General features: G+C 30.3%; 2 protein-coding genes and 1 pseudogene across 2 annotated transcripts; all 3 read right to left on the bottom strand.

Moving 5' to 3' along the window:
* Positions 1-19,431: 19,431 nt before the first annotated feature.
* LOC131172927 (serine carboxypeptidase-like 40) lies at positions 19,432-24,856 on the bottom strand. The gene is made up of 8 exons (XM_058134557.1): positions 24,439-24,856; positions 23,068-23,175; positions 22,402-22,676; positions 22,062-22,325; positions 21,754-21,965; positions 21,485-21,590; positions 21,270-21,381; positions 19,432-19,520 (listed from the first exon to the last, which is right to left on the bottom strand). Exons 1-8 carry the CDS (start codon positions 24,854-24,856, stop codon positions 19,432-19,434), a joined length of 1,584 nt encoding a protein of 527 aa, XP_057990540.1.
* A 12,913-nt stretch (positions 24,857-37,769) lies between these two features.
* On the bottom strand, positions 37,770-41,445 carry LOC131172928 (serine carboxypeptidase-like 40; annotated as a pseudogene).
* A 10,094-nt stretch (positions 41,446-51,539) lies between these two features.
* Positions 51,540-55,422, bottom strand: LOC131173191 (serine carboxypeptidase-like 40). The gene is made up of 7 exons (XM_058135147.1): positions 55,005-55,422; positions 53,624-53,731; positions 52,959-53,233; positions 52,619-52,882; positions 52,312-52,523; positions 52,043-52,148; positions 51,540-51,939 (listed from the first exon to the last, which is right to left on the bottom strand). Exons 1-7 carry the CDS (start codon positions 55,420-55,422, stop codon positions 51,769-51,771), a joined length of 1,554 nt encoding a protein of 517 aa, XP_057991130.1. The 3' UTR covers positions 51,540-51,768.
* Between the last annotated feature and the right edge of the window lie 16,667 nt (positions 55,423-72,089).

Here is a 72,089-nt window from a genome sequence, read left to right on the forward strand (position 1 = left end):
CTACCATCATCATCCTTTTGCAAGCTAGTGATTGGGATCATATTGGTCCTAAGTTTCTCAGTTTCCAAAGGTATCCCAAAGTCTCTAAATAGACCATTTAGAAGATGAGCATAGGGTAGCTTATAGGGTGGCTTCCATTTCATGATTTGTTTCAGCATAAAATAGGCAAGATTAAACTCAATTTGGTTCACTATATGCCAAATTATGCAGAGGTCAAGGGTACTCAAATAGTTGGGACTGCCGGTTCTAGGATTCAACACATAAATGATAAAACTATGAAGAATTTTAATGTGTTGATGAGCATGAGTAATGCTAGTCTTATCCTTCACTTCTCCTTTAAACACTTCACCCTCAAAATCCCTTTTGTTAAATCCACCAACAGCAAAAACATCTTTGTGGGAGCAGATTTTGTTTCCACTATTTGGAATTCCTAGGGCTTTAGCTAATCTAGCTACTGTCACTTCATAAATTGTCCCTTTCATTCTCACCTTAAAGGACTCATCTTTTCGTAATCATCAACCCTCAAATTTTTATAGAATTCTTGCACTAAGTCCACATACACTCCTTCAGTATCAGAACACAGTTTATCCCATTTTTGATACTCAAACAAAGATTGCAAAGGAACGAAAATTTCAACAAAAGCAGGCCAGTGAATATACCTTGGCTCATGAATAGCCCTCTCCATATGCACAACTGGAGCTTTTAAAATCTTTTTCTTTTTGGTTCCCCTTTCTTGAACTGGCTCGCTTGTTCTTTTCTTGGTCTTTTCTTTTGGTTTACCAATTATCAGAGGAGCATCCTTTTGTGGAGGTGGTGATGCAGGGGTACTTGCGTCAGTTGAGTTTGATGATGAGTATGTGGTGATTTTGGCTTTCCCTTTTCCTTTGTCTCGTGCCATAACCAATCTTAGAAATAAATTGGGCCGAAATGACAGAAAGAACTGAGATTATAAAATCAGTGATGTGAGCAGCCAATATATATACATTTATATATATAATCAATTTTAAGCATATCAACATCCATTTTTCACAACAGAGCGCAATGACAGAAAAAATTAGAATGCATAAAGGAAAAAATATTCGGGTTCTTACGAATCCATGGCAGTCGATTTATTATTATATACCACATTTCACGAAGTGTTAATGCCCAAAAAAAAATTAACAACTGAGCGCTAAAACAGAACAAACAGGCGAGAGCAAATCAAGCAGAATAAAAAAAATTATCAGCATATTACGAAAGCAGATAAAACAAGCATAGACAAAATGTAAAACATGATTCCATTAAGTTTTAGATTTTATACCTGAAATATACTGAAACAGAGTGTGCGAATCGACAAAGAAAAATAACCAACAGCAAATGATTTCTTTCGGCAGATTAGAGAAATAACGGAAACGAAAAATTTTGGGAATTTTCTATCTGCAAACAATCGATTTAATCAATTCACTAACAATAAGTTTCGGAAGAATTTAAAAACGATGAAGGAAAACGATTGCTTGAAGGGGTGCGACCAAAATGGTTTTGTGAATGGAAAGAGAAAGGCAGCCGTTCGGGTTCTGGGAAACGAGGCGACGGAAAGAAGGGTTTTGAATTTTAAAACTTGAAAGGACACAACTGTAGGTTTTGCAGGGAATAGGTAGCGTGTAGCAGAGGAGAGACAGCGAGAAGACTGATGGTTCAGAAGAAAAAATTAAATCCCGCGCAAATCAAAGTGTTAAAAAGTCCATTTTGCCCTTAAATACATAATGATGCAATACTTTAAGTAGAGGGGTATTTAAGTCATATGGGCTTTAAGCATGCAGAATAGGCGCTTCGAGAAAAAATAATTTTAGAGTTTTAGAGCAATCAGACCTGACTTCCAGTTTGCCAACGAAAAGTAGGAGCAGTGGTAAAGCGTTTAGCAAACAAGAAAATTAGCAAACGGATTAGTATGCCATCGAGAGCAAATTCGCAGACATCGCTCATATCTGATATAATCCAGAATTTTTCAAATTACACCAAAAATATCAGAATGCATTTTCAACACTGCAAATCAACATATATCACTTCATTTTCATATGGAAACATGAGAATACATCAAAATTTAATCAAAAGCATCAATCATACCAAGTTCTCTTCTTATTTTGCAAAAAGTTTCCTCACTAAGTGGCTTTGTGAAAATGTCAGCAAGCTGTTTTTCAGAAGGGACAAATTCGATTTGAATATCACCATTTTGAACATGATCCCTAATAAAATGATGTCTAATTTCAATATGCTTGCTTCTAGAGTGTTGAACAGGATTTTTTGATAGGTTTATAGCACTAGTATTGTCACATCTTATGGGAATGTGATCAAATTTAATTTCAAAGTCTTCAAGCTGTTGTTTCATCCACAAAATTTGTGCAACACAACTTCCAGCTGCAATATATTCAGCTTCTGCAGTAGAAAGTGCAACAGAAGTTTGCTTTTTACTGTGCCATGAAACTAATGCATGACCTAAAAATTGACAAGTTCCAGAAGTGCTTTTTCTGTCCAATCTACTACAAGCAAAATCTGAATCACTATAACCAATAAGATCAAATGATTCACATTTTGGATACCACAAGCCAATATTGTGAGTGCCAATGAGGTATTTAAAAATTCTCTTAACTGCTACAAGATGAGATTCTTTTGGACATGACTGAAATCTTGCACATAAACATACACTGAAATGAATATCTGGTCTAGATGTCATTAAGTAGAGTAAAGAACCAATCATACCTCTATAAAATTTGTTATCTACCTCTTTACCTTTTTCATCTTTCTCCAATTTAATTGTTGAGCTCATGGGAGTTCCAATACTCTTCATATCCTCCATTTTGAACTTCTTTAACATATCCTTTATGTACTTGGACTGATTTATAAAAATTCCATCTTTCATTTGCTTAATTTGCAATCCAAGGAAGAAAGTAAGTTCACCCATCATACTCATTTCAAATTCACTTTTCATCATGTTGGAAAATTTCTTACAAAGAGAATGGTTAGTAGCACCAAAAATAATATCATCTACATAAATTTGCACAATAAGCATGTCTTTTACAATTTTCTTAATGAAAAGAGTAGTATCCACTTTTCCTCTTTTAAAATCATTTTGAAGCAAGAATTTACTAAGTCTCTCATACCATGCTCTAGGAGCTTGCTTTAAACCATAGAGAGCTTTAGTAAGCTTGTAAACATTATTTGGAAAGTGAGGGTCTTCAAAACCAGGAGGTTGAGCTACATAAACTTCTTCATCAATGTATCCATTTAAAAATGCACTTTTAACATCCATTTGATAAAGCATGAAATTCTTAAAACAAGCAAATGCACACAACATTCTAATAGCTTCAATTCTAGCAACCGGAGCAAAGGTTTCATCAAAATCAATACCTTCCTCTTGGTTGTATCCTTGAGCTACTAGTCTAGCTTTATTTCTAACTACATGTCCTTTTTCATCCATCTTATTCCTAAATACCCATTTAGTTCCAATAACAGTGTGCTTTTTAGATTTAGGAACAAGTTTCCAAACTTTGTTTCTTTCAAACTGATTTAATTCCTCTTGCATAGCAAAAAGCCAATTTTCATCATTTTGAGCATCATCATATGTTTTGGGTTCAAATTGAGAAACAAAAGCAACATTACCAAAATATCTTCTAAGTTGAGCTCTTGTCATCATTCTTTGTGATGGACTATCAAGAATGTCATCTTTGGAATGATTTCTATGGTACCTCCATTCTTGTGGAATATCTTGATGTTGAGGTTCCTCAATTTGTAGTTCTTCCACATTTGGTTGGGAGTCATCTTGAATTTCAACATTTGTGGAGCAAGGTAGTTCTTCTTCTTTGTCATTTTGATCATCCTCCACTTGTTCTTTTGATTCAAGCTCATCATTATTAGACTTCTTTGAATTTAGAATCTGCTCAATTTCATCATCACAAGAATCTTTCCTTTGCAAGGAAGTGTTAGCATCATCAAAAAGTATATGCATTGATTCTTCCATGGTCAATGTTTTTCTATTGAAGATCCTATATGCTTTGCTATTTGTTGAATATCCTAGAAATATTCCTTCACAAGATTTAGCATCAAATTTCTTGAGATTGCTGTCTTTGTTATTCAAAATGTAACATTTGCAACCAAAGACATGAAAATATGCAATATTGGGTTTTCTTCCTTTCCAAAGTTCATAAGGAGTTTTCTTTAAAATAGCTCTAATGGAAACTCTGTTTAAAATGTAGCATGCTGTATTTACAGCTTCTGCCCAAAAATATTTTGGTAAACTGTTTTCATTCAGCATTGTTCTTGCCATTTCTTGCAAAGATCTATTTTTCCTTTCAACAACTCCATTTTGTTGTGGAGTTCTAGGAGCTGAAAATGTATGATAAATACCATTTTGAGAGCAGAAATTTTCAAACAAATTATTTTCAAATTCTTTTCCATGATCACTCCTTAAAGATGTAATGCAATACCCTTTTTCATTTTGAGTTCTTTTGCAAAAAGCTTCAAATATATCAAAGGTTTCATCTTTATGAGCAAGAAAGAAAGTCCATGTGAATCTTGAAAAATCATCAACAATTACAAATGCATATGCCTTGCCTCCTAGACTTCTAGGTGTGATTGGACCAAAAAGATCAAGATGCAACAATTCCAATGGTCTAGACGTAGTTACAACATTTTTTGATTTAAAAGATGATTTTGTATGCTTACCAAGTGCACAAGCTTTGCATTGAAATTCTTTTTCAAATCTTAGCTTTGGAAGTCCTCTAACAAGGTTCTTTCTAGAAAGTTTAGCAAGTGTACTCATGCTAGCATGTCCTAATTTTCTATGCCATAACCATGCACTATCATCTGAAGTCATAAAACATGTTTCACAATTTTCTTCAAGACTTGTTAAATCAAGTAGGTAAATATTATCTATTCTAGCACCAGCAAACATAACATTATTTCCATGAATCTCACAATGTGAAGAAGTAAAAATGACTTTAAAACCATTATCACATAATTGACTAACACTTAAAAGATTATACTTTAATCCTTGAACTAATGCAACATTCTCAATACAAGGATTTTTACCAATAGTTCCACATCCAACAATTTTAGCTTTACTTTTATCACCAAATTTCACATAACCTTCTTCTTTCAAGGTAAGAGAGGAAAACTTGCCTTTATTTCCTGTCATGTGCCTAGAGCAGCCACTATCAATGTACCAATGTTCTGCTTCCAAAGATACTCCTTAGTGCACTGAAATCGCTTAATCGCTCTTAGGTACCCAAGCAACTTTGGGTCCTTGAATGTTAGTAACATTAGGTAGGGTTCCTTTAGGCACCCATACTTTCTTTGCCTTAAAGGTTCCTTTCCTAATAGGACAAGCATTAATCATATGACCATTGTGATTGCAATAAAAGCATGTAATACTTGGTTGAGAAAAGGATGTAGCTTTAACAAAAAATTGTTTGTATTTTCCATACTTCATAAATCCATCATATCCAATTCCAGATTTTTCATTTGTAAATCTTTGATTCCCAAGAAGTATATCAAGTGTTTCTTTTCCTTTTGTAAATTTAGATAAATCTCTTGTCAAAGATTCAACTTTTTCCTCAAGAATTCTATTTTTCTCAAGAAGTTGTTCACATACTTCTTTTGATCTTTGAAGCTCATCATTAACTTCCTTAAATAATTTCATTTGAGATTTATAAAATTCATTTTCCTTTGAAACCATACTCAATGAAATATTTTCTGATCTTAAAGCACAATTTTCATGAACTAAAATTTTGCATTTCTTTTTAAAAGTTCTATACTTATCATATGTCTTCACAAATGCAAGTTCTAATTCATCAACATTAGAAAGTTCAAGATTTACCTCATTTTCACTATCTTCGATGTGTGAGCTTTCACCTTTTTCTTCAATTGCCATCATACAAGTGTTTGCAGCCTCTTTGTCACTTGTTTCATCATTTGATGAAGAATCACCATCACTCCAAGTTGCCGCCATTGCCTTTTGCTTTTGTCCTTTCTAAACTTATTTTTCTTCTTCAATGTAGGACATTTTGGCTTAATGTGGCCTGGTTTGTTACACTCATAACAAACTATTTCACTTGAATGATTTGGAGTCTTTGGAGCATATTTCTTTGTGAACTTCTTGTATTTGATTCCACCTCTTCTAAATGCTCTTTTGAATCTTTTGACTATCATAGCCATATCTTCATCATCATCACTTGAAGCACTTGAATCATCACTTGAATTAGCTTTAAGAGCAACATTTTTCTTTTTCTCATCTACTTTTTCGGATATGAAAGCTATCCCTTTCTTTTTCTTTTGATCACCTTCATTCTCATCTTTCTTATAAATCATCTCATGTGCAATGAGAGAACCAATCAGCTCATCATAGGTGTATTTTCTGAAGTCCTTGGTGTCTTGAATAACAGTAGTCTTTGCTTCCCACGTCTTTGGAAGAGACCTCAGAATTTTCTTTACAAGTTCTTGTTCTTCAAATCTCTTTCCAAGAGCTTTAAGTAGATTTACAAGGTCCAGAACTGGTACTCATCTCAAAGAATAGTTTCACCTGTGTTTCATCTCAAATAAATCATAATCACTTATTAGGAGTATTGCCTTTGACTCTATTACCACATCGTTCCTTCATATGTGACTTCTAGTTTGTCCCATATCTCTTTTGCTTTGACATCCCGAAACACGATTATACTCATTAATATCAAGAGCACAATGAAGAATATTAATAGCCTTGGCATTTGTAGAAATTTTCTTCCAATCATTATCATCAAATTCAACTTCAGCTTTAGGAATTTGTACAGTTCCTTCACTGGTTTTATAAGGAATATAAGGACCATCTTTAACTATTCTCCAAGCATCAATGTCAACAGATTGTATGAAGTTTCTCATTCTAGTTTTCCAAAAGGAGTAATTTGTGCCATTAAAAAGTGGTGGTCTAGTGATGGAATAACCTTCAGCTAAGGGGGCAGGTATACCAGCAGAATTTCTAGATGAACTAGCCATGTGTGTGGATCACTCTAAGGGGTTTAATCCTCAAGCAAGAGAGACAAGCTCTGATACCAAATTGATGTCCCAAAATATGTCCAAGAGGGGGGTGAATTGGACTTTAAAAACAATTTTCGGTTCTTGCTCAAAACCTTTGAAAATTGCAGCTAAGTTCAACTTAATTAACTAATGCTAAATATGAACAATATAGCTCTATTGACAAGTTGACTCAAGGTTAAGCTGTATGCAATCAGTATACTGATATAACAGACTATATAAGCATTCAGTAAATATATCAGTAAACTGAATACGTTTTTATCACAAAGAACTAGAGCAAGATACCGTATATCCTATCCGACAAAGACAACAGATAACCAATGTAATATATCGGATATCGCAGATTTTGCAAGAAACTATTTTTCTCGGATAGCAAGAAGATCAACAAAGATATGATATCAATTTTCATATCAAAAGTATATCATTCATAAAGCTAAATTGCAAAAATGTAACGAGCAAGGGTTGAGAAAATGAACACTCGAATTTTTATAGTGGTTCGGCTTTAACTAGCCTACATCCACTCTCTCAAAGATCCCACTTTGAGTCTTCACTCCACTATTCTTCTCTTTTCAAGGCAAGAGACAAAGCCCTTTACAAATCTTCTCAACAAAGCTTTTACAAGTAGCTTCACACTTCTACCAAGTGTTATCCCAAACACTTATCACAACCAAGCTTCAATAGGTGCTTGAATGACCTCTCACAAATGATAATAATGTGTTTAAAAACTCACTCTCACTCAATTACAACAACAACTATAAAGAAGAGTTGAGTAAATAAGCCAATGATGAGCAATAAATCACTTTGAGCACTTTGAATGAAAGCTTTAAAGATTTTGAACAGTAGAGGGACTTTCATTAAGTGCAAAATGGCCAAAGGAAGGTGTATTTATAGCTTTGGAACGTTTTTTACCGTTGCAGAACTCATTTGAACGTTACAGATACGAATTTTAAGAAAATAGCCGTTATTTTGTCGTTTTCTGCGATGTTGTGCAGAGTTGAAACATTAGCGATTTGAGAAAATAGCAAACCAGTTAGCATACTAAAATCAGTAGCAAACCAGTTAGCATACCAAGAAAACTTTTCTGCATAACTTTCAAAACTATAAAACTTTACACCAAATCATAGTCAAACACTTTTTAGGCCAGTAATGATATTTAAAAAGAAAATCTTTTGAGGGATTAAAAATAAGCATCATTGACTTTTACTCCTCAATTCTTTTCACAAGTAATTCTAGAAATTAAAACTAATTTCTATACTAGATGTACCTTCAATTCTGATTTTCAATGCAGCCTTGGAAGGTAACCTTTTCTTCTTTTATTTCTTTTGCTTCGTCTTGTGTTATCCTTAGAATGTCATCCTTTCTTCATAAGCATGAATCCATCATGAAATCCTTTTGTCCTTTTTCTTTGAAATACATAACACTTAAAATAATGTTAGTTTGATTCTAGTTGAGTTTTGGTATCATCAAAATCTATGCTCCTTTGAGCTTGTGGGGTCAACAATTATAAAAAGAATAAAAAGTTAAGAAAAATTACTATTCCTACATTTTTTACAATTTCATTAGAATTTTATTTTTTAGTATTTAATTTATGTTAGTTAATATCTTTTATAAATAATATAAAATTATCAAAGTATTTTAATAAGTTTACAATATTTAGCTGGTAAGAAAATTCTAAGACTTATAAAAGATATTGAATATATAAAAAACACAATTTTATTAGAATTCTATTTTAATATTTAATTTATATTAATTAATATTGGTTATAAATAACATAAAATTAAGAGAATATTTTAATTTATTCACAATTGTAATAATATAATATATTTTAAAACTTTTTTTATAAAAATATAAAGTAAACTTGAAAATTGTAATTATTTAAATATTAAATATTTTAATAAATTTAATTTTGATTCAGCAGTAGAAATTGAATTTAGATATTTGGAAAATAAAATTATAAAAAAGTAAGAATAGTGAAAAATAACTAATTCTACGATTTTTTATAATTTCATTAAAATTTTATTTTTTAAGAAGTAATTTATATGAATTAATATCTTTTATAAATAAAATAAATTTATAAAGGTATTTTAATAGATTTACAATATCTAATTGGCAAGAAAATTTTAAGACGTATAAAATGTCTTGAATATATATAAAACATAATTTTATTAGGATTTTATTTTTAATACTTAATTTATATTAATTAATATTTATTATGAATAAAATATTATAAAATTATAAGGGTCTATTAGTCCGTTCAAAAGTTTAGCCTCTCATTTATACATTTATATATATTAACCTTTGAAATACGTGCGTTGCATGTATATTGAAATAGTTTATAACATGTGTGTATTTTATTTACATAGAAAATAATTAACTATTAATTTAATTACCTCATTAAAATTTTAAAATTTTTACAATAGTTAATATTATAGTTCAATTAGTGCTATAATATATAGATATTTGAAATGTTTTCATATTATTTATTTTGTTGTTAGAAAGTTTGTTCATATCTCCAATAAAATTGTAAAATAATTCTTTTTTTGAGATATGATCATTTATTTTCTCTGACAGTGTTTTGTGAGTATTACTTTAAATTTTAAGCCCATTAATATATTTAATATTAAATGATTAATAATGATACATTATCAACATTGATTACCTCTCATTTAATAATAAGTATTATGATTGATAATTTATTAGAAAAGAAAAAATGAGAAAACCATCATACTCATTGAGAATTAAGAAAACTTAAAATATATAATTGCTTGTGTGATTATTGACCCACAATCCTAATTGATTTGAAAGACTTTTTTCTAATCTGAGTGGGAAAAATATTTTTTCAATATGATGGAGATATATTTCTTATATATAGTAGAACTCTTATTTTATTATTATTTCTAATTAGATTAGGATTGGAGTGACAAACATTATAAATAAGAGTATTGTGAGAATGTTATTCAGCTTTGCCAATGGAAAGTGGCTTTGCCTGAAGAAAGTAGCTTTCAGATCATGAATGGAGCTATCGCCCATTATAGAGAGGGACTTTGCCCACTGCTAAGGAGTGGCTTTTACCCATTGAAGACAAGGCTTTTAGCTCATTGAGTGGGGTTGTCACCCATTGCAGGGAAGGCTTTGCAGCTAATTACTGAGGATTTAGCTTTACCTATTGATGAAGGGCTCTTACCCATTGCAATCCCATAGAGGAAGAAAGGCTTCGGCCTAAGGTAGAGAAGGACATAGTCCTAGAAGAAGGAGCTATTGTCTTTTATAGTTGAAGACACCATTTGTAGTGGTTGTGTTGTAATAGTTAAAATAATAAATATATTGGTTATGTCTAGAGGAGATTGAGATGATTAACTAATATATTTACTATGAACAGTTTTTGTGAGGGTTTTCTTGAGTGTGATTGGGTTAATAGGAAGTGATGCTATTGGAAGTTCCTAGGATCTGGTCTTAATATTACGTAAGCCTACATTAAAGAAAAAGAATGAGGTGGGTGGCCTTCTAGCAAGCCATTTCGACGCTCAAGTCAAAGAACTGGGTATGAAAATATTGAAAGAAATATAATGAGATTTTGAGAATAAGAATATGCGTACCTTGTTTTTGGTTATTTAGTTGGTATTTATAGGCCTTCTAAGGAAATAGCTATTACTTTGTTTATGGAGATAATCTCAGCTGATATATTGAGATTGTCCTTATGAAATCCGCTCTTGCTTCATTATTGACGTGATATTGCTCGATACATGAGATCCAGTCTTAATTCTTGCTTAGTATATGAGATCCAGTCTTGCTTAATTACTAGCATGATTATTGCTCAGCACATCTTTTGTTCACCTTGTTGGGTGATTGAAGGTATTTTGTTCTGTCTTATTTCAGTCTCATGGTCCTTTGGCCAGTATTTGACCCTTTCGACTGCCATGCTATATATTTGTGTGGATTTGACTATTTGATTCTGATTTTTAGGCATGTAGTATCATTAGTCCCCCCCCCCCCCTAACCCTGATCTTTATGAACCTTTAGGTTTGTGTTGTTGTTCGTCTAGCTAGGATATGACATGTCTGTTGTCTGGTTCTTTTTAGCTATCGTGTTTACCCTTGTGGATAGCTATCAGGCATGCTTTGAGTGATTTTTTAATCTGAGTTGTCATCATTGAATTTTTCTCGATATGTGAAAAGGCTGTTCAGCGACAAATGTGATGGTTCGTATTTCAAAATCAATTATTGTCTACTTTTATTTCTATAAAATCCTTGTTTCTCATTCTTTCTTTTTTCATTTCCTTGTATTTTTGCTATCTCCTTTGCGATTTCCAATGGCTTTTTTTGTTGTTCTATCTTTGCATTTTGGTACTCCGGTGAAGGTATTTCTTTTTCCTTTTTCTAATTTATCCCTTTATACTCTTATTTTTCATTAAGAATGAGTATTGAGTGGCAACGGTGATTCGAGTGCCACCTTTCAGTCACCAGCCATCATCTATAGCCATGATTCTAGTACTCGTGAACTATTTTTAGAATTTGACCAAAGTCCAACAAAAGTTATGGAGGCTCTAGAAACTATGGATCCGACTATCATTAGTGCCTCTTATGCTCCTAGTGTTTGTCCGATTTCGAATGTAAAGGCAAGCTCCTCCGGTCTGAATATGTCGAGGGGGGTTTTTGAAATGTAGTCCTCATTGTCTGGGTGGGACCTATAACACCCTAAATTTTTAAATAATTATTTTATGTGATTATATGATTTTTGAATGGTTTGGTGAGCCCAGGTGGGGCCATATGATATTGATGAGATGTGGATATGGGAAATATGTTTTAGAAGTGTTATTTGGATCATTTTGCAGATTGGGTAGGTCCTAGGTATAGGGAGAATTCTACCAAATTTTTGGCAAAACTTAGAATTTGTCCTTTGACTCTTTGAAGTTTTGTTTGAATAAATATTGATAAAAATTTTTTTGATATAATGTTTAAGTGAGCCGGGCTAGCCTTCTTCCTCCACCCAGCCACCGCAGTAATTAACGGTTAATTTGTGAGTAGATATTGATTTTATTTGCAATTTCAATATTATTACATATTCAAGGCATGCTCATGCATCACATATAAATATGTGTATGTAGTTAAATATTAGACACGCTCTGTGTTGCATTTTTTATTATTTGAGATATGCTTGTAGATGTCGCCTTAAGGTAATTTGGAGCTATGCTCGTGTTTCGGTGTGCATGTGGTGTGGTGTGATGGATATGGTAGGACGGGCAAATCGGCTTGAGCTAGTCTCGTTTGGGGCCCGATTCTTTTTGAGAAAGTCGAGGTGAGTACGGCTTTGAGTTGATCTCATTGACCCCCGCATTTGGATTATTAAGCAAAAGTCCGGCTCGAGTTGATCTCATTTGGCAGCCTTGGATTGAGAGAGTCAGATAGAGATCAGCTCCCATATGTATTTTAATTGATGTGATATATGGGTGTGTGAGTGCTCCAAATTATTCTTTGTGCGAGTATTATTTAAATTTAATAAAATTTGCTGATCGATATTGCATTCCATCCTTAGAGATGCATTAGAATTAGATAGTTATAAAAATTATTTTTAAAATCAATATCTTATTCTATGAGTCGAACGTTCATTCCTGTTCACCCATTTTTCTCAAGTTTAGGAGAGCTTTTTCTTATAATTAATCTGTCTCCTCCTTCGCAAGTTCATTGGTGCCCTGATTATATTTATTATTGTTGATCTGAATTCTAGAACTCTACATGTGCTAGGGGCATTTTATTTAGCTGGGTCTGTAAAAGATTAATTATTGAATTTGTTAACATATTGAATATGCATGTGTGGACTTATGATTTTATTTGCTTGTATGGATGAGGGAACTGGGCTCCCAGTGATCATTTTATGTTGACTGAGGATATTATGGGTGAGTTGAGCTCCCCAAATAATTATATATTGTGATTACAGGTCGGGTGAGTTGAAAACTCCCCGTTGGATGGTACTGGATATGGTTGGACTCTGTCCGGTTATTTTCTTAAAATGGATTTTGAAATTGGGCTTATAGATTGGGCTTGAACAGTGAGGCTTACTACGGGCTTTGGGGGCCTTATGCCGACCCAAGTCCTAGTACCGGTCCAGTCCATAATTTGGGTCGTGACAATGTTGGTATCAAAGCTTAGGCTCTAGATTCATGGGAAGTACATGTCTAAGGCTTAAGAAGAGTCTGGTTAGGGATTCACATGCGAAGTATAGGATCCTGTTTCATCTTCTTCTGTAATTCTTTGTTTCTAGATTCTGCATTATTTCTCCAGTAATATAATAGTGTTTCAGTTACTGTCTTGGTTTTTGTGAAGTACGTAGAGATGTGAAATAGAGTTCGCAAACATATTGAGGTCTACCATTGGGTTACATGCTCTAAGAGATGCTGTGTTTCTCCTAGTATAGGGCTAAGTGGTGTACCTATCTAGTACAAGGCACAAGAACATAAAGGTGAATTGTGGCCATGTTGCCGTAGATAGGGGTGAGGGTACTGTTGCTGGCAATCGTCAGTGGATGGCCCTATCAGAGTAACTTTATGATACCAATGGGTTCAAGAGAGATAAGAGATTGGAAAACCTGGTCTGTTGGGATATACTGTAATAACTATGCAATATTCTCGATATTTGTGATGAAAACTATATCAAAGCATTTACCTAAGCCTTTTATTATTACTAAAATTGCTCCAAACATTTATATATTAATCTATATTTTTATTTATTCATAAATAATTATTATGAAGAAATTGCCCTTTATTAAGGGATATAATTTTATTAAGACATTTTTAATCTGAATTAAGCAAAATAAGAATCATATAAAAAGTACCCAAATTTATTTAATGCCTTTTATTAAGTAATAGTAGCTTCTTTTAACATGTTTGCACGTTATTTATACTCGCTATATATATTCGTGAATTAATTATTTTTATACATGAATTTTATTAATTTTTGTATATACTATAATATTATTATAATATATTGATTTTTTAATAAAAAATTTTTAAGCATTATGTTTCAAATTTTTTAATTTAAGAATATAAATAATAAAAAAAATTGTAAAAATTTTTATTTTTCTAATATAATAAAGCTCATTTATATTATATTATAATGTTTGAAATTTTTTATTTAAATATTTAATACTCTAATAACTCTAAATAAATATTATGAAAAGGTGATCATAAACATTATTCTACAATATTTGAAATAATTTTAACAATATATATTTTGTAGTTTTAAATAATGTTAACAATATATCAATAATGAAATAACAATATGTCAATTAAAATCATTTATTATTCTAAAATAGTAGTGTTTATAATAAAAAAATAATATAGAAAATACTTAAGAACTATTAGTAAAATAAATTAACATAATAATATTCTTTCCTATTTTTTAAAGGTAGTGTTCATAAAAAAATAAAGAAATCAATGAACATGTAAAAAAATTTTTATGATAAATTATTTCGATACTATACATTTTAGTTCCTATTGAAATAATTCTAATATATTATCACGTAACATAATTATTATTAAAATAATATTAAAATTTTAATTTATGTTTACTATTTTAATATTAGAAAATTGAAAATTTCGAGGATTTAGCAATAGATATTTCATCTCTAAATATTATTAGTAACGATATTGCATGGCTTTATTCATAATAGTATTAGCGACGAATTTTGTGTTGCTAAAAGATGATGTTGTATGGATAAAATTTTACTAGAATTTGTGTCACTAAAGGTATTAGCAACGAAGTGATAGGATTATTGGCAAATTCTTTGTCGCTAATATATGTTGCTGGTGACACATCATCTCTATCGCGATAAGTACATTTTTTATTTTTATAAATAATAAAAATAAGGAAAAGTATTTTTAGAAATCCCAACTTTCTTACTTTTATATATTATATAAAATATTTAATTTTATAATTATGAATAATTATTTTAAATTATCAAAAAAAACTTAAGTAAAATTTAAATATAAATGTAACACCCCTAATTTTTAAATTTATTATTTTTAGGCAAATATTGATATTTTAATTTTATTTAAATTTTAGGAAATTATTTAAAATTTTTCGGATTTTCAAAATCGGGTTTGATTTCTCAAAAATATAAAACTTTGATGATTTTTAAAAATTAATTTAAAGACCACGTGGCAAAACTAAAAATATATTTGGAGTCTATAAATTTTTTTGAATTTTCTAGAATTTTTTCGGAATTTTTGGGCCTTATTTTCGGTTCCAAGGCAGAGTAAAAATTCAAAATTTTATATCCTGAATCGAACCGGCTGAATCGAACCGGATCGGATCGAACCGATTGAATCGGACCAGCTTCTTCTTCCTTTTTCTTCCTCCCCGCACGCGTCCCGACCTCCCCTCCTTCCCTCCCCGTTTTCTCTCTCCTCCCTCACCCCCAGCCCGCGCCGCCACCTCCCCAGCCACCCTGGCCGCCACACGCCTCACCATCCCCACGGTCGGCCGACGCTCCAGGCGGCCGGAAAACACGCGCGAACGCCTCCCCTGGGCGTGCGCAATGCTTCGTCTTCCCGGCCGAAATCCGGCCAATCCGGCCACCGATTGGGCCGGGTCTTGTGTCTAAACCCATCTACACCTCGAGGGCTTTCCATAGACACCAAGAACACCAAAATCCATTAAGCGGTTTGTCCAATTTTTGTCTGGGAAGTTTTAGCCCATTTTGACTTTTGGGCCAGATTTCTCACAAACCGTGAACCCCACGAGAAAACCAAGAGTACCAGAGCGCTCCACTCGTCGAGAGTTTCGCGGAAAAAATATATTTTTCAAAATTTTTCGACACCGTTTTTCGATGGGTCCCACGGAACTTCACAGTATTTTTCCGAGTATTTAATGAGCTTAGAAAATTCCGTAAAATTTATGTGCTAACCCCTGTGTTGTGGGCTTCGTGTAGGTATCTTCAATTCGTGGAAATTCGATGATTGTCCTGGTCGTGAATTTTCAATGACAGATCGGCCAAGAAAAGGTCTCCGAATTGGATCGAGATTTTGGCTACCCCACCATTGTCAGATGTCCCGAGCGCGTCCCCGAAATCGGAATCGGCATAGGTAAACCTGAACCTTACTTTTTCGTAATTTTCTAATACTTAAATGGGATTAAAAATCCATAAAATATTCTTGGTAGCTCAGAAAATTATGATTCTTTTTGCAATAGCCTAGTAATATTGCTAAGGACCGCGGGGCAAAGTTTTAGAATTTTTAGAGCTTATTTAGGCTGTTTTTGCAAAAATGATCAATTATAAGGACTAAACTGTAAATTTATATATTGTGATTGAGGACTGTTTGGATGGGCCCAGGAGGGGCTGTGTGATGTGATTGAGTTGTGAATGTATGATTTGTGAATATAGAAGTGTGTTTTGAGCCCTTTTGCAGGTTGGGTAGGTCCTAGGTATAAGGGAGACTCTGCCAGATTTCCGGCACGACTTAGGACGTATTTGGTCTTTTCTTAGTTTGTATTGAGTAAAATTTATTAAATGATTGTAATAAAATTGTCAGGTGAGCCGGGACAGCCTTTTTCCTCCGCCCAGCCGCCACAGTGATTGCTGTTAAGTCTGTGAGTAAAATATTAATTTTAATTGTAATTTCGATATTATTATATGTTCAAGCATGCCCATGCATCACTTATATGCATATATCTATGTAGTTAAACTCTAGGCATGATTTATGTTGCATTCATAATTGTTAAAGTGCCATGGATGCTGTTGTGGTAATTTGGAGCAGTGTGCGTGCGTTGGCGTGCGTGTGATGTGGTGTTGGCTATGGATAGGACGGGTAGACACGGCTTGAGATCTTCGCTGGGATCCGGTCCTTCGGGGTAGACACGGCTTGAGTTCTTCGCTGGGACCCGATTTGGTTATTAAGTGGAAGTCCGAGCTGAGTTCTTCGCTAGCACAGGTTAGATTTAAGAGAGTCAGATAGGGATCAGCTCCCATATATTTATGAATTGACATTACTGGGTGCGTGAGTGCTCCAAATTACCTTTTTGTTGTTATGATGTGAAAATTATTGCTGATGTTGCATTTCACTCTACAGGGTGCATTAGCTTTAGATAGTTATAGAGATTATGGTTAAAATTGATATTTTACTCTCTGAGTCAAACGCTCACTCCTGTTCAATATTTTTCAAGCCACGGAGGATATTTTTGAGGTTAACTCGCTTTTCTCCTCGCAGTCATTTATTTATTTTTGTATAAACCTGTTAACTCTTAGAATTTCCGCATGTGTTAGAAATGTTTATTTGAATTGGGTCTGTAATATAAATTGTTATGTTAGACCTGTAAACTTATTATTTTATGCATGTTGATGGACTGGATGAGGGAGCTGAGCTCCCATTTATTTTTATGTTGTATGAGTATGTGGAGGGTGAGCTGAGCTCCCCAATTGATTATATAATATGTTTACAGGTTGGGTGAGTCAAAAACTTCTCATTGAAAGGTCCATTTATGGTAGGACTGTCCGGTTGAATTCTTGAAATTGGGCCCAAATGTGCCTTAGAGTTGGGTTAAGGAATAGTTAGGCTTACTACGGGCCTCGGGGGCTTTAGGGTGGCCTAGGTCCTAGTGCCGGTCCGGCCCATAGGTTGGGTCGTGACAATAAATAAGACTACTAATTTTAAATTTATATAAATTTTAAAATTAATTATATAATAAAAATAAAGAAGAGTATTTTTGGAGATCCCAATATTTTCCCTCCTTCATACATTTATAGATAATTTGTAAATATATTATTTAATGGATAATACAAATATTTAAAGTTATCTATAAAACTGAGTTTAAATACAATAAGCTGTGTCAAATTAATTAATGATTTTTAGTGTGGGAAGAAAGACTTCACTTTTACCATCTTTTTGTTGAAGAAACATCTCATGATACTTTTGATTTATTTTTATTAATAAAAATAAGAAGTTGTATAACTTTTCTTGTTACTTTTACTTGATAGTGTTCTTATGTGATGAAAAACTCTTGATACCTATTTACTCGTGAAAAATAATTTTCTATTCTCTATTTTTTTTTCTAAGAAAATTTTTTAAAAAATAAAAAGCTTGTTAACCTATAAATAATATAAAACAACTTTTTAATTAAAAAAATAAAAAAATTCAAATATTTCACAATTAAAAAATAAATCATATAAAATATATTCAAAACTTATTTTATTTTCAAAATATTTTAATGTGTTATTTTAATTTATTTTATAATAATATATTTTTAATCATTTTAGATAAATTTTTTTCTAAGTAATTATTTAATTTTAGTTATTATAAAATAATTTTGATTATAAGAAAGTCATTGTTTTTTATTTGAAAACAGTTGAAAAATAAAAATTTTATTAAAAATGAAAATAATAGAAAACAACTTAAAATTATTTCCAATTCTTAGTTAAATTTTAAAAATTTGAAAAATTGATTTTAAAATTGACACATATGAATATAAAATTCTATTTTTTTAATTTTTTTAGAAAATTTTCTAGAAAACTACTCTAATTTTTCACAAGTGAATAGACTTTATTTTCACCATATTTTTATAGAGTTAACATATACTTTTGCTTGAATAAAAATCCTTGGAAAAAGTTTTTATTTAATAAATATTTATTTACATACAACTAGAATATAATGGAATTGTCTTTTAGAAAAATACTGTGGAAGTGTCTTTTAGGTGTTTTAATAATTTTGATTTAGACCCTTATTTTAATTTCTCAAATTTATTGCATCATACTTGCCTTGGTAAAAAAAAATTTATTAATTTTAAAGTTGATTAATTAATTAGTATAGAAATTTTTCTAAAATTATATATATATAAATCAAATTTGTAAGTTCGTAAAACGGGTATAAATAATATGCAATGCACGTTAAAAAAATACTAAAACAACAAGTTTTAATCTGACTAAACATAGATTTCTATCAAGCTTATTCTTATCAATTTCAACTTCAAATTAAAAAAAAAAAATCTAATTTCAATATGACTTCAGATCACAACTGTATTGTGGACATACCTATCATAACACATCAATTTCATACATAATTATGTCATTACTATTAGGAGATAACATTGAAAGAAACAGTCTTTATTAATAATAGTAACACAAATGTGCAAATATTCAATTTGCAAAAGTGATTTATTGACAATATTTAAATGATAAATTGGGTGCTTCTTCTCTCCCTCTCTATTTTTCTTCTCTTTTCTTTTTCATATGAAAGACACATTATCATTTACATAACAATGAATCCGATCACCTTAAGCCTAACATGGCTATTGTAGTTCGCTGTAAAACAATGAAATGCCAATACAAGTAGAGAAAGCATAATTTAGATGGCTTCACGCAAATTTTTCTTTTTTCTTCTTTAAAAGTTACACCACTGTTATCTCAGAGTTTTGTGCACTGTTGAAGCCCCACAGTGGCAAATGGCCGCTGTGATGAACTACCTTTTGGGAGGGGAATGCCAGAAAGGAAGTGTTTTGTCACGACCCAACCTATGGGCTGGACCGGCACTAGGACCTGGGCCAGCCTAAAGCCCCCGAGACCCGTAGTAAGCCTAACTGTTCATTAACCCAACTCTAAGGCCCATTTGGGCCCAATTTCAAGAAACCAACCGGACAGACTCCGGCCATAAAGTGGACCTTTCAATGGGGAGTTTTTGACTCACCCGACCTGTAAACAAAATATATCATCAATTGGGGAGCTCAGCTCACCCTCCACATACTCATATCGGCATAAAAATAAATGGGAGCTCAGCTCCCTCATCCAATCCATCAAACATGCATATAATTTTACAGGTCCACATGACAATTTATATTACAGACCCGAATCATTTAAATATTTCTAACACATGCGGAAATTCTAGGAGTAAATAAAATTACAAAACTATTGATAAACAACCTGCGAAGGAGAAAAGCAGGTTAACCACAATAAAATCCTCCTGTAGCCTGAGAAAAAATATTGAACAGGAGTGAGCGTTCGACTCAGAGAGTAAAATATCAATTTTAACCATAATCTCTATAACTATCTAAAACTAATGCAACCTGTGGAATGAAGTGCAACATCAGCAATAAATTCACATCATAGCATCAGAAAGGTAATTTGGAGCACTCACACACCCTGTAGTATCAATCATAACATATGGGAGCCGATCCTATACGACTCTCTTAAATCCAACTCGGTGCCTGAATTACTCAAGCTCGGACTTCCACTTAATAACCAAATCGAGGGTCCCAGAATTACTCAAGCCGTGACTACCCTCGAAGGATCGGGTCCCAATTACTCAAGCCGTGACTACCCCGTCCTATCCATAGTACACACCACATCACACGCACGCCAACGCACGCACACTGCTCCAAATTACCACAACAACATCCATGGCACATCAACAGTTATGAATGCAACATAAATCGTGCCTAGAGTTTAACTACATAAATATATGCATATAAGTGATGCATGGGCATGCTTGAACATATAATAATATCGAAATTACAATTAAAATTAATATTCTACTCACAGACTTGACGACAATCACTGTGGCGGCTGGGCGGAGGAAGAAGGCTGTCCCGGCTCACCTGACAATTTTATTACAATCATTTAATAAATCTGACTCAATACAAACAAAGAAAAAGACCAATACGTCCTAAGTCGTGCCGAAAATCCGGCAGAATCTTCCCTATACCTAGGACCTACCCAACCTGCAAAAGGGCTCAAAACACACTTCTATATCCACAATCCATATATCCACAACTCAATCACATCACACAGCCCCTCCTGGGCCCATCAAATCAATCATTCATCACAATATGTAAAATTTCAATTTAGTCCTTATAATTGATCATTTTTGCAAAAACTGCTCAAATAAGCTCTAAAAATTATAAAACTCTGCCCCGCGGTCCTTAGAAATATTACTAAGCTATTGCAAAAAGAATCGTAATTTTCTAAGCTACCACGAATATTTTATGGATTTTTAATCCTATTTAAGCACTAGAAAATTACGAAAAAGCAAGGTTCGGGTTTACCTTTGCCGATTCCGACTTCGGGAACGCGCTCGGGATGCCTGACAATGGTGGGGTAGCCAAAACCTCGATCCAATTCGGAGACTTTTCCGGTAGCTGGTCTGTCTGGCCGGAAATTCACAGATCCGGACAACTGTCGAATTTCCGCGAATTGAGGATACCTACACGAAGCCCAATAATAATATATAAAAATCAGGGGTGTTACATGTTTAATCATTGAAAGTGATCTTTCAGGCTGGTATGATGGTACTTGATGTCCAGCACCTCTTACTGTAACAAATGTCAAGTCCCCTTGATACACCTGCGAGTACCCACCAACCTGAAAAACATACAATTTTCAGTTTCTTTGCTTGGTTTTGATCTAGATAACGAGTGCTTGCAAGAAAATTTGCGGACCTAATAGGCCTCTACAAAATAATTACCTCCCCGTTAAGGTACCATGGATACCATTCAGTTTTTGTGGGAAGTTTCATTTTTGCAATTGAGTACTGTGTAGAAGTTACAGGTACCCTTCCATCTGTATCACCACTGCAAGCCATTGTAACAAAAGATTTTAGCATAATGATTATGAGCATAGAAGATTTTTGCAAAGTAATTTAGGCCCCATGAGCAAGTAGGAATCACCATTCACCAATAAGCTACATAATGATTATGAGGATAATGGTTATAGTCACAGGTTTTTGAAACTTACCTGTATATCCAAACTCTTAATCCATTTGCCATGAATTCCTGTAGTAAGGGAATAACGGTTGATGGGCTATCCTTCCAACTATCCAATATATCACTGCAAGGTTCCCAATCATGATTAAGCTTAGTGACATTGGCATGCATGGCTTCTTGGACCTCAGGAGTATTGAAATAAGCATGCACATAATAGTCACTGCACGGATCAAAATACGCCAACTGAAAAACAAAGACAACCAAGTTACATATGTTATTTCCCTCCTATATTTACATATGTGAATCCCCACAAGGAATTGGGTTTATAATTAAACTTACCGAGGCCTGCTTGGGCTTGGCTGTGAGATTTCCATTGTGGCACAAAGGCCAGTAGATGTTATAAATATCAATATCAGCCGTATCATGATCGGCTTTGCCAGAAGCTAAATTGCACTCTCTGGACTGCTTGCTGACAAAATCAGGTGAGAAATTACAGTACTGATGGATCTTTTGCACTGTTTCTGGTGAAGTTAAAGCATGATTTCCGTAGTAGTCATACATCCCTAGATTATCTGTTTCGTCATTGATTACTGCATTTCCAATCTGCATTTTCACATAGATATGGTTACTACGTTTAATATCTTTTTTAAAGTAAGAGAATGGACAGTGGGCCACATACTGCAATTCCTTTGAGGTTGATGATGGTTTGGTTGGCCTTCTTGTTATGGTAAAGAATGGTATGTGCAAGTTGAGGCACGTAATGCCCTGCGTAGCTTTCCCCAGAAATGTACAAGTCCCTACTTTTATATTCAGGAAATCTTTTCAACCAATGTCTCAAAAACAAATAATTATCTGCAGCTGTTTTTCTATCTCCAAAGTCATTATAATCGGATGTCCTGTTAGAGTATGAAAACCCTACTCCAGCAGGCGACTCTAAAAACAGAACATTTGCAGCTGAAAGAAAGTTAAAAAGAAAAGGAAGAAAATTAATCCCAGTTTGGAATATGAAATTTTACAAATTTAATTCAGTTGATTTCTTTGTAGTTAATCTCATATTTATAATTAAAGAAAGAATTCTATTCTTTTTAACTTAAAAAATTTCATTTTCAAAAATAAATTGTATGAGAATTCAATTTAAAATGATTTATTTCAAATTAAACCTGAGTTTTCATTCATAGAATTATGTTCAGATCGAGAAATCAATCAACTGAAACTAAAGGAAAAAAAAAATTAATTCAGAAAAGATTTTTAAAAATACAGCTAATTAAGATATAAACCATTGATAATTACGCAAATATTCAGCTATTAAACTATAAAAATCTTAGTTTAGAAAAGAAGAAGGTACCCTCATTCCATGAAAAATTGTTGTTATAAAGTGTTTTGCCATCACTATGTACTCTAAATGGTCCAAGCTCTTCCATTGCTCCGTAAGCCAGAGATGAGCAACCAGGGCCTGTGAAGAACAAAAAAAAAATTAATAAAGTAATATTAGCAATGGAATTAACCAAAAAAATTGGGCATGCAATTATATCATTATGCCATAATAAAATAAAGTGATTAATTATGGGATAATTTTGATTTTAATGAGCAATTTTCTGTTTTGTTAGTTACCTACTTTTATGATTAATTAAGAAGATAAAAATATAAACAAATTTTTTTAAGAAACTAAAAATTATATTATAAAACACTGATATGCATATATTTTATATTTTAATTAATTTTTCTGTTATTCTAATTATTTTATTTGAGATATCATCATCTACTGATAAATAGTAATGTATTACAAGAACATTAATTGAATATCAAGTATTGCATGAATATGAAAGAGAATGCGTAACTAATACAGTGATTGATGATAGATAAGATACCAACTCTCTGTTAAGATTATTGACATTTCTGTAAATCATTCTCTCATTTAAAAAAAAAAATAAAAAGTGCTTAAAATCCATTCATTTAAACAAATCGCCCACTAAATCACTAATTTATTGAAAAAAAAATAAGGATAAAAAATAAAAGGGTATAGGGAAAATGATTATAATTAAGGGAAAATTATTGACCAGATTCGGTTATCATTAGGGGTGAGCAGATTTCGGTTCAAATCGAAAAATTAAATCGAACCGAATTAATTCGGTTCAATCGTTTGATTTTAAAATTTAATCGATTCGGTTCGGTTTTATATTATAAAAATTTCAATTAGTTTGGTTCGATTCGATTTTAAAAAGAAAAAAATCAGTTAAACTGAATCAAACCGAATTGTAATTTTATATATTCAAATCGAACCGAATCGATTTTTGAATTGATTTATTTTCATGGGGAATTTATTAATTATATTTAATTATATATATAAATTATTTAATTTCATTGATTAATGGTTACTAGGTTCAAACCAAAGTCAAAATTAGACCAAATAACTTGAAAATCAAGGTTAAATTAAAAAATAATCAAAAATTAAAAACAATCGGTTTGAATCGAATCGAATCGAAATAGAGTGGTTTGATTCGATTTGATTTTTCATTAATTTCAATTTGATTCGGTTTTTAAAATATGTAATTCGATTTTTATAATTTAATTGGGTTCGGTTTGAACCAAATGCTCACCCCTAGTTATCATGAAACCAATATACAATATATCTTTACATATAAAATAGGTGAAACTCACATAATATATATTTTAAATTCATGATAAATCAAGTCTAAGTAAGTTTTCCACTAATTACCTCCATTCAGCCACAGAAGAAGGGGCAATGACTCTTTTGAATGCTTAGCTTCAACAAAATAATAATAATAAGCCCTCCCAGCTGATTTATCCACAGTAATATAACCACCATATTGTTCAAATGCCACCTTAGGTTGCCCAGGCAAGCTCTGAATCCTATCATTTTTTTTAGAGCCTCCAACTGATGATAGATTTATACCAAAAAGAGTATCAACTATTTGCTTGTTCGCATCTGTAATTTCCTCTTCTTGGCTTAGATCAATCACCTCAAAAGGCCTTTTATCAATGCCGGAGTTTTCACTAAACTTGGCCTTGTTGAATTTTCCGAGTACTTCACCTTCCTTTGCTCCATAGCTTTCAGCCACAAAGCATGAAAGAATAAGAAAGAAAACAAGAAGAAAACATGGGTTTCTCTCCATGGTGTGTGAAGCTTCAGGGTTTTGATTTGTGGATTTAAACAAATTTAAGGTGTTTATATAGTGATCCTTTAAGAGGACTACCAAATGTAGATTCATATAGTTGTTGGAATTCTAAAATTGTATTTCACAGCTCAGTTTTTGCAGGTGATCTCATTGGTGAGGTTGGCCAATGCCTTTTTTTATTTCGGACAATGCATTTAGTCTATATAACTAGAAGGTGCCTTTCATAATCTTCCATTAAAGTATTCCAATAATTATTGGGGTTTTAAAACCATGATCTATTTCCTCTTTCGCCATGTCTTTTTCCAAAAGAAATTCATGATAAGATCATATTTTATGCATTAAAAATATCCTATTAACTTCATACAAGAGACCATAAATTAACCATAAAGATTGCTTTATTATTTCAAATAGTAAAATATATTATACTTTCAAAAAATATTTTAAATATTATTATCTTATTTTATTTAATAATTATTGAAATTCAAGCATTGTAGTGGGCTTGCAAAACAAATTCTGGCTTCCATCCTGACTATATGTGAATTATCTTGCGCTTGCAGAAACTGTTAGAAAATAACTAATGTCACACTTGATACTGGATTAATAAAGGATAATTATTTTTAATTTATCATTAATATTATTTAAATGTTTAAAATATTAAATATTAATTTTAAAAATCAAATTAATAATTATTTTATTTAAAAATTAAAATTTATATGAAAAACATTTAATTTTTTATTTTTTTAACCTTCCTTACAAGTAATATAGGTTTATTCCGTTTGCATAAATCAAGCTCATGAGTCATCTTTTGTACAAAAAGGAAAAAAAAATTGACCAAAGCCTATGGTTTTATTTCTTGTTAGCATAAATAAATTATTATTATTATTATTATTACTATATATATATATATATATATATATATATATATATATATATGATGTGAAAATAATTTAATTCACTAATAGCTTGAATGCATGTGTATCAAACATTGAATATATCAATATGGTATGCTGATTGATTTCTAGAACAAACAATTGTAGTAAAAATTAAATATTTATGTGAATTTTTAATTTCATTCAAATAATTTTAATTTTATTAGTTTAATTCTCATATTTTAACATTATATCCAAAATTATTGAATTTATATAATATATGTCAACCTTATCCTTTCTATGTTTATTTCAATTTCAATTATTTATAATAATTAGGTTAATTAGTATTATTATTAATTTCTTAGCATATTTTTTCACATTATTTCTATAAAAGTAGCAAAAATTTTATTAGCATATGTTGGCCCTTTTTTTTTTCTTACTACAAAATAGTAAAATGATTGACAAAATTTCCTATTAAAAATAGATCTATATGTATGTAAAAAATACAATTTTATCCATTTATTTTAAATTTAAGGATTGGGATTGTTAATATTTATCACAACATTTTTATTTGTACTACTATTTAAAGTGCGTGCGTTGCACGTGCATAAAATCGAAAAAATAAAATATAATATTAAATTATATATGTAATTCATTATTTAAAATATACTATAAATATGATATATTTAGTTATATATAAATACATAATTCATTATGTTAAAATTATATAATGTATCTAAAAAATTATAAAATAAATATGTATAAAATTAATAATTCTTTTATTTGATAGAATTTAGTACTGTGTGATACAATATGATTCCAAGTGTAATTATTGATAAAGAAATAATTCTGTCAAAACAATAAAATATATTTAATCTGGTGCACTTCAGCTCTAATATCAATTTTTTGTAGTCAATTCTTATTGATTTTATTTTTTTATTTAGTTTAGAATAATAAATACCATGCATAATTTTACTCTCAATGCTTTAAAAAAATAAAAAATATAATAATTGTAATAATATATTATATTTTTAAAAAAATTGGTGCTAAATATAAAGTAAAATTTGAAATTTGCAATCATTTATAAATTAAATTTAATTTAGGTTCAGGAATTAGATTAGGAAAATAAAATTATAAAAAGAATAAAAGTTAAGAAAAATTACTATTCTTACATTTTTTACAATTTCATTAGAATTTTATTTTTTAGTATTTAATTTATGTTAGTTAATATCTTTTATAAATAATATAAAATTATCAAAGTATTTTAATAAGTTTACAATATTTAGCTGGTAAGAAAATTCTAAGACTTATAAAAGATATTGAATATATAAAAAACACAATTTTATTAGAATTCTATTTTAATATTTAATTTATATTAATTAATATTGGTTATAAATAACATAAAATTAAGAGAATATTTTAATTTATTCACAATTGTAATAATATAATATATTTTAAAACTTTTTTTATAAAAATATAAAGTAAACTTGAAAATTGTAATTATTTAAATATTAAATATTTTAATAAATTTAATTTTGATTCAGCAGTAGAAATTGAATTTAGATATTTGGAAAATAAAATTATAAAAAAGTAAGAATAGTGAAAAATAACTAATTCTACGATTTTTTATAATTTCATTAAAATTTTATTTTTTAAGAAGTAATTTATATGAATTAATATCTTTTATAAATAAAATAAATTTATAAAGGTATTTTAATAGATTTACAATATCTAATTGGCAAGAAAATTTTAAGACGTATAAAATGTCTTGAATATATATAAAACATAATTTTATTAGGATTTTATTTTTAATACTTAATTTATATTAATTAATATTTATTATGAATAAAATATTATAAAATTATAAGGGTCTATTAGTCCGTTCAAAAGTTTAGCCTCTCATTTATACATTTATATATATTAACCTTTGAAATACGTGCGTTGCATGTATATTGAAATAGTTTATAACATGTGTGTATTTTATTTACATAGAAAATAATTAACTATTAATTTAATTACCTCATTAAAATTTTAAAATTTTTACAATAGTTAATATTATAGTTCAATTAGTGCTATAATATATAGATATTTGAAATGTTTTCATATTATTTATTTTGTTGTTAGAAAGTTTGTTCATATCTCCAATAAAATTGTAAAATAATTCTTTTTTTGAGATATGATCATTTATTTTCTCTGACAGTGTTTTGTGAGTATTACTTTAAATTTTAAGCCCATTAATATATTTAATATTAAATGATTAATAATGATACATTATCAACATTGATTACCTCTCATTTAATAATAAGTATTATGATTGATAATTTATTAGAAAAGAAAAAATGAGAAAACCATCATACTCATTGAGAATTAAGAAAACTTAAAATATATAATTGCTTGTGTGATTATTGACCCACAATCCTAATTGATTTGAAAGACTTTTTTCTAATCTGAGTGGGAAAAATATTTTTTCAATATGATGGAGATATATTTCTTATATATAGTAGAACTCTTATTTTATTATTATTTCTAATTAGATTATGATTGGAGTGACAAACATTATAAATAAGAGTATTGTGAGAATGTTATTCAGCTTTGCCAATGGAAAGTGGCTTTGCCTATTGAAGAAAGTAGCTTTCAGATCATGAATGGAGCTATCGCCCATTATAGAGAGGGACTTTGCCCACTGCTAAGGAGTGGCTTTTACCCATTGAAGACAAGGCTTTTAGCTCATTGAGTGGGGTTGTCACCCATTGCAGGGAAGGCTTTGCAGCTAATTACTGAGGATTTAGCTTTACCTATTGATGAAGGGCTCTTACCCATTGCAATCCCATAGAGGAAGAAAGGCTTCGGCCTAAGGTAGAGAAGGGCATAGTCCTAGAAGAAGGAGTTATTGTCTTTTATAGTTGAAGACACCATTTGAGGTGGTTGTGTTGTAATAGTTAAAATAATAAATATATTGGTTATGTCTAGAGGAGATTGAGATGATTAACTAATATATTTACTATGAACAGTTTTTGTGAGGGTTTTCTTGAGTGTGATTGGGTTAATAGGAAGTGATGCTATTGAAGTTCCTAGGATTTGGTCTTAATATTACGTAAGCCTACATTAAAGAAAAAGAATGAGGTGGGTGGCCTTCTAGCAAGCCATTTCGACGCTCAAGTCAAAGAACTGGGTATGAAAATATTGAAAGAACTATAATGAGATTTTGAGAATAAGAATATGCGTACCTTGTTTTTGGTTATTTAGTTGGTATTTATAGGCCTTCTAAGGAAATAGCTATTACTTTGTTTATGGAGATAATCTCAGCTGATATATTGAGATTGTCCTTATGAAATCCGCTCTTGCTTCATTATTGACGTGATATTGCTCGATACATGAGATCCAGTCTTGATTCTTGCTTAGTATATGAGATCCAGTCTTGCTTAATTACTAGCATGATTATTGTTCAGCACATCTTTTGTTCACCTTGTTGGGTGATTGAAGGTATTTTGTTCTGTCTTATTTCAGTCTCATGGTCCTTTGGCCAGTATTTGACCCTTTCGACTGCCATGCTATATATTTGTGTGGATTTGACTATTTGATTCGGATTTTTAGGCATGTAGTATCATTAGTCCCCCCCCCCCCCAACCCTGATCTTTATGAACCTTTAGGTTTGTGTTGTTGTTCGTCTAGCTAGGATATGACATGTCTGTTGTCTGGTTCTTTTTAGCTATCGTGTTTACCCTTGTGGATAGCTATCAGGCATGCTTTGAGTGATTTTTTAATCTGAGTTGTCATCATTGAATTTTTCTCGATATGTGAAAAGGCTGTTCAGCGACAAATGTGACGGTTCGTATTTCAAAATCAATTATTGTCTACTTTTATTTCTATAAAATCCTTGTTTCTCATTCTTTCTTTTTTCATTTCCTTGTATTTTTGCTATCTCCTTTGCGATTTCCAATGGCTTTTTTTGTTGTTCTATCTTTGCATTTTGGTACTCCGGTGAAGGTATTTCTTTTTCCTTTTTCTAATTTATCCCTTTATACTCTTATTTTTCATTAAGAATGAGTATTGAGTGGCAACGGTGATTCGAGTGCCACCTTTCAGTCACCAGCCATCATCTATAGCCATGATTCTAGTACTCGTGAACTATTTTTAGAATTTGACCAAAGTCCAACAAAAGTTATGGAGGCTCTAGAAACTATGGATCAGACTATCATTGGTGCCTCTTATGCTCCTAGTGTTCGTCTGATTCGAATGTAAAGGCAAGCTCCTCCGGTCTGAATATGTCGAGGGGGTTTTTTGAAATGTAGTCCTCATTGTCTGGGTGGGACCTGTAACACCCTAAATTTTAAAATAATTATTTTATGTGATTATATGATTTTTGAATGGTTTGGTGAGCCCAGGTGGGGCCATATGATATTGATGAGATGTGGATATGGGAAATATGTTTTAGAAGTGTTATTTGGATCATTTTGCAGGTTGGGTAGGTCCTAGGTATAGGAGGAATTCTACCAAATTTTTAGCAAAACTTAGGATTTGTCCTTTGACTCTTTGAAGTTTTGTTTGAATAAATATTGATAAAAAAATTTTTGATATAATGTTTAAGTGAGTCGGGCCAGCCTTCCTCCTCCACCCAGCCACCACAGTAATTAACGGTTAATTTGTGAGTAGATATTGATTTTATTTGCAATTTCAATATTATTACATATTCAAGGCATGCTCATGCATCACATATAAATATGTGTATGTAGTTAAATATTAGACACGCTCTGTGTTGCATTTTTTATTATTTGAGATATGCTTGTAGATGTCGCCTTAAGGTAATTTGGAGCTATGCTCGTGTTTCGGTGTGCATGTGGTGTGGTGTGATGGATATGGTAGGACGGGCAAATCGGCTTGAGCTAGTCTCGTTTGGGGCCCGATTCTTTTTGAGAAAGTCGAGGTGAGTACGGCTTTGAGTTGATCTCATTGACCCCCGCATTTGGATTATTAAGCAAAAGTCCGGCTCGAGTTGATCTCGCTGGCAGGCCTTGGATTGAGAGAGCTGTATAGGAGATCAGCTCCCATATGTATTTTAATTGATGTGATATATGGGTGTGTGAGTGCTCCAAATTATTCTTTGTGCGAGTATTATTTGAATTTGATAAAATTTGCTGATCGATATTGCATTCCATCCTTAGAGATGCATTAGAATTAGATAGTTATAAAAATTATTTTTAAAATCAATATCTTATTCTATGAGTCGAACGTTCATTCCTGTTCACCCATTTTTCTCAAGTTTAGGAGAGCTTTTTCTTATAATTAATCTGTCTCCTCCTTCGTAAGTTCATTGGTGCCCTGATTATATTTATTATTGTTGATTTGAATTCTAGAACTCTACATGTGCTAGGGGCATTTTATTTAGCTGGGTCTGTAAAAGATTAATTATTGAATTTGTTAACATATTGAATATGCATGTGTGGACTTATGGTTTTATTTGCTTGTATGGATGAGGGAACTGGGCTCCCAGTGATCATTTTATGTTGACTGAGGATATTATGGGTGAGTTGAGCTCCCCAAATAATTATATATTGTGATTACAGGTCGGGTGAGTTGAAAACTCCCCGTTGGATGGTACTGGATATGGTTGGACTCTGTCCGGTTATTTTCTTAAAATGGATTTTGAAATTGGGCTTATAGATTGGGCTTGAACAGTGAGGCTTACTACGGGTTTTGGGGGCCTTATGCCGACCCAAGTTCTAGTATCGGTCCAGTCCATAATTTGGGTCATGACAATGTTGGTATCAAAGCTTAGGCTCTAGATTCATGGGAAGTACATGTCTAAGGCTTAAGAAGAGTCTGGTTAGGGATTCACATGCGAAGTATAGGATCCTATTTCATCTTCTTCTGTAATTCTTTGTTTCTAGATTCTGCATTATTTCTCCAGTAATATAATAGTGTTTCAGTTACTGTCTTGGTTTTTGTGAAGTACGTAGAGATGTGAAATAGAGTTCGCAAACATATTGAGGTCTACCATTGGGTTACATGCTCTAAGAGATGCTGTGTTTCTCCTAGTATAGGGCTAAGTGGTGTACCTATCTAGTACAAGGCACAAGAACATAAAGGTGAATTGTGGCCATGTTGCCGTAGATAGGGGTGAGGGTACTGTTGCTGGCAATCGTCAGTGGATGGCCCTATCAGAGTAACTTTATGATACCAATGGGTTCAAGAGAGATAAGAGATTGGAAAACCTGGTCTGTTGGGATATACTGTAATAACTATGCAATATTCTCGATATTTGTGATGAAAACTATATCAAAGCATTTACCTAAACCTTTTATTATTACTAAAATTGCTCCAAACATTTATATATTAATCTATATTTTTATTTATTCATAAATAATTATTATGAAGAAATTGCCCTTTATTAAGGGATATAATTTTATTAAGACATTTTTAATCTGAATTAAGCAAAATAAGAATCATATTAAAAGTACCCAAATTTATTTAATGCCTTTTATTAAGTAATAGTAGCTTCTTTTAACATGTTTGCACGTTATTTATACTGCTATATATATTCGTGAATTAATTATTATTATACATGAATTTTATTAATTTTTGTATATACTATAATATTATTATAATATATTGATTTTTTCATAACAAATTTTTAAGCATTATGTTTCAAATTTTTTAATTTAAGAATATAAATAATAAAAAAAATTGTAAAAATTTTTATTTTTCTAATATAATAAAGCTCATTTATATTATATTATAATGTTTGAAATTTTTTATTTAAATATTTAATACTCTAATAACTCTAAATAAATATTATGAAAAGGTGATCATAAACATTATTCTACAATATTTGAAATAATTTTAACAATATATATTTTGTAGTTTTAAATAATGTTAACAATATATCAATAATGAAATAACAATATGTCAATTAAAATCATTTATTATTCTAAAATAGTAGTGTTTATAATAAAAAAATAATATAGAAAATACTTAAGAACTATTAGTAAAATAAATTAACATAATAATATTCTTTCCTATTTTTTAAAGGTAGTGTTCATAAAAAAATAAAGAAATCAATGAACATGTAAAAAATTTTTTATAATAAATTATTTCGATACTATACATTTTAGTTCCTATTGAAATAATTCTAATATATTATCACGTAACATAATTATTATTAAAATAATATTAAAATTTTAATTTATGTTTACTATTTTAATATTAGAAAATTGAAATTTTCGAGGATTTAGCAATAGATATTTCATCTCTAAATATTATTAGTAACGATATTGCATGGCTTTTATTCATAAAAGTATTAGCGACGAATTTTGTGTTGCTAAAAGATGATGTTGTATGGATAAAATTTTACTAGAATTTGTGTCACTAAAGGTATTAGCAACGAAGTGATAGGATTATTGGCAAATTCTTTGTCGCTAATATATGTTGCTGGTGACACATCATCTCTATTGCGATAAGTACATTTTTTATTTTTATAAATAATAAAAATAAGGAAAAGTATTTTTAGAAATCCCAACTTTCTTACTTTTATATATTATATAAAATATTTAATTTTATAATTATGAATAATTATTTTAAATTATCAAACAAAACTTAAGTAAGTAAAATTTAAATATAAATGTAACACCCCTAATTTTTAAATTTATTATTTTTAGGCAAATATTGATATTTTAATTTTATTTAAATTTTAGGAAATTATTTAAAATTTTTCGGATTTTCGAAATCGGGTTTGATTTCTCAAAAATATAAAACTTTGATGATTTTAAAAATTAATTTAAAGACCACGTGCAAAACTAAAAATATATTTGGAGTCTATAAATTTTTTTGAGTTTTCTAGAATTTTTTCGGAATTTTTGGGCCTTGTTTTCGGTTCCAAGGTAGAGTAAAAATTCAAAATTTTATATCATGAATCGAACCGGCTGAATCGAACCGGATCGGATCGGACCGATTGAATCGGACCAGCTTCTTCTTCCTTTTTCTTCCTCCCCGCACGCGTCCCGACCTCCCCTCCTTCCCTCCCCGTTTTCTCTCTCCTCCCTCACCCCCAGCCCGCGCCGCCGCCTCCCCAGCCACCCCAGCTCGCCGGCGCGCTGCCTCACCACATCCCCACGGTCGGCCGACGCTCCAGGCGGCCGGAAAACACGCGCGAACGCCTCCCTTGGGCGTGCGCAACGCTTCGTCTTCCCGGCCGAAATCCGGCCAATCCGGCCACCGATTGGGCCGGGTCTTGTGTCTAAACCCATCTACACCTCGAGGGCTTTCCATAGACACCAAGAACACCAAAATCCATTGAGCGGTTTGTCCAATTTTTGTCTGGGAAGTTTTAGCCCATTTTGACTTTTGGGCAAGATTTCTCACAAACCGTGAACCCCACGAGAAAACCAAGAGTACCAGAGCGCTCCACTCGTCGAGAGTTTCGCGGAAAAAATATATTTTTCAAAATTTTTCGACACCGTTTTTCGATGGGTCCCACGGAACTTCACAGTATTTTTCCGAGTATTTAATGAGCTTAGAAAATTCAGTAAAATTTATGTGCTAACCCCCGTGTTGTGGGCTTCGTGTAGGTATCTTCAATTCGTGGAAATTCGACAGTTGTCCCGGTCTGTGAATTTTCAGCCAGACAGACCGACTACCGAAAAGGTCTCCGAATTGGATCGAGATTTTGGCTACCCCACCATTGTCAAACGTCCCGAGCGCGTCCCCGAAATCGGAATCGGCATAGGTAAACCTGAACCTTACTTTTTCGTAATTTTCTAATACTTAAATGGGATTAAAAATCCATAAAATATTCTTGGTAGCTCAGAAAACTATGATTCTTTTTGCAATAGCCTAGTAATATTGCTAAGGACCGCGGGGCAAAGTTTTAGAATTTTTAGAGCTTATTTAGGCTGTTTTTGCAAAAATGATCAATTATAAGGACTAAATTGTAAATTTATATATTGTGATTGAGGACTGTTTGGATGGGCCCAGGAGGGGCTGTGTAATGTGATTGAGTTGTGAATGTATGATTTGTGAATATAGAAGTGTGTTTTGAGCCCTTTTGCAGGTTGGGTAGGTCCTAGGTATAAGGGAGACTCTGCTGGATTTTCGGCACGACTTAGGACGTATTTGGTCTTTTCTTAGTTTGTATTGAGTAAAATTTATTAAATGATTCTAATAAAATTGTCAAGTGAGCCGGGACAGCCTTTTTCCTCCGCCCAGCCGCCACAGTGATTGCTGTTAAGTCTGTGAGTAAAATATTAATTTTAATTGTAATTTCGATATTATTATATGTTCAAGCATGCCCATGCATCACTTATATGCATATATCTATGTAGTTAAACTCTAGGCATGATTTATGTTGCATTCATAACTGTTAAAGTGCCATGGATGTTGTTGTGGTAATTTGGAGCAGTGTGCGTGCGTTGGCGTGCGTGTGATGTGGTGTTGGCTATGGATAGGACGGGTAGACACGGCTTGAGATCTTCGCTGGGACCCAGTCCTTCGGGGTAGACACGGCTTGAGTTCTTCGCTGGGACCCGATTTGGTTATTAAGTGGAAGTCCGAGCTGAGTTCTTCGCTAGCACAGGTTAGATTTAAGAGAGCTGTATAGGGGATCAGCTCCCATATATTTATGAATTGACATTACTGGGTGCGTGAGTGCTCCAAATTACCTTTTTGTTGTTATGATGTGAAAATTATTGCTGATGTTGTATTTCACTCTACAGGGTGCATTAGCTTTAGATAGTTATAGAGATTATGGTTAAAATTGATATTTTACTCTCTGAGTCAAACGCTCACTCCTGTTCAATATTTTTTCAAGCCACAGGAGGATATTTTTGAGGTTAACCTGCTTTTCTCCCTCGCAGGTCATTTATTTATTTTTGTATAAACCTGTTAACTCTTAGAATTTCCGCATGTGTTAGAAATGTTTATTTGAATTGGGTCTGTAATATAAATTGTTATGTTAGACCTGTAAACTTATTATTTTATGCATGTTGATGGACTGGATGAGGGAGCTAAGCTCCCATTTATTTTTATGTTGTATGAGTATGTGGAGGGTGAGCTGAGCTCCCCAATTGATTATATAATATGTTTACAGGTTGGGTGAGTCAAAAACTTCCCATTGAAAGGTCCATTTTATGGCCGGACTCTGTCCGGTTGAATTCTTGAAATTGGGCCCAAATGTGCCTTAGAGTTGGGTTAAGGAATAGTTAGGCTTACTACGGGCCTCGGGGGCTTTAGGGTGGCCCAGGTCCTAGTGCCGGTCCGGCCCATAGGTTGGGTCGTGACAATAAATAAGACTACTAATTTTAAATTTATATAAATTTTAAAATTAATTATATAATAAAAATAAAGAAGAGTATTTTTGGAGATCCCAATATTTTCCCTCCTTCATACATTTATAGATAATTTGTAAATATATTATTTAATGGATAATACAAATATTTAAAGTTATCTATAAAACTGAGTTTAAATACAATAAGCTGTGTCAAATTAATTAATGATTTTTAGTGTGGGAAGAAAGACTTCACTTTTACCATCTTTTTGTTGAAGAAACATCTCATGATACTTTTGATTTATTTTTATTAATAAAAATAAGAAGTTGTATAACTTTTCTTGTTACTTTTACTTGATAGTGTTCTTATGTGATGAAAAACTCTTGATACCTATTTACTCGTGAAAAATAATTTTCTATTCTCTATTTTTTTTTCTAAGAAAATTTTTAAAAAAATAAAAGCTTGTTAACCTATAAATAATATAAAACAACTTTTTAATTAAAAAAATAAAAATATTCAAATATTTCACAATTAAAAAATAAATCATATAAAATATATTCAAAACTTATTTTATTTTCAAAATATTTTAATGTGTTATTTTAATTTATTTTATAATAATATATTTTTAATCATTTTAGATAAATTTTTTTCTAAGTAATTATTTAATTTTAGTTATTATAAAATAATTTTGATTATAAGAAAGTCATTGTTTTTTATTTGAAAACAGTTGAAAAATAAAAATTTTATTAAAAATGAAAATAATAGAAAACAACTTAAAATTATTTCCAATTCTTAGTTAAATTTTAAAAATTTGAAAAATTGATTTTAAAATTGACACATATGAATATAAAATTCTATTTTTTTAATTTTTTTAGAAAATTTTCTAGAAAACTACTCTAATTTTTCACAAGTGAATAGACTTTATTTTCACCATATTTTTATAGAGTTAACATATACTTTTGCTTGAATAAAAATCCTTGGAAAAAGTTTTTATTTAATAAATATTTATTTACATACAACTAGAATATAATGGAATTGTCTTTTAGAAAAATACTGTGGAAGTGTCTTTTAGGTGTTTTAATAATTTTGATTTAGACCCTTATTTTAATTTCTCAAATTTATTGCATCATACTTGCCTTGGTAAAAAAAAATTTATTAATTTTAAAGTTGATTAATTAATTAGTATAGAAATTTTTCTAAAATTATATATATATAAATCAAATTTGTAAGTTCGTAAAACGGGTATAAATAATATGCAATGCACGTTAAAAAAATACTAAAACAACAAGTTTTAATCTGACTAAACATAGATTTCTATCAAGCTTATTCTTATCAATTTCAACTTCAAATTAAAAAAAAAAAAATCTAATTTCAATATGACTTCAGATCACAACTGTATTGTGGACATACCTATCATAACACATCAATTTCATACATAATTATGTCATTACTATTAGGAGATAACATTGAAAGAAACAGTCTTTATTAATAATAGTAACACAAATGTGCAAATATTCAATTTGCAAAAGTGATTTATTGACAATATTTAAATGATAAATTGGGTGCTTCTTCTCTCCCTCTCTATTTTTCTTCTCTTTTCTTTTTCATATGAAAGACACATTATCATTTACATAACAATGAATCCGATCACCTTAAGCCTAACATGGCTATTGTAGTTCGCTGTAAAACAATGAAATGCCAATACAAGTATAGAAAGCATAATTTAGATGGCTTCACGCAAATTTTTCTTTTTTCTTCTTTAAAAGTTACACCACTGTTATCTCAGAGTTTTGTGCACTGTTGAAGCCCCACAGTGGCAAATGGCCGCTGTGATGAACTACCTTTTGGGAGGGGAATGCCAGAAAGGAAGTGTTTAATCATTGAAAGTGATCTTTCAGGCTGGTATGATGGTACTTGATGTCCAGCACCTCTTACTGTAACAAATGTCAAGTCCCCTTGATACACCTGCGAGTACCCACCAACCTGAAAAACATACAATTTTCAGTTTCTTTGCTTGGTTTTGATCTAGATAACGAGTGCTTGCAAGAAAATTTGCGGACCTAATAGGCCTCTACAAAATAATTACCTCCCCGTTAAGGTACCATGGATACCATTCAGTTTTTGTGGGAAGTTTCATTTTTGCAATTGAGTACTGTGTAGAAGTTACAGGTACCCTTCCATTGTATCACCACTGCAAGCCATTGTAACAAAAGATTTTAGCATAATGATTATGAGCATAGAAGATTTTTGCAAAGTAATTTAGGCCCCATGAGCAAGTAGGAATCACCATTCACCAATAAGCTACATAATGATTATGAGGATAATGGTTATAGTCACAGGTTTTTGAAACTTACCTGTATATCCAAACTCTTAATCCATTTGCCATGAATTCCTGTAGTAAGGGAATAACGGTTGATGGGCTATCCTTCCAACTATCCAATATATCACTGCAAGGTTCCCAATCATGATTAAGCTTAGTGACATTGGCATGCATGGCTTCTTGGACCTCAGGAGTATTGAAATAAGCATGCACATAATAGTCACTGCACGGATCAAAATACGCCAACTGAAAAACAAAGACAACCAAGTTACATATGTTATTTCCCTCCTATATTTACATATGTGAATCCCCACAAGGAATTGGGTTTATAATTAAACTTACCGAGGCCTGCTTGGGCTTGGCTGTGAGATTTCCATTGTGGCACAAAGGCCAGTAGATGTTATAAATATCAATATCAGCCGTATCATGATCGGCTTTGCCAGAAGCTAAATTGCACTCTCTGGACTGCTTGCTGACAAAATCAGGTGAGAAATTACAGTACTGATGGATCTTTTGCACTGTTTCTGGTGAAGTTAAAGCATGATTTCCGTACTAGTCATACATCCCTAGATTATCTGTTTCGTCATTGATTACTGCATTTCCAATCTGCATTTTCACATAGATATGGTTACTACGTTTAATATCTTTTTTAAAGTAAGAGAATGGACAGTGGGCCACATACTGCAATTCCTTTGAGGTTGATGGTGGTTTGGTTGGCCTTCTTGTTATGGTAAAGAATGGTATGTGCAAGTTGAGGCACGTAATGCCCTGCGTAGCTCTCCCCAGAAATGTACAAGTCCCTACTTTTATATTCAGGAAATCTTTTCAACCAATGTCTCAAAAACAAATAATTATCTGCAGCTGTTTTTCTATCTCCAAAGTCATTATAATCGGATGTCCTGTTAGAGTATGAAAACCCTACTCCAGCAGGCGACTCTAAAAACAGAACATTTGCAGCTGAAAGAAAGTTAAAAAGAAAAGGAAGAAAATTAATCCCAGTTTGGAATATGAAATTTTACAAATTTAATTCAGTTGATTTCTTTGTAGTTAATCTCATATTTATAATTAAAGAAAGAATTCTATTCTTTTTAACTTAAAAAATTTCATTTTCAAAAATAAATTGTATGAGAATTCAATTTAAAATGATTTATTTCAAATTAAACCTGAGTTTTCATTCATAGAATTATGTTCAGATCGAGAAATCAATCAACTGAAACTAAAGGAAAAAAAAAATTAATTCAGAAAAGATTTTTAAAAATACAGCTAATTAAGATATAAACCATTGATAATTAGGCAAATATTCAGCTATTAAACTATAAAAATCTTAGTTTAGAAAAGAAGAAGGTACCCTCATTCCATGAAAAATTGTTGTTATAAAGTGTTTTGCCATCACTATGTACTCTAAATGGTCCAAGCTCTTCCATTGCTCCATAAGCCAGAGATGAGCAACCAGGGCCTGTGAAGAACAAAAAAAATTAATCAAGTAATATTAGCAATGGAATTAACCAAAAAAATTGGGCATGCAATTATATCATTATGCCATAATAAAATAAAGTGATTAATTATGGGATAATTTTGATTTTAATGAGCAATTTTCTGTTTTGTTAGTTACCTACTTTTATGATTAATTAAGAAGATAAAAATATAAACAAATTTTTTTAAGAAACTAAAAATTATATTATAAAACACTGATATGCATATATTTTATATTTTAATTAATTTTTCTGTTATTCTAATTATTTTATTTGAGATATCATCATCTACTGATAAATAGTAATGTATTACAAGAACATTAATTGAATATCAAGTATTGCATGAATATGAAAGAGAATGCGTAACTAATACAGTGATTGATGATAGATAAGATACCAACTCTCTGTTAAGATTATTGACATTTCTGTAAATCATTCTCTCATTTAAAAAAAAAAAAAATAAAAAGTGCTTAAAATCCATTCATTTAAACAAATCGCCCACTAAATCACTAATTTATTGAAAAAAAAATAAGGAAAAAAAATAAAAGGGTATAGGGAAAATGATTATAGTTAAGGGAAAATTATTGACCAGATTCGGTTATCATTAGGGGTGAGCAGATTTCGGTTCAAATCGAAAAATTAAATCGAACCGAATTAATTCGGTTCAATCATTTGATTTTAAAATTTAATCGATTCGGTTCGGTTTTATATTATAAAAATTTCAATTAGTTTGGTTCGATTCGATTTTAAAGAGAAAAAAATCGGTTAAACTGAATCAAACCGAATTGTAATTTTATATATTCAAATCGAACCGAATCGATTTTTGAATTGATTTATTTTCATGGGGAATTTATTAATTATATTTAATTATATATATAAATTATTTAATTTCATTGATTAATGGTTACTAGGTTCAAACCAAAGTCAAAATTAGACCAAATAACTTGAAAATCAAGGTTAAATTAAAAAATAATCAAAAATTAAAAACAATCGGTTTGAATCGAATCGAATCGAAATAGAGTGGTTTGATTCGATTTGATTTTTCATTAATTTCAATTTGATTCGGTTTTTAAAATATGTAATTCGATTTTTATAATTTAATTGGGTTCGGTTTGAACCAAATGCTCACCCCTAGTTATCATGAAACCAATATACAATATATCTTTACATATAAAATAGGTGAAACTCACATAATATATATTTTAAATTCATGATAAATCAAGTCTAAGTAAGTTTTCCACTAATTACCTCCATTCAGCCACAGAAGAAGGGGCAATGACTCTTTTGAATGCTTAGCTTCAACAAAATAATAATAATAAGCCCTCCCAGCTGATTTATCCACAGTAATATAACCACCATATTGTTCAAATGCCACCTTAGGTTGCCCAGGCAAGCTCTGAATCCTATCATTTTTTTTAGAGCCTCCAACTGATGATAGATTTATACCAAAAAGAGTATCAACTATTTGCTTGTTCGCATCTGTAATTTCCTCTTCTTGGCTTAGATCAATCACCTCAAAAGGCCTTTTATCAATGCCGGAGTTTTCACTAAACTTGGCCTTGTTGAATTTTCCGAGTACTTCACCTTCCTTTGCTCCATAGCTTTCAGCCACAAAGCATGAAAGAATAAGAAAGAAAACAAGAAGAAAACATGGGTTTCTCTCCATGGTGTGTGAAGCTTCAGGGTTTTGATTTGTGGATTTAAACAAATTTAAGGTGTTTATATAGTGATCCTTTAAGAGGACTACCAAATGTAGATTCATATAGTTGTTGGAATTCTAAAATTGTATTTCACAGCTCAGTTTTTGCAGGTGATCTCATTGGTGAGGTTGGCCAATGCCTTTTTTTATTTCGGACAATGCATTTAGTCTATATAACTAGAAGGTGCCTTTCATAATCTTCCATTAAAGTATTCCAATAATTATTGGGGTTTTAAAAACCATGATCTATTTCCTCTTTCGCCATGTCTTTTTCCAAAAGAAATTCATGATAAGATCATATTTTATGCATTAAAAATATCCTATTAACTTCATACAAGAGACCATAAATTAACCATAAAGATTGCTTTATTATTTCAAATAGTAAAATATATTATACTTTCAAAAAATATTTTAAATATTATTATCTTATTTTATTTAATAATTATTGAAATTCAAGCATTGTAGTGGGCTTGCCAAAACAAATTCTGGCTTCCATCCTGACTATATGTGAATTATCTTGCGCTTGCAGAAACTGTTAGAAAATAACTAATGTCACACTTGATACTGGATTAATAAAGGATAATTATTTTTAATTTATCATTAATATTATTTAAATGTTTAAAATATTAAATATTAATTTTAAAAATCAAATTAATAATTATTTTATTTAAAAATTAAAATTTATATGAAAAACATTTAATTTTTTATTTTTTTAACCTTCCTTACAAGTAATATAGGTTTATTCCGTTTGCATAAATCAAGCTCATGAGTCATCTTTTGTACAAAAAGGAAAAAAAAATTGACCAAAGCCTATGGTTTTATTTCTTGTTAGCATAAATAAATTATTATTATTATTATTATTACTATATATATATATATATATATATATATATATATATATATATATATATATATATATATATATATATATATATATATATGATGTGAAAATAATTTAATTCACTAATAGCTTGAATGCATGTGTATCAAACATTGAATATACCAATATGGTATGCTGATTGATTTCTAGAACAAACAATTGTAGTAAAAATTAAATATTTATGTGAATTTTTAATTTGATTCAAATAATTTTAATTTTATTAGTTTAATTCTCATATTTTAAAATTATATCCAAAATTATTGAATTTATATAATATATGTCAACCTTATCCTTTCTATGTTTATTTCAATTTCAATTATTTATAATAATTAGGTTAATTAGTATTATTATTAATTTCTTAGCATATTTTTTCACATTATTTCTATAAAAGTAGCAAAAATTTTATTAGCATATGTTGGCCCTTTTTTATTTTTTTTCTTACTACAAAATAGTAAAATGATTGACAAAATTTCCTATTAAAAATAGATCTATATATATGTAAAAAATACAATTTTATCCATTTATTTTAAATTTAAGGATTGGGATTGTTAATATTTATCACAACATTTTTATTTGTACTACTATTTAAAGTGCGTGTGTTGCACGTGCATAAAATCGAAAAAATAAAATATAATATTAAATTATATATGTAATTCATTATTTAAAATATACTATAAATATGATATATTTAGTTATATATAAATACATAATTCATTATGTTAAAATTATATAATATATCTAAAAAATTATAAAATAAACATGTATAAAATTAATAGTTCTTTTATTTGATAGAATTTAGTACTGTGTGATACAATATGATTCCAAGTGTAATTATTGATAAAGAAATAATTCTGTCAAAATAATAAAATATATTTAATCTGGTGCATTTCAGCTCTAATATCAATTCTTATTTAGAATAATAAATGCCGTGCATAATTTTACTCTCAATGCTTAAAAAAAAAAGAAAATAAAAAATATAATAATTGTAATAATATATTATATTTTTAAAAAAATTGGTGAAAATATAAAGTAAAATTTGAAATCTGCAATCATTTATAAATTAAATATTTTGATAAATTAAATTTAATTTAGGTTCAGGAATTAGATTTTTGTATAATGTATAGGAATATTAGGAAAATAAAATTATAAAAAGAATAAAAAGTTAAGAAAAATTACTATTCCTACATTTTTTACAATTTCATTAGAATTTTATTTTTTAGTATTTAATTTATGTTAGTTAATATCTTTTATAAATTATATAAAATTATCAAAGTATTTTAATAAGTTTACAATATTTAGCTGGTAAGAAAATTCTAAGACTTATAAAAGATATTGAATATATATAAAACACAATTTTATTAGAATTCTATTTTAATATTTAATTTATATTAATTAATATGTGTTATAAATAACATAAAATTAAGAGAATATTTTAATTTGTTCACAATTGTAATAATATAATATATTTTAAAACCTTTTTTATAAAAATATAAAGTAAACTTGAAAATTGCAATTATTTAAATATTAAATATTTTAATAAATTTAATTTTGATTTAGCAGTAGAAATTGAATTTAGATATTTGGAAAATAAAATTATAAAAAAGTAAGAATAGTGAAAAATAACTAATTCTACGATTTTTTATAATTTCAGTAAAATTTTATTTTTTAATAAGTAATTTATATGAATTAATATCTTTTATAAATAAAATAAATTTATAAAGGTATTTTAATAGATTTACAATATCTAATTGGCAAGAAAATTTTAAGACGTATAAAATGTCTTGAATATATATAAAACATAATTTTATTAGGATTCTATTTTTAATACTTAATTTATATTAATTAATATTTATTATGAATAAAAAATTATAAAATTATAAGGGTCTATTAGTCCGTTCAAAAGTTTAGCCTCTCATTTATACATTTATATATATTAGCATTTGAAACACATGCGTTGCATGTTTATTGAACTAGTTTATAACATGTGTGTATTTTATTTACATAGAAAATAATTAACTATTAATTTAATTACTTCATTAAAATTTTAAAATTTTTACAATAGTTAATATTATAGTTCAATTAGTGCTATAACATATATAGATATTTGAAATGTTTTTATATCATTTATTTTGTTGTTAGAAAGTTTGTTCATATCTACAATAAAATTGTAAAATAATTCTTTTTTTGAGATATGATCATTTATTTTCTCTGACAGTATTTTGTGAGTATTACTTTAAATTTTAAGCCCATTAATATATTTAATATTAAATGATTAATAATGATACATTATCAACATTGATTACCTCTAATTTAATAATAAGTATTATGATTGATAATTTATTAGAAAAGAAAAATTGAGAAAACCATCATACTCATTGAGAATTATGAAAACTTAAAATATATAATTGCTTGTGTGATCATTAATCCAAAATCTTGGTTGATTTGAAAGACATTTTTCTAATTTGAGTGAGAGAAATATTTCTCAATAGAATGGGGGTATATGTCATACATATAGTAGAACTCCTATTTTAGTGTTATTCTTAATTAAATCAGGATTGGATTGACTAACATTATAAATAGGAGTATTGTGAGAATGTTATTCAGCTTTGCCAATGGAGAGTGGCTTCGCCTATTAAAGAGAGCGGCTTTCAGATCATGAATGGGGCTATCGCCCATTATAGAGAGGGACTTTGCCCACTGCTAAGGAATGGCTTTTACCCATTGAAGACAAGGCTTTTAGCTCATTGAGTGGGGTTGTCACCCATTGCAGGGAAGGCTTTGCTAATTACTGAGGATTTGGCTTTACCTATTGATGAAGGGCTCTTACCCATTGCAATCCCATAGAGTAAGAAAGGCTTCGGCCTAAGGTAGAGAAGGACATAGTCCAAGAAGAAGGAGCTATTGTCCTTTATAGTTGAAAACACCATTTGTGGTGGTTGTGTAGTAATAATTAAAATAATAAATATATTGGTTATGTCTAGAGGAGATTGAGATGATTAACTAATATATTTACTATGAACAGTTTTTATGAGGGTTCTCTTGAGTGTGATGGGTTAATAGAAAGTGATGCTATTGGAAGTTCCTAGGATCTGGTCTTAATATTACGTAAGCCTACATTAAAGAAAAAGAATGAGGTGGGTGGCCTTCTGGCAAGCCATTTCGACGCTCAAGTCAAAGAACTGGGTATGAAAATATTGAAAGAACTATAATGAGATTTTGAGAATAAGAATATGCGTACCTTGTTTCTGGTTATTTAGTTGGTATTTATAGGCCTTCTAAGGAAATAGCTATTGCTTTGTTTATGGAGATAATCTCAGCTAATATATTGAGATTGTCCTTATGAAATCCGCTCTTGCTTCATTATTGACGTGATATTGCTCGATACATGAGATCCAGTCTTGATTCTTACTTGGTATATGAGATCCAGTCTTGCTTAATTACTAGCATGATTATTGCTCAGCACATCTTTTGTTCACCTTGTTAGGTGATTGAAGGTATTTTGTTCTGTCTTATTTCAGTCTCATAGTCCTTTGGCCAGTATTTGACCCTTTCGACTGCCATGCTATATATTTGTGTGGATTTGACTATTTGATTCGGATTTTTAGGCATGTAGTATCATTAGTCCCCCCCCCCCCACCCTGATATTTATGAACCTTTAGGTTTGTGTTGTTGTTCGTCTAGCTAGGATATGACATGTCTATTGTCTGGTTCTTTTTAGCTATCGTGTTTACCCTTGTGGCTAGCTATCAGGCATGCTTTGAGTGATCTTTTTAATCTGAGTTGTCATCATTGAATTTTTCTCGATATGTGAAAAGGCTGTTCAGCGACAAATGTGACGGTTCGTATTTCAAAATCAATTATTGTCTACTTTTATTTCTATAAAATCCTTGTTTCTCATTCTTTCTTTTTTCATTTCCTTGTATTTTTGCTATCTAATTTGTGATTTCCAATGGCTTTTTTTGTTGTTCTATCTTTGCATTTTGGTACTCCGGTGAAGGTATTTCTTTTTCCTTTTCCTAATTTATCCCTTTATACTTTTATTTTTCATTGAGAATGAGTATTGAGTGGCAACGGTGATTCGAGTGCCACCTTTCAGTCACCAGCCATCATCTATAACCATGATTTTAGTACTCGTGAACTATTTTTATAATTTGACCAAAGTCCAACAAAAGTTATGGAGGCTCTAGAAACTATGGATCCGACTATCATTGGTGCCTCTTATGCTCCTAGTGTTCGTCCGATTTCGAATGTAAAGGCAAGCTCCTCCGGTCTAAATATGTCGAGGGGGGTTTTTGAAATGCAGTCCTCATTGTCTGGGTGGGACCTGTAACACCCTAAATTTTTAAATAATTATTTTATGTGATTATATGATTTTTGAATGGTTTGGTGAGCCTAGGTGGGGCCATATGATATTGATGAGATGTGGATATGGGAAATATGTTTTAGAAGTGTTATTTGGATCATTTTGCAGGTTGGGTAGGTCCTAGGTATAGGGGGAATTCTACCAAATTTTTGGCAAAACTTAGGATTTGTCCTTTGACTCTTTGAAGTTTTATTTGAATAAATATTGATAAAAAAATTTTTGATATAATGTTTAAGTGAGCCGGGCCAGCCTTCCTCCTCCACCTAGCCGCCGCAGTAATCAACGGTTAATTTGTGAGTAGATATTGATTTTATTTGTAATTTCAATATTATTACATATTCAAGGTATGCTCATGCATCACATATAAATATATGTATGTAGTTAAATATTAGACACGCTCTGTGTTGCATTTTTTATTGTTTGAGATATGCTTGTAGATGTCGCCTTAAGGTAATTTAGAGCTATGCTCGTGTTTCGGTGTGCATGTGGTGTGGTGTGATGGATATGGGTAGGACGGGCAAATCGGCTTGAGCTAGTCTCGCTTGGGGCTCGATTTTTTTTGAGAAAGTCGAGGTGAGTACGGCTTTGAGTTGATCTCATTGACCCCCGCATTTGGATTATTAAGCAAAAGTCCGGCTCGAGTTGATCTCGCTGGTAGGCCTTGGATTGAGAGAGCTGTATAGGAGATCAGCTCCCATATGTATTTTAATTGATGTGATATATGGGTGTGTGAGTGCTTCAAATTATTCTTTGTGCGAGTATTGTTTGAATTTGATAAAATTTGCTGATCGATATTGCATTCCATCCTTAGAGATGCATTAGAATTAGATAGTTATAAAAATTATTTTTAAAATCAATATCTTATTCTATGAGTCGAACGCTCATTCCTGTTCACCCGTTTTTCCCAAGTTTAGGAGAGCTTTTTCTTATAATTAATCTGTCTCCTCCTTCGCAGGTTCATTGGTACCCTGATTATATTTATTATTGTTGATTTGAATTTTAGAACTCCACATGTGCTAGGGCATTTTATTTAGCTGGGTCTGTAAAAGATTAATTATTGAATTTGTTAACATATTGAATACGCATGTGTGGACTTATGGTTTTATTTGCTTGTATGGATGAGGGAACTGGGCTCCCAGTGATCATTTTATGTTGACTGAGGATATTGTGGGTGAGTTGAGCTCTCCAAATGATTATATATTGTGATTACAGGTCGGGTGAGTTGAAAACTCCTCGTTGGATGGTGCTGGATATGGTTGGACTCTGTCCAGTTATTTTCTTGAAATGGATTTTGAAATTGGGCTTATAGATTGGGTTTGAACAGTGAGGCTTACTACGGGCTTTGGGGGCCTTATACCGACCCAAGTTCTAGTACCGGTTCAGCCTATAATTTGGGTCATGACAATGTTGGTATCAGAGCTTAGGCTCTAGATTCATGGGAAGTACATGTCTAAGGCTTAAGAAGAGTCTGGTTAGGGATTCACATGCGAAGTATATGATCCTGTTTCATCTTCTTCTGTAATTCTTTATTTCTAGATTCTGCATTATTTCTCCAGTAATATAATAGTGTTTCAGTTACTGTCTTGGTTTTTGTAAAGTACGTAGAGATGTGAAATAGAGTTAGCAAACATATTGAGGTCTACCATTGGGTTACATGCTCTAAGAGATGCTGTGTTTCTCCTAGTATAGGGTTAAGTGGTGTACCTATCTAGTACAAGGCACAAGAACATAAAGGTGAATTGTGGCCATGTTGCCCTAGATAGGGGTGAGGGTACTACTGCTAGCAATCGTCAGTGGATAGCCCTATCAAAGTAACTTTATGGTACCAATGGGTTCAAGAGAGATAAGAGATTGGAAAACCTGGTTTGTTGGGATATACTGTAATAACTATGCAATATTCTCGATATTTGTGATGAAAACTATATCAAAGCATTTACCTAAACCTTTTATTATTACTAAAATTGCTCCAAACATTTTTATATTAATCTATATTTTGATTTATTCATAAATAATTATTATGAAGAAATTGCCCTCTATTAAGGGATATAATTTTATTAAGACTTTTTTAATCTGAATTAAGCAAAATAAGAATCATATAAAAAGTACCCAAATTTATTTAATGCCTTTTATTAAGTAATAGTAGCTTCTTTTAACATGCTTGCACGTTATTTATACTCGCTATATATATTCGTGAATTAATTATTTTTATACATGAATTTTATTAATTTTTGTATATACTATAATATTATTATAATATATTGATTTTTTAATAAAAATTTTTTAAGTATTGTGTTTCGAATTTTTTAATTTGAGAATATAAATAATAAAAAAATTGTAAAAATTTCTTTTATAATATAATAAAGCTCATTTATATTATATTATAATGTTTGAAATTTTTTATTTAAATATTTCATACTCTAATAACTCTAAATAAATATTATGAAAGGGTGATCTTAAACATTATTCTACAATATTTGAAATAATTTTAACAATATATATTTTGTAGTTTTAAATAATGTTAACAATATATCAATAATGAAATAACAATATGTCAATTAAAATCATTTATTATTCTAAAATAGTAGTGTTTATAATAAAAAAATAATATAGAAAATACTTAAGAACTATTACTAAAATAAATTAACATAATAATATTCTTTCCTATTTTTTAAAGGTAGTGTTCATAAAAAAATAAAAGAAATTAATGAACATGTAAAAAAAATTTTATAATAAATTATTTCGATACTGTGCATTTTAGTTTCTATTGAAATAATTCTAATATATTATCATGTAGCATAATTATTATTAAAATTTTAATTTATGTTTACAATTTTAATATTAGAAAATTGAAATTTTCAAGGATTTAGCAATAAATATTCCATCTCTAAATATTATTAGTAACGATATTGCATGGCTTTATTCATAAAAGTATTAGCGACGAGTTTTGTGTTGCTAAAAGATGATGTTGTATTGATAAAATATTACTATAATTTGTGTCACTAAAGGTATTAGCAACGAAGTGATAGGATTATTGGCAAATTCTTTGTCGCTAATATATGTTGCTGGTGACAAATCATCTCTGTCGCTATAAGTACATTTTTGTATTTTTATAAATAATAAAAATAAGGAAAAGTATTTTTAGAAATCCCAACTTGCTTACTTTTATATATTATATAAAATATTTAATTTTATAATTATAAATAATTATTTTAAATTATTAAAAAAAACTTAAGTAAGTAAAATTTAAATATAAATAGGACTACTAATTTTAAATTTATATAAATTTTAAAATTAATAATATAATAAAAATAACGAAGAGTATTTTTGGAGATCCCAATATTTCTCCTCCTTCATACATTTATAGATAATTTAAAAATATATTATTTAATGAATAATATAAATATTTAAAATTATCTATAAAACTGAGTTTAAATACAATAAGCTGTGTCAAATTAATTAATGATTTTTAGTGTGGGAAGAAAGACTTCACTTTTACCATCTTTTTGCTGAAGAAACATCTCATGATACTTTTGATTTATTTTTATTAATAAAAATAAGAAGTTGTATAACTTTTCATGTTACTTTTACTTGATAGTGTTCTTATGTGATGAAAAACTCTTGGTACCTATTTACTTGTGAAAAATAATTTTCTATTCTCTATTTTTTTTTTCTAAGAAAATTTTTAAAAAAATAAAAAGCATGTTCACCTATAAATAATATAAAACAACTTTTTAATTAAAAAAATTAAAATATTCAAATATTTCACAATTAAAAAATAAATCATATAAAATATATTCAAAACTTATTTTATTTTCAAAATATTTTAATGTGTTATTTTAATTTATTTTATAATAATATATTTTTAATCATTTTAGATAATTTTTTTGCTAAGTAATTATTTAATTTTAGTTATTATAAAATAATTTTGATTATAAGAAAGTCATTGTTTTTTATTTGAAAACAGTTGAAAAATAAAAATTTTATTAAAAATGAAAATAATAGAAAACAACTTAAAATTATTTCCAATTCTTAGTTAAATTTTAAAAATTTGGAAAATTAATTTTAAAATTGACACCTATGAATATAAAACTCTATTTTTTTATTTTTTTTAGAAAATTTTTTAGAAAACTACTCTAATTTTTCACAAGTGAATAGACTTTATTTTCACCATATTTTTATAGAGTTAACATATGCTTTTGCTTGAATAAAAATCCTTGGAAAAAGTTTTTCTTTAATAAGTATTTATTTACATACAACTATAATATAATGGAATTGTCTTTTAGAAAAATACTGTGGAAGTGTCTTTTAGGTGTTTTAATAATTTTGATTTAGACCCTTATTTTAATTTCTCAAATGTATTGTATCATACTTGCCTTGGTAAAAAAATTTTATTAATTTTAAAGTTTATTAATTAATTAGTATAGAAATTTTTCTAAAATTATATATATATAAATCAAATTTGTAAGTTCGTAAAACGGGTATAAATAATATGCAATGCACGTTAAAAAAATACTAAAACAACAAGTTTTAATCTGACTAAACATAGATTTCTATCAAACTTATTCATATCAATTTCAATTTCAAATTAAAAAAAAAAAATCTAATTTCAATATGACTTCAGATCACAACTGTATTGTGGACATACCTATCATAACACATCAATTTCATACATAATTATGTCATTACTATTAGGAGATTACATTGAAAGAAACAGTCTTTATTAATAATAGTTAACACAAATGTGCAAATATTCAATTTGCAAAAGTGATTTATTGACAATATTTAAATGATAAATTGGGTGCTTCTTCTCTCCCTCTCTATTTTTCTTCTCTTTTCTTTTTCATATGAAAGACACATTATCATTTACATAACAATGAATCCGATCACCTTAAGCCTAACATGGCTATTGTAGTTCATTGTAAAACAATGAAATGCAAATACAAGTAGAGAAAGCATAATTTAGATGGCTTCACGCAAATTTTTCTTTTTTCTTCTTTAAAAGTTACACTACTGTCATCTCAGAGTTTTGTGCACTGTTGAAGACCCACTATGGCAAATGGCCGCCATGATGAACTACCTTTGGGAGGGGATTGCCAGAAAGGAAGTGTTTAATCATTGAAAGTGATCTTTCAGGCTGGTATGATGGTACTTGATGTCCAGCACCTCTTACTGTAACAAATGTCAAGTCCCCTTGATACACCTGCGAGTACCCACCAACCTGAAAAACATACAATTTTCAGTTTCTTTGCTTGGTTTTGATCTAGATAACGAGTGCTTGCAAGAAAATTTGCGGACCTAATAGGCCTCTACCAAATAATTACCTCCCCGTTAAGGTACCATGGATACCATTCAGTTTTTGTGGGAAGTTTCATTTTTGCAATTGAGTACTGTGTAGAAGTTACAGGTACCCTTCCATCTGTATCACCACTGCAAGCCATTGTAACAAAAGATTTTAGCATAATGATTATGAGCATAGAAGATTTTTGCAAAGTAATTTAGGCCCCATGAGCAAGTAGGAATCACCATTCACCAATAAGCTACATAATGATTATGAGGATAATGGTTATAGTCACAGGTTTTTGAAACTTACCTGTATATCCAAACTCTTAATCCATTTGCCATGAATTCCTGTAGTAAGGGAATAACGGTTGATGGGCTATCCTTCCAACTACCCAATATATCACTGCAAGGTTCCCAATCATGATTAAGCTTAGTGACATTGGCATGCATGGCTTCTTGGACCTCAGGAGTATTGAAATAAGCTTGCACATAATAGTCACTGCACGGATCAAAATACGCCAACTGAAAAACAAGGCAACCAAGTTACATATGTTATTTCCCTCCTATATTTACATATGTGAATCCCCGCAAGGAATTGGGTTTATAATTAAACTTACCGAGGCCTGCTTGGGCTTGGCTGTGAGATTTCCATTGTGGCACAAAGGCCAGTAGATGTTATAAATATCAATATCAGCTGTATCATGATCGGCTTTGCCAGAAGCTAAATTGCACTCTCTGGACTGCTTGCTGACAAAATCAGGTGAGAAATTACAGTACTGATGGATCTTTTGCACTGTTTCTGGTGAAGTTAAAGCATGATTTCCGTAGTAGTCATACATCCCTAGATTATCTGTTTCGTCATTGATTACTGCATTTCCAATCTGCATTTTCACATAGATATGGTTACTACGTTTAATATCTTTTTTAAACTAAGAGAATGGACAGTGGGCCACATACTGCAATTCCTTTGAGGTTGATGATGGTCTGGTTGGCCTTCTTGTTATGGTAAAGAATGGTATGTGCAAGTTGAGGCACGTAATGCCCTGCGTAGCTTTCCCCAGAAATGTACAAGTCCCTACTTTTATATTCAGGAAATCTTTTCAACCAATGTTTCAAAAACAAATAATTATCTGCAGCTGTTTTTCTATCTCCAAAGTCATTATAATCGGATGTCCTGTTAGAGTATGAAAACCCTACTCCAGCAGGCGACTCTAAAAACAGAACATTTGCAGCTGAAAGAAAGTTAAAAAGAAAAGGAAGAAAATTAATCCCAGTTTGGAATATGAAATTTTACAAATTTAATACAGTTGATTTCTTTGTAGTTAATCTCATATTTATAATTAAAGAAAGAATTCTATTCTTTTTAACTTAAAAAATTTCATTTTCAAAAATAAATTGTATGAGAATTCAATTTAAAATGATTTATTTCAAATTAAACCTGAGTTTTCATTCATAGAATTATGTTTAGATCGAGAAATCAATCAACTGAAACTAAAGGAAAAAAAAATTAATTCAGAAAAGATTTTTAAAAATACAGCTAATTAAGATATAAACCATTGATAATTAGGCAAATATTCAGCTATTAAACTATAAAAATCTTAGTTTAGAAAAGAAGAAGGTACCCTCATTCCATGAAAAATTGTTGTTATAAAGTGTTTTGCCATCACTATGTACTCTAAATGGTCCAAGCTCTTCCATTGCTCCATAAGCCAGAGATGAGCAACCAGGGCCTGTGAAGAACAAAAAAAATTAATCAAGTAATATTAGCAATGGAATTAACCAAAAAAATTGGGCATGCAATTATATCATTATGCCATAATAAAATAAAGTGATTAATTATGGGATAATTTTGATTTTAATGAGCAATTTTCTGTTTTGTTAGTTACCTACTTTTATGATTAATTAAGAAGATAAAGATATAAACATATTTTTTTAAGAAACTAAAAATTATATTATAAAACACTGATATGCATATATTTTATATTTTAATTAATTTTTCTGTTATTCTAATTATTTTATTTGAGATATCATCATCTACTGATAAATAGTAATGTATTACAAGAACATTAATTGAATATCAAGTATTGCATGAATATGAAAGAGAATGTGTAACTAATACAGTGATTGATGATAGATTAGATACCAACTCTCTGTTAAGATTATTGACATTTCTGTTAATCATTCTCTCATTTAAAAAAAAAAATAAAAGGTGCTTAAAATCCATTCATTTAAACAAATCTCCCACTAAATCACTAATTTATTGAAAAAAATAAAGGAAAAAAAAATAAAAGGGTATAGGGAAAATGATTATAATTAAGGGAAAATTATTGACCAGACTCGGTTATCATTAGGGGTGAGCAAATTTCGATTTAAATAGAAAAATCGAACCGAACCGAATTAATTTGGTTCAATCGGTTCGATTTTAAAATTTAATCGACTCGGTTCGATTTTATATTATAAAAATTTTGATTATTTCAGTTCGGTTCAATTTTAAAAAGAAAAAACCGATTAAACTGAACCAAACCGAATTGTAATTTTATATATTCAAATCGAAATGAATCGATTTTGAATTGATTTATTTTTATGGGGAATTTATTAATTATATTTAATTATATATATAAATTGTTTAATTTCATTGATTAATGGTTATTAGATTCAAACTAAAATCAAAATTAGACCAAATAACTTGAAAATCAAGGTTAAATTAAAAAGTCAATCAAAAATAAAACCTATGGGTTTGAATCAAATCGAACCGAAATAGAGCAGTTTGGTTCGATTTGATTTTTCATCAATTTCAGTTTGGTTCGGTTTTTAAAATATGTAATTCGATTTTCATAATTTAATTGGGTTCGGTTCGGTTCGAACCGAATGCTCACCCCTAGTTATCATGAAACCAAGATACAATATATATAGTGAGATTCACGTATAAAACTGGTGAAACTCACATAATATGTATTTTGAATTCATGATAAATCAGATCTAAGTAAGTTTTCCACTAATTACCTCCATTCAGCCACAGAAGAAGGGGCAATGACTCTTTTGAATGCTTAGCTTCAACAAAATAATAATAATAAGCCCTCCCAGCTGATTTATCCACAGTAATATAACCACCATATTGTTCAAATGCCACCTTAGGTTGCCCAGGCAAGCTCTGAATCCTATCATTTTCTTTAGAGCCTCCAACTGATGATAGATTTATACCAAAAAGAGTATCAACTATTTGCTTGTTCGCATCTGTAATTTCCTCTTCTTGGCTTAGATCAATCACCTCAAAAGGCCTTTTATCAATGCCAGAGTTTTCACTAAACTTGGCCTTGTTGAATTTTCCGAGTACTTCACCTTCCTTTGCTCCATAGCTTTCAGCCACAAAGCATGAAAGAATAAGAAAGAAAACAAGAAGAAAACATGGGTTTCTCTCCATGGTGTGTGAGGTTTCAGGGTTTTGATTTGTGGATTTAAACAAATTTAAGGTGTATATATAGTGATCCTTTAAGAGGACTACCAAATGTAGACTCATATAGTTGTTGGAATTCTAAAATTGTATTTCACAGCTCAGTTTTTGCAGGTGATATCATTGGTGAGGTTGGCCAATGTCTTTTTTTATTTAGGACAATGCATTTAGTCTATATAACTAGAAGGTGCCTTTCATAATCTTCCATTAAAGTATTCCAATAATTATTGGGGTTTTAAAAACCATGATCTATTTCCTCTTTCTCCATGTCTTTTTCCAAAAGAAATTCATGATAAGATCATATTTTATGCATTAAAAATATCCTATTAACTTCATACAAGAGACCATAAATTAACCATAAAGATTGCTTTATTATTTCAAATAGTAAAATATATTATACTTTCAAAAAATATTTTAAATATTATTATCTTATTTTATTTAATAATTATTGAAATTCAAGCATTGTAGTGGGCTTGCCAAAACAAATTCTGGCTTCCATCCTGACTATATGTGAATTATCTTGCGCTTGCAGAAACTGTTAGAAAATAACTAATGTCACACTTGATACGGGATTAATAAAGGATAATTATTTTTAATTTATCATTAATATTATTTAAATGTTTAAAATATTAAATATTAATTTTAAAAATAAATTAATAATTATTTTATTTAAAAATTAAAATTTATATGAAAAACATTTAATTTTTTATTTTTTTAACCTTCCTTACAAGTAATATAGGTTTATTCCGTTTGCATAAATCAAGCTCATGAGTCATCTTTTGTACAAAAAGGAAAAAAAATTTTGACCAAAGCCTATGGTTTTATTTCTTGTTAGCATAAATAAATTATTATTATTACTATATATATATGATGTGAAAATAATTTAATTCACTAATACCTTGAATGCATGTGTATCAAACATTGAATATATCAATATGGTATGCTGATTGATTTCTAGAACAAACAATTGTAGTAAAAATTAAATATTTATGTGAATTTTTAATTTCATTCAAATAATTTTAATTTTATTAGTTTAATTCTCATATTTTAACATTATATCCAAAATTATTGAATTTATATAATATATGTCAACCTTATCCTTTCTATGTTTATTTCAATTTCAATTATTTATAATAATTAGGTTAATTAGTATTATTATTAATTTCTTAGCATATTTTTTCACATTATTTCTATAAAAGTAGCAAAAATTTTATTAGCATATGTTGGCCCTTTTTTTTTTTTTCTTACTACAAAATAGTAAAATGATTGACAAAATTTCCTATTAAAAATAGATCTATATGTATGTAAAAAATACAATTTTATCCATTTATTTTAAATTTAAGGATTGGGATTGTTAATATTTGTCACAACTTTTTTATTTGTACTACTATTTGAAGTGCGTGCGTTGCACGTGCATAAAATCGAAAAAATAAAATATAATATTAAACTATATATGTAATTCATTATTTAAAATATACTATAAATATGATATATTTAGTTATATATAAATACATAATTCATTATGTTAAAATTATATAATATATATAAAAAATTATAATAAAATTAATACTGTGTGATACAATATGATTCCAAGTGTAATTATTGATAAAGAAATAATTCTGTCTAAACAATAAAATATATTTAATCTGGTGCATTTCAGCTCTAATATCAATTTTTTGTAGTCAATTCTTATTGATTTTATTTTTTTATTTAGTTTAGAATAATAAATGCCCTGCATAATTTTACTCTCAAAGCTTAAAAAAAAATAAGAAAATAAAAAATATAATAATTGTAATAATATATTATATTTTTAAAAAAATTGGTGCAAAATATAAAGTAAAATTTGAAATTTGCAATCATTTATAAATTAAATATTTTGATAAATTAAATTTAATTTAGGTTCAGGAATTAGATTTTTGTATAATGTATAGGAATATTAGGAAAATAAAATTATAAAAAGAATAAAAGTTAAGAAAAATTACTATTCCTACATTTTTTACAATTTCATTAGAATTTTATTTTTTAGTATTTAATTTATGTTAGTTAATATCTTTTATAAATAATATAAAACTATCAAAGTATTTTAATAAGTTTACAATATTTAGCTGGTAAGAAAATTCTAAGACTTATAAAAGATATTGAATATATATAAAACACAATTTTATTAGAATTCTATTATAATATTTAATTTATATTAATTAATATTTGTTATAAATAACATAAAATTAAGAGAATATTTTAATTTATTCACAATTGTAATAATATAATATATTTTAAAACTGTTTTTATAAAAATATAAAGTAAACTTGAAAATTGTAATTATTTAAATATTAAATATTTTAATAAATTTAATTTTGATTCAGCAGTAGAAATTGAATTTAGATATTTGGAAAATAAAATTATAAAAAAGTAAGAATAGTGAAAAATAACTAATTCTACGATTTTTTATAATTTCATTAAAATTTTATTTTTTAATAAGTAATTTATATGAATTAATATCTTTTATAAATAAAATAAATTTATAAAGGTATTTTAATAGATTTACAATATCTAATTGGCAAGAAAATTTTAAGACGTATAAAATGTCTTGAATATATACAAAACATAATTTTATTAGGATTTTATTTTTAATACTTAATTTATATTAATTAATATTTATTATGAATAAAATATTATAAAATTATAAGAGTCTATTAGTCCATTCAAAAATTTAGCCTGTCATTTATACATTTATATATATTAGCATTTGAAACACGTGCATTGCATGTATATTGAAATAGTTTATAACATGTGTGTGTTTTATTTACATAATAATTAATTATTAATTTAATTACTTCATTAAAATTTTAAATTTTTTACAATAGTTAATATTATGGTTCAATTAGTGCTATTTGAAATGTTTTCATATCATTTATTTCGTTGTTAGAAAGTTTGTTCATATCTCCAATAAAATTGTAAAATAATTATTTTTTTGAGATATGATCATTTATTTTCTCTGACAGTATTTTGTGAGTATTACTTTAAATTTTAAGCCCATTAATATATTTAATATTAAATGATTAATAATGATACATTATCAACATTGATTACCTCTAATTTAATAATAAGTATTATGATTGATAATTTATTAGAAAAAAAAAATTGATAAAACCATCATACTCATTGAGAATTATGAAAACTTAAAATATATAATTGCTTGTGTGATCATTGATCCAAAATCCTGGATGATTTGAAAGATGTTTTTCTAATTTGAGTGAAAGAAATATTTCTTAATAGAATGGAGGTATATGTCATATATATGGTAAAACTCCTATTTTAATGTTATTCTTAATTAAATCAGAATTGGATTGACTAACATTATAAATATGAGTACTGTGAGAATGTTATTCAGCTTTGCCAATGGAGAGTGGCTTCGCCTATTAAAGAGAGCGGCTTTCAGATCATGAATGGGGCTATTGCCCATTACAAAGATGGACTTTGCCCACTGCTAAGGAGTGGTTTTTGCCCATTGAAGATAAAGCTTTTAGCTCATTAAGTGGGGCTGTCACCCATGGCAGGGAAGGCTTTGCCAATTACTGAGGATTTGACTTTACCCATTGATGAGGGGCTCTTACCCATTGCAATCCCATAAAGGAAAAGAGGATTCGGCCTAAGGTGGAAAAGGAGATAGTTCAAGAAGAAAGAGCTATTGTCCATTATAGTTGAAGACACCATTTGTGGTGGTTGTGTAGTAATAGTTAAAATAATAAATATATTGTGTTATGTCTAGAGGATATTGAGGTGATTAACTAATGTATTTACAATGAATAGTTTTTATGAGGGTTCTCTTATGTCTAATTGGGTTAATAGGTAGAGATGCTATCAGAAGTTCTTAGGATCTGGTCCTAATATTACGTAAACCTGCATTAAAGAAAAAAGATGAGGTGGGTGGCCTTCTGGCACGCCACTCCGACTCTCAAGTCAGAGAACTGGATATAAAAATATTGAAAGAATTATAATGAGATTTTGAGAATGAGAATATATGTACCTTGTTTCTGGTTACTTGGTTGGTATTTATAGGCCTTCTAAGAAAATAGTTGTTGCTTTTTTATGGAGATAATCTCAGCTAATATGCCGAGATTGTCCCTATAAAATTTGCTCCTGCTTCATTATTGACGTGACTATTGCTCGGTACATAAGATTCGGTCTTGATTCTTGCTTGGTATATGAGATCCAGTCTTGCTTAATTACTGGCATGATTATTGTTCAGTACATCTTTTGTTCACCTTATTAGGCGATTGAAGGTATTTTGTTCGATCTTGTTTCAGTCTCATGGTCCTTTGACCAGTAGGTATTTTGTTCGGTCTTGTTTCAATCTCATGGTCCTTTGACCAGTAATTGACCCTTTTGACTGCCATGCTATATATTTGTCTGGATTTGAATATTTGATTTGGATTTTTAAGTATGTAGTATCATTAGTCCCCCCCTCCCCCCCTCTAATCTTTATGAACCTTTAGGTTCGTGTTGTTGTTCGTCCAGCTAAGTGTTTGCTGGTTTTACAACCCCCCAAGTGCATAAATCGCTAACAAGTAATAAAGTAGTGAGTAGAGTATCATCCCATGAGGAATTTAATTAGCAAGTACTAAGTTACACAGCAATTATGACTGTCTAGGCTACCGAATATAATGGCAGAGTGAATCTAATGTATCTTGAGCACTAAAGACTAGGAGAATAATGAACTTAAAATGAAACAATCTATTAAAACAATTCTAGAACTAAGATTTCACACTTTAACCTTATTATGGATTCAATCTTGTCTATTCATTGGATTGAGGATCGTTGTTTTGATAGAAATTAATCCTTAAGATATCTTAGTTCCTCTCTCAAGGCACTTAAGATGTGTTTCAATTAGAGCTAAACCCTACTTTCGTTGGTGATTAGTCCTAATAAAAATCCTTTAAGATCTATGATTAATTATGGAATTCTATGAAGGATTTCAGCCTATCTCTAGGTCAGATTTCTTGAGTTTAATACTCTAATTTTCCAATACCAACCTTCATCTTTCAATTCTTCAATTAGTATCTTATATCATGTCTAAGTGGGTACCGGCACATAGCATGCATTAAGAACACAAAACATTAAATCAAAGAACGAAACTCAAATCTAATAGATAAAACTCAATATTTGTCCATAATAATGATTACAAGCATTACTCTCCTAATTTTAGAATAAAGAAACTACTCACTCATGGTGAGTTTAGCAAACATAGTAAAAGTGAAATAAAAGAACATAAAAAGCAGCCTAAAGAATTAAAACAAAAGAACCGAAGAGAATTCTCTGCAGCTTTGAACTTGTGAAACTTTGGCTGAGGACTCCTCCTTGATGCTAATGCACTGTTCTTCAAGACAACTTCAAGAGAATGATGAAGATGTATGTATATGCAAATGTGTGTATAAAGATGGTGGATTGGAATCGGAATCCTTTCTCTGTTTTCTACTGCTGCTATTTATATTCAATGTCCTATAGTTAGGTTTTTAGAGTCTCAAAGGCATCAGGACTCTGTTCTGAGTGCAAAAGCTGGAGCTGAAATCAAATCAGGAAACTGACTATCAGCTAATACATGGCTCGTGTGTTGTTTGCTGATTTTTCAACCACCGCAAGTGCACGAATCGCTAACAAGTAATAAAGTCATGAGTAGAGTATCGTTCCCACGAGGACCGTGTTGAGTACCAAACTATAGTGATTTTAACTATCTAGACGATCGAATTGTAGAGAATTAATAATTATATCTAAATTAAAAGAAATAAAATCTAAATAATTAACTAAACTAAAATACCAATGGATGGGAACATTCTAGAGCTAGGGGTTCACACTTCAATCAATTATAGAATCAATCTAATCCATTCAATAATTGGGAGATTATTACTTTGATGGAAATTAATCCTAAGTTATCTAAAGTCCTCTCTCAAGGCACTCAAGGTGTATTTTAATTAACATAAACCCTACTTTCGTGGTGATTAAATTAATTAAAACTCTTTAAGATCTTTGATTAATTTTAAAACTCCATAAAGGTCATTGGCCTATCTCTATATCAGATTTCCTAGGTTCAAAATCCCGATTTTGTAATATTAATCTTTACCTTTCAGTCCTTCAATTAATATCTGTAATCAATACTGAGTGAGCGCTAACACATAGCATGCATTAAGATCATAAGAGATTGAATCAAAGAATAAAATACCCAATGTATTAAATAAAATCAAACCAGATCCATAATGAAATTGAGTGCTACACCCTAACCCTAGAATAAAAAACCTACTCACCCATGGTGAGCTTTACAATCAAGTTTATAAAAAGATAAAGAGAAGACATGAGAAGAAAATAGAGTGAAAGAACCCAAAAGGAGAGTTGCAGCCTTGGACTTTTGGAACTTCAGCTGAAAATCCCTTAGCAATCTTGCAGATCTTGTTTCTCCCTTGCCTCCCTTGAAGTTGATGTGCATCCTTGAATGTAAATCGGCTCTCTTTTGAATGTAAATTCTGTTCCTGGATGTAAATTCTCTCCCAGTCCTCAATTCCTGACTTGTTCTATTTATATATGGTGTAAAAACCCTAATTTCAGAGTCCTAGAAGCATTCGGAGTCCATCTGGGTCTGGTTGGAGCGAAGAAAAGTCGCATCAGAATTGCTGTCAGGGGACTTTACACGGGGCCGTGTAGTGATACACGCCCCGTGTAAATTTCTGCCACTTCATTTTTCACGTTTTCTTCAGTCCAGAGAGTTACACGGGGTCCAGGAAGTTACACGGGGCAAGTTACACGGCCCGTGTACTTTTGTTTCTCCATTGGCTATCCGACTTTCTTCTGGTAGAAAGTTACACGGGTCTGGGGCTTGGTTTACATGACCCTTGTACTTTGTATCAGCAACAATACTCAGTCCCTTGACTTCTTCAAGTTTCCTTTTGCACTCCTACACTGTGGGGCTCTACCCAAACACCTATTTTGAAGGAAACGATGCTCCGATCAAGTAGGATTCATTAGCCTCACCCTCTTGAGGCCAAATTCAATTGTTTTCCAGGGTTTTGAGGTATTTTTCTGTATTCTTCACGTTTTGACCTCTAAATCTCTTTCAAACTCGTCTTTGATTCTAGAACCATATAAAAACACCTGATAAAATATAAAAATTAATGAATTGGGTTGGATTAATATGTTTTCTAAAATAACAATGAAGACACATAAAAATAAACATAAAAGGATACTAAATGCTAACAAAATGCAATGCATGTTAACCTTAAATATCTATATAATTTGATGCAATCATGTGTCACTACACGGTCCAGGGCCATGTAACTTACTGGAACTTGAAGGCTGCATCTCGTATTTGGTCAAAAGATTACACGGGTCTTGGCTAGTTACACGGGTCCAATTACACGGCCTGTGTTCTGTTGTTCTTTTGGGAATTCTTCAAGCTTTGCCAGGCAGAATCTTACATGGGTCTCCATAAGTTACACGGGTCATGTTACACAACCCGTGTATTGTGCTTCCTCTTTGACTTCTTTGGTTTTCTCCTAGAAGCAAGTTATACGGGTCTTTGGTATGTTTACATGACCCGTATAAAGTGTTTCAGCAACAATGCTCTTCTTCTTGAGTTTTTCTAAGCTTCCTTCTTTGCTCTTATGTTTTGGAACTCCCTCAAAACACTTGAAAATATGCAGAAAACATAGAATTTAGTGCAGAGTAATGAATTTATAAAAGTTAATGAATTTGATGATTATGCATGAAATTACCTATCTAAATGCTATGAAATGCGGTACAAATGTGCTTAAAAATATCAATATAATATAGGTGTATCACTAGGATATGACATGTCTATTGTGTGGTTCTTTTTGGCTATCATGTTTACCCTTATGGACAGCTATCAGGCATGCTTTGAGTGATCTTTTTAATGTGAGTTGTCATCATTGAATTTCTATTGATATGTGAAAAGGTTGTTTCGGCTATAGATGTGACGGTTCATATTTCAAAATATTTATTTTCTACTTTTCTTTCTATAAAATCCTTGTTTCTCATTCTTTCTTTCATTTTCCTGTATTTTTGCTATCTCCTTTGCGATTTCCAATGGCTTTTTCTATTGTTCTATCTTTGCATTTTGGTACTCCAGTGAAGGTATTTCTTTTTTCCTTTTCCTAATTTATTCCTTTATACTCTTGTTTTTCGTTGAGAATGAGTATTGAGTGGCAATGGTGATTTGAGTGTTAGTAGTATGCCCTAGAGTATATCATTTAGTATGTATCTTGTACATATTTTATTAACAAAAGGCAATTTCACTTTTCCATGTACATAATGTATTTATGTGTAATAGAAAAGGTCCCTTGATATTTTGTTAGAAATTCTATTCTTAAGTTGTTAAGAATATGAGTGACAATATTTCTAGCACAAAGTATCATAAATTGGTTCACAATCGTGGATACTTCACACAGGACATAACTTATCCAGAAAGATTGTAATCATGTTTGTTCCCAAGGTATTTATATGAGATATAAATAAGATGGAGTGGTGAGTCTCATGCCACATAACAAACATGATAGGCACTTATACATGATAAGTAGGCCTAACTAGTGACGCATATGACAAGCACATGGAGTTTACTCTTGTCAATCATTGTCATATATCATATCAATGCATATAATCTTTAGACCTGAGATAATACAGTTATCTTGTATATAGGTGGTTTGAGTTTGATACTGCTTTCATACTTGTACTGTGTATAGGTATATGGGCATGTGTTGGCTCTTACTAGTTATATATGGAGATAAGTGTTGATCAAGATGGAATCTGTTACCCTAAGTAAATAGGGATAAAATCCTATGTTTATTTAATTGTTCTTAATGATTCAAGTTCCTAGCCAGGACAGACAGATTTAGTCAGAAAAGAGTTTCTGACAAGAAAATCTAATTAATCAAGAACTAGAATTAAAAGAGAACATAATGTTCATAGCAAATGGGGTTTGACATTAACCATGACTCCAGCTAGAATTGTGATTTTGTAATAGAGAGATTCTAGTGCATGGTAACATATGATTAAAGGTTCATTTAAGGTATTCCTTATTACTGATTGAGTAGCCATGGCACGCTATGCTAGGTGTCAACCATGGTCTATGAGATGCATAAAATGATTTAGAGAAATCATTTAAGGTAAGAAAGAGTTCTGATGATATTAAGAGTTAATATCATATTTCATTGCCAATTAGTGATGAGCCTAGTGAGTCACACACATACACAAGTTAATCACCAAGTTAAATGTGATTTAATTGATTAATTAAAGAGTTTAATTAATTAATTAAGTAGGTTTGGTTTGCAATAAGATTTCAAAGTCTCTAACATGGCTTGAAACCAAATCTAGGTTATTGGATGTATAGTAAAAGTTAAATTTATATTTAAAGTGTTTAAATATGAATTTAATTGTGAAAAATTAATTAATGGAGATTAATTAATTAATTTATATTTGATATAAATTGATTAGAAGAGGAGAAATAATTATTTTGGGTTGAGAACTCAAAATTAAAACATAAAGGCAATTTGGTCATTTCACATGGTGACATGTGGCACCAAGAGATGATAATACATGGCATCATATAAGTTTGCCATTTGTCTTCCTATCATGCAAGGTGATCAAAGTCAAGATTAAGTCTAACTTTGACACTTGGCTTAATGTGATTAAGTTAATTAAAAATAAGATGCAATGTGGTGGTGACATGTGACAAAGGGTTTAAGTGATTATTTGACCTAATTATAAAAGGGAAAGAAAGAAGAAATAAAACATAACTCTCTTCTCTCAAAGGTGGCGGCAGCCCATTCTCTCCCTCTCCTCTTCTTGCTTTCTCATCAATTCAAAGAGAATCACTCCATTCCCTTTGAATTAAAATTGCTAGAAATTATTTCTAGTGTCCTATACACACATATAATCTCTCTAAAGCAAAACCCCGAATTATAATTGGTTGGCAAGGCTTGAGAAGTAAAGTTGGGGACTGCCCATTGATGATCTTGGTGTGGACAAGCTAGAGAGACAACACTTGGTGTCCTAGGAGCTTCCTAAATGTGTCAATTGCATTCATAGTGCATCAAAGAGGTTAGTGCCCAAATTCCTCTTTCAAATTAGGGTTTAATTGAATTAATTTGTTAATTCACAATCTTAAATAGCAAATGAAGATCCTAATATATATTAAAAGTGCTTTAATATGCAATTGAGCATTGAAATTAATTAGGCATATAAGAGATGTGGCATGATACATGAAACCCTAGAAGAAAATTTTTGAAATTCAATGCTCCAATGCACCAATTTCTATGCTTTCGCTCCTTCAATTGGTATCAGAGCCACTTTATTTGCCATTAGGATTGAATATAAGATTTAATTGTGTGATTGGATCAAATGTTGATTGATCTAATGCTGGTTGGGTGTTCACCATGGTGGCGGTATCAAGAGAGTGAAGAGTACCTCAATGGTGCGCATGGTTTTGGGCCTCATTATACAATTGTTGTATATTTTAAGGCCTATAATTAAGCTCATACTTAATTAAATTGTTTAATTAGGAATTTTAATCACACAATTAATTTTTAAAAATTGTTTTCAAGATATTAAATTTGGAAAGGGTTTTTAAATTTAAATCGATTTGAATGAGATTCAAATCTGAATTTTTTTGTTCAATATGAGATATTCAATTTAATTTTTTAGTATGTAGATTTTATTTAATTGTTAAATTATAATATGCATGATGGATGATCATGGACAATAAAAGACCAATGTAATTGTATTTATTTCTTTTATTTTTCTTTGGGTTGTAAAATAATTAATTTTATTTTAGTGGCATGTATCATAAGTGTTGTAATAATTGGGTTGTAATTTCATTTATTTGAGGACTTTAAAGTCCATATTCTTGTAAATTTGCCTCGGTATGCCAAGGATTACAATGTAATTAGATTGCAAGAAGATCAAGGATGTAACACCCCTTACTCGTCTACAATGTAGCCGAGCGAGGTGTGCTACATTTAGTGCCGGAGCATCCTATCTTATCTTACTTTATTCCTTTAATCATTTTCAAGTTATTATCTTTTAATATCAATTATTTTTCTATGTAGAAACAGCAGAGTTTCCCCTATTTTATTTTACATTGGCATATTTTACTATTCACCTTCTTGGAATTCATCAATATTTTCAAAATAAAATCTCATAATCATCTCATATTTCAATATCATCCATGTATTTCAATTCTCACATTCATTTCCATCCACTTTCATTCATACTCTATTCACATATCAAAATTCTCATATTTCTATTAATTTATATGATTTACAACTAATTACATAAAATTCATCCTTTACATGATATACAAATTAATTACAATTTCATAATTTATATTAAAACATACAATTCATGGGCCCTATCTAAATGCATTGCTGAGGAGGTGATAACTTGAATACTTCTTACACTTCTATAGATCTGGACTCTAAAAATCCTAGTCAACTGTCCACTGGGTTTTAGCTTTAGTACCTGCGCGAAGAAAATAAATCCATCGCGCTAAGCATTTCTACTTAATGCTGCAATAATATAACAAAAAAAATAATATACAAAATACAAATGGAAATAAAACATAGTTCATTGTAACATTTATTTAAATTATAATTCTATTACTAATCTTTTGTATCGTTTAATTCAATACTTTCTAGGTTATCTTTGATTATTTCATAATAACTAAGGCTTTCAGAGTCATTTTATAATAGATAAATTTTTAACATCAGTCTAGTTCATTTCAATTCTTTCTGCTAAATAACTAATCTAATTTATTTTAGGTCCTCTTACTCATTTATTTAATTTCGAATATTTTTAACTTATTTCAATAAATTTCACTGCCCAAGTAACCTATGACAGACTGACTAAACTAGATAATGGGTCATTGGCACTGGACACCGCAGTGCCTCAGGCCATCATACCATGGGACGCGAAACGTCAACCACGTATGCAGTCAATATGGCTAAAAAGCCATGATAACACATAATCGGGCATAAAAGCCATGAGTGCGGGCATAAAGCCATGAGTGCGGGCATAAAGCCTTACGCAGTACTGCTAAAATAATACCCTATTTGCATGCCAATCTATCCAATCTGACACACGTGTCTAGGCAATACATGGGCACATAATACCATCAAGTGTTCATAAGTTTCAAAATTTCATTATAGGTTCTAATTATAATTTCTAGCATTTTAATCTTTTTCATAATAGAAACATAAATCTCTAAGTCTAATATTTACATAATTTATGCATTCATCATAATTTATATATTAACTATGTTATCCATAATGATCACAATTCAAAACAATGGTTCTCAAGTACCATAACCATTGTACTCAAAGTATTTTTCCTTTCTACAATAATAAGAACTAATATCCCATTCATACATTAATATGATTCATTTATTCATTACACTATTTATATAATTTATCATTCGAAATTTAAGAAATGTTTTTGCTTACTAAGTATTTATGATTACTCTTAATTTTACTCATGTACCATTAAGTGTTAATAGGTTTTATTTTATTTCCTAGTGAGAATAAAATGTCCAAATTCATATTTTATCTAATGCATATGTTCATAAATTTCATTTGTATAGTTCATTTACAATTTCATCTCTAATCTATCACACCAATTTACATGTATCTAGGTTGAAGCAAATTTTCATTTTTTTATTCAATAAAAAGGGAAAGCCCCCAAATATTGTTTACACATCATTTATACCTTTAATATTTCATTTATAGTAATTTACAATTCACATTTCAAATTATATCAACTATTTCTCCTAAGTTCCATTTGTGATGAGCCTACAAATCCCATCAAACTAATTACATAATTTAAACAAACCTTAAATCATTTAAGTGAGGTCTCATTAGCAATTTAAGTTTTGGTCCTTTGCATTTATTTCATTGAGGTTACTATTCACTTAACTATTCCTACACAAAAGTTGACTTTTTAATACATAATAAATTTGTTGAACCTAAGTTCACCAAGATACCACATTTTGCATTTTATTTTTGTTGGTATTGATTGCCAATACCATTTCAAAGCTTATTTTATGTTATTCAAAATTTTCAATTTTCATACCTTAAGTTTACTGTTCCATTGATCATTGTTACAATGGAAATTTAGCAAAATTTTCTTCATCAAAGTTGTTCCTTTATGTGTCTTCATTAATTTTCTTTTTGAATTACTCCATTTGGAGTTTTGTAGCTCAAGTTATGGTCAATTTATCATAATTGGCTGGATTAGTCCTTATCCAGATTTTCTGGGTAAATTTGGTTTTACCAGATTTAGTGTCCTAACTTAGACTAGCAATTTGAATTGGTTAGGTTCAGAATTTGAGTTTGTGTTCTTCATGAAAGTTATTCTAAATTGTCTAATATTTCCATTGATATAAAATTCAGTCCATTTGGATATTTCTACACTGAGTTATGGCCAAATGAACAAATACTGTTCATTTAGTCACTTTTACCAGGTCCAGAATTGGTTACCCGGATTTGGCTAATTTTTAGGTCATCCTAAGTTTGTTTTCTGGGCAAGGTTTCTTCATCAAAGTTGTGAAATTATGTGTCTAATTTCATGTTTAATTAACCTTGCACCACTTGAACCTACACAACTCAAGTTACAACTGCCCAAACTTGCTGGACGCACATCCAGCCCTGCAGGTCCTATGAGGCAGCATACCCAACTTCAAATCCAAAGCCATAATTCACTTCAATTCCTCATCAAACACAGCCAAATGGTCACTAATTGACCATTAGGACTTCTATTCACCAACACATGAGCAAAACCCTAACTTCATGCCTCAAACCCTAGTTTTCAAATGTCCATTCATGCACATACATCAATTAAACATACTAATTCATTATCACTCTACATATACACTTCAAACACTACCTCTAATCCACTTTAATCCATCAAAATAATCAGAACTACTTCCCCCCATAAAGCTGCCAAAATTTGTAGAGGCCCAAACATGCACATATTTATTCAATTTTCTCAATTTCCTAGTATAAATAATGTTACTAGCACAAAATCTAAAGAAAAAGAGAAGAAATAGGCACTAACCTCAATTTGAGTTATCCCAAACTTGTTAAATCTTCTTAATTTCCCCTTCAAATTGCTGCCTATAGGTAATCTAAGGTGTGAGGAGAAGTTTTAATGAAGAAAGGTTAGGGTTTTATGGTGAAAAGGTGAGGTTTGGCAAGAGAGAGAGAGGAAAGCTCTTTAATGGTGAAGTGAAAAGAGTGGCTGCCGGAAATGGGAAAGAAGATGAGCAGAAATTTTGTCATTTTTATCTCAATTTATTGGTATTTATCTCCTTTTAAGTTGCTTGGTTAATTCCCATTGATTAGAAATTTAATTTTATTCATTTATGACATCATGCTTATGTCATAAATCAAATTTAACTTTATTTTCTTTTCTTGTCTTTTCTACTCATTTTCAATTTAATTTTCATCACTTTTTATTTATATTTTATGTCATATAATTTATTTTCTTAATCGAAAAAGTTAGTAAAAAATCATCTCTGAAGACGAAATGACCAAAATGCCCTTCATTTTGCTTAACAGACTAAAATTGTCTGTACAGATCTAAAAATTTTTCTAAGCATTTTCTTGGCATTCTAATGCCATCGAAACCTCAATGACTCTTCTCTAAAGTCTCAAAAATTATTTTATGAATTTTTTCCCAGGTTTAGGGCTCCTAGCTGCAAAGACCGCAACTTCCCACTATGTTACCCATCACTAAGGCACCGGCTTATTTAACTTAGTTGTATTTCATTTCTAAAATTTTTCCTAAATTTTTCTTATTATTATTTGAGTTATTTATGACTCCTCACTCTAGTCTAAATATTTTTCCAGACGTTCTAGCTGTCCGGACAGACACCGATCACCGGAATAGTAGAATGTACGAAATTACTACAGTGAGGGTGTTGCAAAGGAGGTCAAGAGCATTAGTGGGACCAGTGAGAGGAAATCAAGATCAAGTGTTGATTATGTACTCCTTCAGCAACTCTTGTAAAATGAATGAATGAAATACACCTAGGAATGCCTTGATTCAATTCTTAGTGGCTCAGAATTGAATCCCTTAGAAAGTCCATGATCATACTATATTATTTGTTTTTCCATGTATGCATGAGATGTATGGGAATGTATGCAAGTATATGATATATGCATGCTGATTGGATAATGTGCAAAGTAGGACCATAATAGTAATTAAGCCGACCACTAAATCTTCCAAACAAATGATTAAGTTGGAAATGGTATAATTAAAGTAATTATATCATGGGCCCTCCATTGAGGCAATTATTTTAAGAAATTTTAGATACTTGTATGTGATGCATTTAATTTTATAGATTTTCTTAAGAATAATTGTTAAGCATGAGATGTTGTAAATATGTAAATAGTTGATGGCTAATAATGGATGTGCCTGGGATCAACTTAACTAATGCAAGATAAATCAATAATGGATGTGTATGAGATTTTGAGCATTAGGGGCTAGATAAACGATTGAACCTCACATGAGATGTGATGAGCAAGGAGTTGCTCACTTATAGTTTATTGTAATTCCAATAATGGATGTGCGTGAGGATGATCAATAAGATTATAAGAATTCAATCACCCATTAGAAATCCATCCAACTAGGATTTCCGTTTCCTACTTTAGAAGTGTAGGATTTGCCAAGTTAGTGGGAGGAACAATTTGATTAAAAGACCATAATCACATTGGTTAATTACTTGATACATTTACTAATTAATCTAGTTATTTTCTGCAGTTAATTTTCTGATAATAATGAGCATACAACAACCACCACCATCCAATATCTTTGCGAGCATACTTGATCACAATAGGTTGATGAGTCCTAATATTTTTTATTGGCTCAGAAATTTAAAACTTGTCCTGAACCTATAACGTATTGGATATGTTCTAGACTCAAAGGTTCCTGGTCCCTTACCTCCAGAGGCCACTCAAGAGGAACATGACACTTTGGACAAGTAGAAGGAGCATGATATGAGAGCCAAATGTTACATGATTGTTTCTATGAGTAATGAGTTACAGAAGCAGCATGAAAATATGCAGAATGCAAGTGAGATCCTCCTTCACCTGCAAGAGTTGTATGGTGAGCATAGCAGGAATGCTAGGTATGAGATATCTAGACAGCTATTCCGCATGAGGATGTCTGAGGGACAGAATGTAGGAGATCATGTCCACAAGATGATTCGGCTTATTGAGCAGCTGGAACATCTTGACTTTCACATGGATTTCCAATTGCAGATGAATTTGATCATTCAGTCCCTACCTGAGTCATTTGGGAATTTTATGACAAATTTTCATATGACTAAGCAGGAATACACCTTGGCTGGTTTACTTAACATGCTGGTTATTGCCCAAAAGAATATGCCGGGCAACAAAAGAAAAGAGGTAGCTTTGATTGCATTTTCTTCTGGTGGAAAGTCCAACAAGAAGAAGGGCAATAAAAAAAAAGAAACCTCAAGTTCCAGGACCTTCTAAGAACATAGCAAAACAGAAAGCGAAGACCAAAGCTGATGGAGGCAAAGGAAAGTGTTTCCACTGCCAGAAGGATGGGCACTGGAA

Source organism: Hevea brasiliensis, chromosome 14 (assembly GCF_030052815.1).
Source record: "Hevea brasiliensis isolate MT/VB/25A 57/8 chromosome 14, ASM3005281v1, whole genome shotgun sequence".
Taxonomy (NCBI): Eukaryota; Viridiplantae; Streptophyta; class Magnoliopsida; order Malpighiales; family Euphorbiaceae; genus Hevea; species Hevea brasiliensis.

Bases quoted from the DNA above. Each gene is read 5' to 3' on its own strand.
- LOC131172927 (XM_058134557.1), bottom strand. From the start codon at position 24,856: ATGGAGAGAAACCCATGTTTTCTTCTTGTTTTCTTTCTTATTCTTTCA. The intron at 22,677-23,067 runs GTACCTTCTTCT...ACTTTCTTTCAG, and splicing joins CAATTTTTCATGGAATGAGG to CTGCAAATGTTCTGTTTTTA. The intron at 21,382-21,484 runs GTAATTATTTTG...TATGTTTTTCAG, and splicing joins CATGGTACCTTAACGGGGAG to GTTGGTGGGTACTCGCAGGT.
- LOC131173191 (XM_058135147.1), bottom strand. From the start codon at position 55,422: ATGGAGAGAAACCCATGTTTTCTTCTTGTTTTCTTTCTTATTCTTTCA. The intron at 52,883-52,958 runs GTATGTGGCCCA...GTGAAAATGCAG, and splicing joins TCAACCTCAAAGGAATTGCA to ATTGGAAATGCAGTAATCAA. The intron at 51,940-52,042 runs GTAATTATTTGG...TATGTTTTTCAG, and splicing joins CATGGTACCTTAACGGGGAG to GTTGGTGGGTACTCGCAGGT.